Source organism: Ammodytes marinus (genome assembly GCF_949987685.1).
Source record: "Ammodytes marinus genome assembly, chromosome: 10".
Lineage (NCBI taxonomy): Eukaryota > Metazoa > Chordata > Actinopteri > Uranoscopiformes > Ammodytidae > Ammodytes > Ammodytes marinus.
Window position 1 is genome coordinate 23,573,537 of NC_137214.1, and position 72,089 is coordinate 23,645,625.

At 40.0% G+C, this 72,089-nt stretch overlaps 4 protein-coding genes across 4 annotated transcripts; 3 read left to right on the top strand and 1 right to left on the bottom strand.

The window, feature by feature from the left end:
* Positions 1-2,201: 2,201 nt before the first annotated feature.
* On the bottom strand, positions 2,202-6,310 carry LOC307256185 (alcohol dehydrogenase class-3-like). Its single transcript, XM_080035078.1, has 9 exons — positions 6,274-6,310; positions 6,050-6,151; positions 5,295-5,439; positions 4,995-5,082; positions 4,685-4,904; positions 3,877-4,137; positions 3,165-3,297; positions 2,523-2,661; positions 2,202-2,312 (listed from the first exon to the last, which is right to left on the bottom strand). Exons 1-9 carry the CDS (start codon positions 6,289-6,291, stop codon positions 2,285-2,287), a joined length of 1,134 nt encoding a protein of 377 aa, XP_079891204.1. The 5' UTR covers positions 6,292-6,310; the 3' UTR covers positions 2,202-2,284.
* A 252-nt stretch (positions 6,311-6,562) lies between these two features.
* gar1 (GAR1 homolog, ribonucleoprotein) lies at positions 6,563-9,355 on the top strand. The gene is made up of 7 exons (XM_080035907.1): positions 6,563-6,618; positions 6,975-7,177; positions 7,618-7,772; positions 7,874-7,933; positions 8,036-8,147; positions 8,606-8,773; positions 8,869-9,355. The coding sequence occupies exons 2-7, from the start codon at positions 6,988-6,990 to the stop codon at positions 8,877-8,879; spliced, it is 696 nt and encodes a 231-aa protein (XP_079892033.1). The 5' UTR covers positions 6,563-6,618; positions 6,975-6,987; the 3' UTR covers positions 8,880-9,355.
* An 877-nt stretch (positions 9,356-10,232) lies between these two features.
* On the top strand, positions 10,233-13,959 carry adh5 (alcohol dehydrogenase 5). Its single transcript, XM_080036191.1, has 9 exons — positions 10,233-10,289; positions 10,868-10,969; positions 11,130-11,271; positions 11,377-11,464; positions 11,683-11,902; positions 12,469-12,729; positions 12,959-13,094; positions 13,538-13,676; positions 13,763-13,959. The coding sequence occupies exons 1-9, from the start codon at positions 10,272-10,274 to the stop codon at positions 13,785-13,787; spliced, it is 1,131 nt and encodes a 376-aa protein (XP_079892317.1). The 5' UTR covers positions 10,233-10,271; the 3' UTR covers positions 13,788-13,959.
* A 1,010-nt stretch (positions 13,960-14,969) lies between these two features.
* eif4ea (eukaryotic translation initiation factor 4ea) lies at positions 14,970-20,189 on the top strand (the record flags this gene model as incomplete). The annotated part of the gene is made up of 7 exons (XM_080035084.1): positions 14,970-14,987; positions 15,832-15,941; positions 16,153-16,248; positions 16,775-16,838; positions 18,036-18,149; positions 19,229-19,368; positions 20,061-20,189. The coding sequence occupies 7 exons, from the start codon at positions 14,970-14,972 to the stop codon at positions 20,173-20,175; spliced, it is 657 nt and encodes a 218-aa protein (XP_079891210.1). The 3' UTR covers positions 20,176-20,189.
* Between the last annotated feature and the right edge of the window lie 51,900 nt (positions 20,190-72,089).

Sequence of the window (72,089 nt, forward strand, 5' to 3'; positions counted from 1 at the left end):
GCTCTGTAATTGAATTTGGGAAGAGTAATACAAGTTTTATCAAATTAAAATGTCAATATCTTATATCTTATCTAACATGCCTTTTTGATTGGTCATATTAGAAAAAGTACAGGGTTTACTAATTCTATAGTCCCTGTTAGCAATGACAGCAACCATAAATTGAATTTAGCCATCAAAACTTCCATTATTGATATCAATACTTTTCCTAGTGTGACTTGTAGAATGACAACTATTCACACAAAATGTCATACTTTATTATGTCTTGTCCGGACGGAAACATTGTGATCTTGGGCCACAAACAGATGTGAAATTCAGCCTACATATTCCTTTCAAGTAAATGAACCAGTATCTTTTGATGTTGCTATGAATTGTTCGCACATCACAGTTGTTTTCACTAAGAGAAACTACCAGAATGTGAAAACAAATAAAATACATAAAACCATAACTAAGCAATACACATCATACCAGATAGTATGAAGTGTATTTGCAATGACATGGCGTACCAGTTAAATCAGAGCGACACCAATTACAAATGGAAATCGGTGTTTTATTTTATGTTTTAACAGTAAAAGCAATGTCTTTGTTCAAATGGGGCGTCTCCCCACTTACTATTTTTATCTCTCTCATCATATCTAATGTGCCATCATCTGTCTCTCACGTGGGACTGAAGCTTAATAAATAAGAGGAAATCTCTTGATCCCAATCTAAATATTGTGAAAGGCAATGCAGCCATTTTATTTCCAGGCATGCCTTTATTTGTGTGATGGCATTTACCTCATCTGGCATTTCTGTTGTTTGTCAATTATCTTCATGAAGACTCTAGGTTTGAAAAGAGTATTTTGCAAATGTTATCGCTATTCTGCTCCATGCAACTTCATCATGCCTAGGGGTGCACAGACAGAGACGTATGTGGAACATGACAAGATGGGACGATTAATACTTTTTAAAAAATGTGTACAACGCTTGGGTTGTGATTCCGATAGCACGTCCTCGCCGTATCGGTTGCACAATGTTGTGACAATTGGAGAGGTTGCAGGGTTCAAACGCAAAGAGAAAGAGAAAAAGAAAATGTAGGAGACTTATGGTTGACACATTGGATAGTTTTCCCATAGATGAGGCAGACACTCAAGACACATGTCCCCCCCAAAAAAATGCCTTATAAATCTGTGAACATGTCCAACATTTCTAGATGAGGGTGTGCAGTCACATAAGCACCTGTCAAAACTTGTCTTCTGCTTTCTTCTGATCTCCCTCTCTTATCTCCCTCTATACTGCTCCATTCCCTTGCATTATACAGATTTTTATTTCTTGAAGACTTTCTTTAGTTTGAGATTCTTTGGAGGGGAATCATTTGCAATTGATAGCACACACAGGGAGAGGAGAGACCAACATAAGAGGAAGAAAACCAATTTATTTTCCATTTTAGATCAAGATGGAAAAGCAGGGGAAGCTGCCAAGGGTATTCATTTGATCTGAATGGAACTTCAGTAAAACAAATTCCTTCGACAGCTATTTCAGTTCTTTCCCCGAGAGGCATTCCCCAAACAACCTTTTGTCTTCCGTCCTGACAGCCCACGACTGTCATCTTAGCCCCCGTCTCGTCGGCTCCCCCTTTTTTAAATCAATATATAACATTACCAAGGACGAAATTTGGTAAGCCTGACCACATGAAGCAGATACTTCTCCTGATGACAGATTCGGCCATTTGGTTCCTGTGTCTTTTGCCCCATCTTCTATACAAGGGTATTCAATTCCAAATATATCACTCTGCATTGATATCAGGACAAGAATCACTCTAGCTGCTGCCAAGTGTGACAGATGTAGAGAGAATTTGTCTAGATGTCACGGCAGATGCTGCATATATCTGTGAATTAGTCTGTATTCTTTTACACAGGAGTACTGAACATTATGTGGTGTGTCTCCTATTTTTGGTCAAATCTGTAAAAAACAAGAGAAAACAACTTTTATTTTATTTTATTTGTTCTTTTAAATTTTGTCTGAATAAAAATACAGAATCTATTGCAGATAGAAAAAGCAATGTCTTTTTAAAGTTAGATGGTATTTGCAAACACACATGATTTCTACATGACACAGGACTGCCATCTAGTGGCCCAGGAGATCCCTTTTTATAAAGTCAAGGAAGGGGTAATATTTCAATTGTCAACCCTTTTTAAAAAGAAGAACATCTAATTATCACAAATGCACTGCTTGAGTCATATGCAAAATATCAAAACAATGGCACTAGAAGTCAATCCATCATCTTCGAAAAGGTAGCCACTTCCTCTTACCATAGACTGATTACAGTACGGATGCTAAAAAAAAGAAGAAAAAGAAAGAAATGAGTGTTGTCTGTCGTGTGTTGGAACACTTTTTAATATAAAACGAGAGCATGAAGTATTATGCATGTCACTATGTGAACAGATTTTGACCCCTCTAATGTGGGAAATACAAGTAGACAAACCAACACACATTGAAATAAACAAATACGGAAAAGTGGCAGCCAAAAGTAAACCATGCCTTACCTTTCCCCACTGCTCAAAAGGTCAAAGGCCACATTGATTTGATCCAGTGGGAGGTTGTGGGTGATGAATTCATCCAGCTTCATCTTATTGTTCATATATTTGTCCACCAGTTTAGGCACATCCTGCACACTCTTCCAACCTTAAGAGGGGAATTAAACAAAGTCTTCATCAACACCAAACATAGCAGACATTAATGAGCCCTTAACAAAAGCACTGCTATCATTTTCCATGTCATCTAAAATCTACTTCTCAGATTACCTGAAAACTATTTCTCTCTTTTGGATACCCTTATAGGTAGATAGATTGTGTGTTAGTTTGTGACTAAAATAGTGTGTTGTAGGACCCACTCCTTCAAACTGTAAATTACTTCAAAGTGTCATCTTTCATTTTATAATGATACATTATGACCAAAGCCTTTTTCCTTAAATTCTAAGGTATGATGTTTACCTGCATTGCATTCTAGTCAAAACCTTAAACTGCTTTCCTCTTATTTATATAATTGATTTATAGAAAAATATGCTATTTAAATGAGAGGCATTTTTACTTTCTTCTAACTGTCATTATTGTAATTTGCAACGTCTAACCTGCCGATTACCATTTATCGCTACTGAAACAGTTCTTGTAGATGTATTTCGGGTTCACCTCCAAAATAAGTCCCCTTCAAAGTGCGTCCCATCAGGATCTTTTCAACCCTGACGTTCATGGATTCTGTCTCCGTCCACCCAGCAACCACACAGACGCCCCAGGCATCTCTCGTAGACTCAAGGGCAGCGCTCTAAGAAAATGCAAAGCAGCAGCTATCTTAAATCATACTCCCTAACTCATACAACAAACAAATTCAAATATGTCAATTGAAATGGAATTACAAAAAAAAATAATCAAATTGCATATTTGTAAGATGTGCAAATAGTGTATCTGTGGAACTTCTGATCAAGCTGTGTGGACATACTGCACTACTCAGGTTACATTACTACTAGATTCATACTGTACCCGTGTTCATAAATATAAACTTATTTTAAAATAATGTTTTTTTTACTGTCTAGAACGTTTGACAGGACTGTGTGGCGTGGCTATATCAAAAAGGCTCCATGGCAGCAGTCATTGTTTTTATAGATCACTGCCGTGATTGGTTTGAAATACTTATTGTTTTAATAAGAACCAGAGCATAGCCCGCCTCACCATATTTCTGTAAGGTTTATCAAACTTAAATGACAATATCTTTAATTTGGATTGATAAATATGCCTAACAGCGTTAAATGCTTTCTACCATGCCGCTAACTCCCCAAGATACATAGTTAGAAGGAGTTTGTGCATTTGGGTTTGCAGGGGGCTTTAACAACACCGACACACCCACCATGACAGTGGTACTTCCAACACATTCCAGGGCGTAGTCCACCCCTCCTTCTGTCATGTGCATCAGAACTTCCTGGATGGGCTTGGTGTGATCATTGGGGTTGACACATACAGTGGCTCCAAACACTTTGGCCTTGTGGAACTTGTCAGGGTTGATGTCCACCCCTATGATGCTCCTGGCCCCAGCAGCCTGGCAGCCCATGACCGCAGCCAGACCCACAGCTCCAAGCCCAAACACTGCACACGAGGAATCCTTCTCAACCTGGACAGAACATTTTTTTTGGAAGTCAGTCGACCAGAACAAGCTGTGTAATAGATACAAAGATAACTTATATATGATAGATTTTGACTTATACACCGTATTGTTTTTCTTCTATTGACCCCTGTCATTCATATACATTCAACATGTTTTTAAGCCATGTCTGCTTTTAGTAGATGTTTCAAGCCTGTTATAAAAAAAAGGATCCTCCTTGCTTTGTTTAGGAGGATGCTCTACACATATTTATCTTTAACACAAAACTTTCTTATTTGAATTTTCATATTCCAAAAACTATGGTTAAAACATAAGAGGTGAAATGCAGGACTCTCGTGTTATACTGACATCTAGTGGAGAAATGAAAAAACTACACACCTTCCCTGTTCTATTAAAACACTGGATGAAGCTTTCAACAATTACAACTAAGATATTTAGCTGTTGATACATTTGTTAAAATCTGCAACCATCTTGTTCTAAGGACAGACCGCTGCACACAACAGGTGTTAGTACACATCAGAGTTGGTGAATGTTGAAGTCATGATGTGAAGTGTACCTTGGCCGCATTGAGAGCAGCACCGTAACCAGTGGAGACGCCACAGCCTAGTAGACACACTTTGTCAAGCGGTGCATCACTTTGTATCTTTGCAAGTGAGGTATCGGGAACCACGGTGTACTGGGAGAAAGAACTGACACCAAGGAACTGGTATATCTGCTGGCCCTGGCAAGATATCCTGCTTGTGCCATCGGCCAATACACCCACTTGTGTATTTGCCCTAGAAAAACGATGAATAGTTAAACATCGCACAAGCAACAGTGTAAGGTGATTGTGTGTACAACTTGTGTAATCATGGAAACCCAATCACCAGTTCTTCCGGCAATGATTTGTTTTAGGACTCCTACACCGTTCACATTCCTCACACTGTGGCAAAAAAAGAGGGATAACTTTATCACCTGTGAATACAACAAAAAGCAGACACATTACTTGAGTTGGAGGAGTTATAGGCCAACACAAAATAGTCTACCCAGTTATCAGATGTGGGTCTTTTGGGATTATAAATAGTAGTCCTACACATCTTTCCAATCAGTATTTTTCTTGCCGTGATAGTAATTGATCAAATCATGTATGTGAAATGAATCCAAACCAAAACAGTTGTGAACTGTACCCGGTGAGAATTTGGTGACTTGTGAACCAACACTTTCCACCGTCCCTGCTGCTTCATGGCCGAGAACTAATGGGAATGGTCTGGACCTCATCCCTGTGCCATACAGGTATTCCCAGTCAGTGTGGCACACACCCGTGGCACCAATCTGCACACATAGATAAACTGCTGATTAAAGGCCTACTTCACCGGTGGGAATATGAAGGTGTATTGAATTCTGAGATCCTATGTAGTATAAATGTGCAAAAAAAATTTAAATTGGTTCATCCTAGCATGAGAAAAGGCAGAAAGAGTGTTTTATGGTCTCACTGTCTAACCCTACATTTCTCTTACTGTGATGTCACAGTTAGGATGAACCAATTTCAATCTTTTTTACACATTTATACTAGGATCTCAGAATTCAATACCTTCATATTCCCACCGGTGAAGTAGGCCTTTAAGTGACATTAAAGTTTCAGAATGTGGATTTTTTTTTTTGGGATGGCCAAATGTATTCAAATTATGTCCTGTCAGCTGGCCTGCCTATCATAAAAACTTCAAGTAAAGCCCACTTGATTAAAAAAAAAAAGTGTTATCATGGTTCATTTTTAACATGGCACCCTTGGTCTTGTTAGTTTATTTCACTCTGATATAGGACTATTTGAAAACATTTAACACTGTAAAGGGCCCACATTGACTGAACAAGTTAGAAATAATTTTCCCTTATTCATATTCATATTATTATAATTATTAAACAGACAGACCACAGAGCCACATACCTTGATGCGGACTTCATGGGCCTTAGGGGGGAACACTTCTATGTCCTCAATGGACAGAGGCTTCCCGGGTTCCCACGCAACAGCTGCCTTGCATTTGATCACCTGTCAGAGAGAAAGATACAGTGTGTTGTTGTAGACCTACAGAATGGGATTCTGGTTGTAGCCATGGACGAGTTTGTGGCAAAATTACTTCAGTTCATACTAGCGATAGCTTTTATTCATACCTGACCCGTTGTTGACATTTCCGAGTTATGCCTTATTGAATTGTCTGCATTTGAACAACAAAAACTATATTATTACAATACTTAAACATGAGCACATCACGTAAGTCACACTGAACTTAATTTTGCACGATATCATGACAACAGTGGAGTCTTGATAATCAGACTGACCGAGTCTCTTCTATTTGTGTAGACAAGAGAACCAGCTGACTCTTTCCTGCGCTGTTCCTTTAAATACATTTACGACACTTTCCGGTACTTGTGGACGCCTTTACGGCGGTCTTCGGCCACACGTGTTGTCATCGCATGGAAGTCAGAGGAAATAGCTGCATCTAGTTGAGAAAATAAGTAAGTAAATAGCCTAAACCGTGTTTAGAAAGCTCTTCGTGCCTTTCAGCTACACTGTTCAGATTCTATTTATAAACAGACAAATAACATTCGCACGTGCGGTTGAATTGTGTACTTTGAATGGCGAAATTGAGCACTTATCAAGTTAGCCAGACCTTCTGCTAGCTCGTGCAATGCAATGAATTCACCCCCATGGTGTTTTAGCTTAGCTTTGTAACGTCAGCTTGTCCACGCTGTATTCACCACTTCGGGAATTCAAATGTGCTCACGTTTCTGTTTTGTTGACTTGGACTTTCTCTCTCTCTCTCTCTCTCTCTCTCTCTCTCTCTCTTTTATCTGCTTTTCTCCCTTTTTAGAATTTGAAGCAACATGTCGTTCAGAGGAGGAGGTGGACGAGGAGGCCGGGGTGGTGGAGGAGGATTTAACCGAGGTGGTGGTGGAGGGTTCAGCCGAGGAGGCAGAGGCGGAGGATTCGGAGGCGGCCGAGGTGGAGGAGGATTCGGTGGCGGCCGTGGTGGTTTCAGACAACAAGACTACGGTCCTCCAGAATATGTTGTTGGTAAGATCATCAAACCTAAACAAAACCAGTGATGCTATAAAGGTGATATGCAACTCTGCTTGAGCGTGCTGCTGAACAAGTTCGAGGCTCGTGTTAGAAAGTAACAAAACTTCCATTAGCGTTTTTCAATGGGGCAGAGTGGAGAAGATAGGCACTCAGAAGGTAGAGCCATCACACACTGTATCAATTCACATTTGTGGTGGGGCCCAATGTTCAAGTCCAGTTTCAGGCTTGTAAATATTTGTAATGTCAAATCCCAAGTTGTAATCATGTCCAGGACACTTTTTCTCCATGTATAAGTGCTATCTTGTTGAGAATATACACAGGAATATTTCATTGTTACAGACTGACAGACTCAAATGTGCATGATGCTGAATAAAGTAAACCACGGTGGCCGTTTTTTAAATTGCTGTCTGTGACTCGTTGTCACTGTTCTACAGGACTGGGAGAGTTTGTGCACCCGTGTGAAGATGACATTGTGTGTAAGTGCACAACGGAGGAAAACAAAGTGCCCTACTTCAACGCCCCGGTCTACTTGGAAAACAAGGAGCAGATCGGAAAAGTGGACGAGATTTTTGGCCAGCTCAGGGAATTCGTATCCTTTCTGTTGCCCCTATTTCATGCTCTTAAGATCATATTATTGTTATAACTGTTTGCTACCCATAGTCATGTTCGATCCTTAACCTTCCCTTGCAGTATTTTTCAGTCAAACTTTCCGACAATATGAAGGCTTCTTCGTTTAAGAAAATGCAGAAGGTATTTTTTTTAATTTTTTTTAAGTAAAGCATTTGCATATACTTGAAAGCATACCACTGCCTCTGTGTACTACGCCATATTTAATTTGCAATGTCTCTTTAGTTTTATATAGATCCAATGAAGCTCCTACCACTGCAGAGATTCCTTCCCAGGCCGCCTGGAGAGAAGGGTCCGCCAAGAGGAGGCAGAGGAGGAAGAGGTGGTGGACGCGGAGGTGAGGCATTCATCTTGTATTTAATTTTAAATAAGCATATTTTCTGTCCCTTACACTTGTATGCACTCTACAATGATCATGGCTGATGTGGAATGAAAAGTTGTAGAACAATAGTGGTTCCTTTTCTGTAGTTCAAGTTTGATCAATTCTAATTAGTATTATTAAAGGTGCACTATGTAACTCTGGTGTGTCAGAAGTAGGGCCCACAGCTTGGTTTACAGCAGCAGGGCCCACAGTTTGGTTTACAAACATATTCTAGTCTTACGTTTGGTTCCAGGTTCCTCAAACTAATTTAGTTTTGATATATGATGCTAGAATTATTCAATACTAAGAGTTACATGAAGAGTAAATATATTTTTTAAACTAACTGCAGGCTCTGTGAATGTAAACAAACACCCTTCCCCTGAAACTGCAATGTGCACTTTTTAATACTAATGAATGATTTTGTTTGGTTCCAGGTGGATTCCGGGGTGGTAGAGGTGGAGGAGGTTTTGGCGGCGGGCGTGGAGGCCGTGGTGGATCGTTCGGCGGCGGTCGAGGAGGGGGAGGATTTGGAGGAGGAGGAGGCCGGGGATTCGGAGGGGGACGCGGGGGAAGCAGAGGGGGTGGCGGACGTGGATTCAGAGGTTTGATTTATTTGACTTTTTTCACTGTTGAAACATTTTTTTTTCAGTCATCCTTTCTTCTGTGAAGGTACCAATGCTCTGTTGTTTACTTGTAGGTTCACGGTGATCTAACGATGATGGTCTGGTGTGACGGGCCCATCCCAGTCTCCACAAGTCAAAAGAGAGGCTGTGTTCAATGCCAGTGTCTGTCTGGCCTGCTGGACACAGAACATGGACAATGCCTTTTACTTGTAGAACTTCGGTGGATTTCCTCTTTTTTTGTTTTATTTTTGTACCGTTTTTGAATGCGTGATGGATCTTCATGATTGTTTTTATTTAAAGGTTCATATGCACATCTCATGTATCAATTAGGAGGACATTGTATGCCAGCAAGGGAGGATTTTTGAGTCCCTTTGTGAACAGGCATGTCATAATCATCTGCAGATTGGTCACAAACCTTCAAGTTTTAATTTTCTCTGATATCGGGAAATGTGTGCCGTTACCTGTTAAACAATTTTAACACCCATACTTTGTAAAATCTTGGGCAGAATATTGTAAAATGTGTGTTTAAAAGCCATTATTAAAGGGTTATTTGTAACTGTGTTCCGTTTTCTTAATTTTTAACCGGTCCTAGTAGTACAATGCCAACTTTAGTACAGTGTTATGAAAAGCGGGTTGTCTTTTCTTCCAAGTGTATTAGGAAAGAATAGGAAAGAAAATATTGTATAGTGATGGTTTAGTCAATATAGAAAATATTCTGAAGTCCCAGTTCACTCAAAAATATGTTTAACTTTGAGGGTTAACCTTTACAGTGTGGAATGATAGATGAATTATTCATCTGCTTAAAAGGGCGAAGGGTCAAATTTGAGTTTTAAGAAAAGACTGCTGCATTAGGAGATGTCTTGTAGTTAAACACGTGTATGTAGATTGAAGAAAACTTGTATTTGTAGATTCACAATTTAAATTAATTGAAATAGATATACTTTTAACAAAGTTTAACTGGGTAATTGAGCTTTCTGTACAACAATGCACTATTACTTTTTATATATTACAAAATCAAGCTTCTTTGACTTACAACTCAATACTGTCACCATCCTACATTTAGTATTTATTAAACAATAAAGACTAGCTCCATAGACTATATAAAAGAGATTAGCTCAGCTGGCTTGTCAAACTACTATTCCCAAGACAATGAAAGCATGTGATTTCACTTTCAATGTTTTTTTTTTTTTTACCCATTGCTTTAAGCACTTAAACCATACTGTATTATGCTATTTTGCAAAACGGCTTTAAATATTTGATACGGAACAATGAAATCGATATGGACTTAACCCACGGACCTATAAGAAAGACTTCACTACCCGAGCGGTGCGGTTCAGCTTATGTCCTTTTCTTCTCCGACGTGCCTTCGTCATGCGTCCTTGCGCGTTCTCGTCTCTGATTGGTCGAAGCGTTAACTCCTTTACGGCCACACACCGCAGTTTATCACCGCCCCTCCTCTCATGCTGAAGGAACCAACATGGAGACAGCTGGAAAAGTAAGTGCTTTTCACGTTAAATGCTCTAGAAATAATACGAGTTGGTATTCCTCACGTATTTGTCTTGAATGTGGATCGATTGCACTTTGCAGCATATAAACGCAAAGTGCTCTTAACTCAAGTGAACACAATCACGTTCGTTAAATGAACAAAGTTGTGCTGTTACAACTTAACGGGGATCTTTGGAGTGTCGCCAATTGCATTTGGAAGTTGCTCCAATTCGTGTACTTCGACATGTACAGTAGTTAATTAGTTACGAAGCGATTCAAAACCTAGCGAATCGCTCAAATCTAAACACTAGTTTGAGTAAACGATCAATCTGAGTCACGTCTCACCCATTTGTGTTGTCCCCATTAATCTGAGGCAGCTATTGGGTTAATGGTCCTAAATCTGCAAAAATTAACATCTGCTGTTCTCGTTTGGCCTTGCATAACACTGGGAGTACAATTCTAATAGCTACTCCGCTGTGTAACCGACTCGACCTAAAGACACTGCAATAACCCCAGTACATGAATGGATGCAGATTAGCTATAATTGTTTGAGGAACTAAAAAGAACACTCTCTTGTTTTTCCTTCAGGTGATCAAGTGCAAGGCAGCTGTTGCCTGGGAAGCTGGCAAGCCTCTTTCCATTGAAGAGGTGGAAGTAGCCCCACCAAAGGCCCATGAAGTCCGCATCAAGGTAAAAAAAAACATAGCATACAATTGTTCTATGACACACAAAGCCTAACATACATGCAAATGAAAGGTGTTCTGTCAAAAAAACATTAAGCATGTGTTTTTCTTATATCAGATCATATAGCTGGCTGTCTGACTTTAAATGCCACTGTTCTTCCCTCCAGGTGTTTGCTACAGGTGTGTGTCACACAGATGCCTACACTCTGAGCGGCAGTGACCCTGAGGGCCTTTTCCCTGTTATCCTGGGCCATGAGGGTGCGGGAACAGTTGAAAGCGTTGGTGAGGGTGTCACCAAATTCAAGACAGGTATGCAGCTGCCAGAAAAAGAGTGAAATGTAAACATGTGTGCGCTATTGTGAATAATATGTTTTTTTTTAATGATTTCTAATCATTTCCACATTTTTCCACAAGGTGATACTGTCGTCCCACTGTATGTGCCGCAGTGTGGTGAATGCAAATTCTGCAAAAATCCCAAGACCAACCTCTGCCAGAAAATCAGGTAATGCTGTCAGACTATTCCATGCAACCTTGAGTTGATGAAGACTGTCTGTTTTCTCCAATAGTTTAGCTCATAGCCTTAGGTGCCGCACCTCAGGGCAAACAAATCAAAACTCTACAATCATCAGTTTGAGCTTCCACCTGACATCAAAGTACACATCATTTGATCTACTCCTACCTAAAACAAAGCATCTTTTCCCTGTGCTTCCAACCCTCCAGAGTGACCCAGGGCCAGGGCCTGCTCCCCGACGGGACCTCCCGCTTCACTTGCAAGGGAAAGCAAGTGTTCCACTTCATGGGGACCAGCACCTTCTCCGAGTACACCGTCGTGGCCGACATTTCTCTGGCCAAAGTCAACGAGAAAGCTCCTTTGGATAAAGTGTGCCTTCTTGGATGTGGCATTTCTACAGGTTACGGTGCTGCTCTCAACACGGCCAAGGTGGGTATCACAGGCTGCAGTATGAGACTGCCTCCTTATGAAAAATATGCAATGATACATGAGTTTATGTTGAAGTGAAGGCACCGCCATTGGGAAAGTGTGACACATTTTTGGGTGAGTTAAAGCCTGTTATGTGGAATGAGTGTAGCCCAAAGGACGCAATGAAAAGAGATGAAGTTTTTGTCATTGTTTGCAGGTTTCCCAAAAGTGGGTCACCCTCATCGGTCATGCAGATCTGATGTGAAAGTGAATTATTGCCAAGAGCGGCTTTTACTAAGTTGTTATTGTTTCTTATTTTCATATTGACATCGTTTTGACCCCCCCCCTTTTTTTTATTCTTTTTTTATTCCTGGGGCTTGCATACAATATCTAATGTGCAAAGATCTGATATAAAATGCAAAAGAATCAAGCTTTGATATGGATAAATAAACATGACTAGGCTTCATCTGCCAAAACAACTTCAAAGTTCATACACAGATTTGCTATATGCAAAAATATTCGGTAATATTGAATTCTCACATTGCTATTCATTCATTCCCTCATTCCTTCCCTGGTGCACACTTAAGGTTGAGCCTGGTTCCACATGCGCCGTATTTGGCCTTGGAGCTGTCGGCTTGGCTGTTATTATGGGATGCAAGGTTGCTGGGGCAACCAGGATCATTGGTGTGGACATCAACGCTGCCAAGTTCGAGAAAGCAAAGGAGTTTGGGGCCACTGAGTTTGTGAACCCTAAGGACCACAGCAAGCCCGTCCAGGAGGTTCTGGTGGAGATGACTGACGGCGGTGTGGACTATTCTTTTGAATGCATCGGAAATGTGACAATCATGGTGAGGCTTACATATTTACTGTATGATCAAACTATATGAAAATACATTCAAGGAATTATATAAATGGATGTTAGCAATAATGCCTATGAACGGTTTTTAAACAGATTGTTGGATATATATACATAGTGTTCAGTATACTCGACAGATGGCCCTAGCAGCATGTATAAACAGTTTTCACAAATTTTAAAGCCCTCGAAGTCAGGTTAAAAATACCATTTTATCATTTCAGCGAGCAGCTCTGGAGGCATGCCATAAAGGATGGGGGGAGAGTATTATCATCGGTGTAGCCGGAGCCGGACAGGAGATCTCCACCAGACCATTCCAGCTGGTGACAGGCCGAGTGTGGAAGGGCACAGCCTTTGGAGGTGACTGACTGTGTTAGGGAATTAATTGACATGGAGAGCGTAATGTGGTCTGGCTGCAGTTCATACTGTCTACAGGTTCAAGGCTTGAAGTTAGAAAGCTTTTTGCATTGTTATGTTATGGGTAATTAGGCTTTTTATTAGCATCAAATGTATTAGGGAAAAGTTCAAACTGGAGCTAAAACTTTTTTTATTGAAATAACTGGACCCAAAGATAGGAAATTGCTTCCAAATGAAAATGTATGCATTTCAAGTGGTATTTTATCAGCCTTGTGGTTGTGAATGGGACAACTGTACAAGGTTTAATTTCAGTACAATATATTTTGGTTGAGAAAACGGAGCCTTTCTCAAGCACTTTTAGGTGAACATTAGCAATATTCAGACAGTTTAGTTTTTGGCTTAATGAAAATTCCCGTTGATGAGCTGGTTTTGATATTTATCTCCAGGGTGGAAGAGTGTGGAGAGCGTTCCTAAACTGGTGGAAGACTACATGAACAAGAAGCTGAAGGTGGATGAGTTTGTGACCCACACCCTGCCCTTTGCCCAGATCAATGAAGGATTTGACCTCATGCATGCCGGAAAGAGGTGAGAGCACTAGTTCATTGTTGCAATCAATTCATGCAATTCTGGCTTAACAAAGAAATCTAATTGTTGTGTTTTCTTTCCTGTAGTATCCGCACAGTGCTGACCTTTTGAAGTGCCTATACACCTACACATCCGGCCTTGGAACTATCTCCTTTCATAGTTGCAGCACTTAATGTATTTCTCTGCACTTGTTTTGATGACATAACATTGCGTATTAGAACATGATTTGGAATACCTGTTGGAAATAGACATGACAGTGTCATTAAACATTTTTGAAATTGTATTCATTGTCATTTAAATGGTGTTGCTCATTTACTGACTGAAGTGAAGGTATTTAGAAACAAATTACATTTCTAAATAAAGGCATTGGACTGCTGTGCTTACTAAGAACAGACACCAATTAGTTTCTAATAACCTGAGCTTGTCTTTTGGATTTATTGTATTTGTTGCAGTAGTACCCCAAAGTGCATATACTGTTATAATCAACCTCCCACCTGTACATGTGTATTTTTGTATCCTACATACAGGTCAGACAGTATATTTAAACCAAAACACAGTGACACAATACAAAAGGGTCTGCTCTTTACTGCTACAGGTTTTGCCCTTAAACCATATCATCTCATTATTTGGGCTTGTTAAATTTAGCCATTTCAGAAAGAGACTTGGCTGTCCTTGTTTTGTGTCTACTGTGAGGGCCTTTTAGACTAATGATCAAGGGCTATATAATAAACTCTATTCCCAGACATTGCATCACCATGGCTCTCTAGATCACCAGGGCAACGTGCAATACATGGATGGATCGACGTTTACGTTGACAGTAGCACATTGATGGGAATATTCCTAAAAATACTGAAAAAAAGTAAATATTTCTCTAGTCCGACATGGTCATCCTGATAAAATCCCTCAGTTGAATTGTTCTGTTTGCATTTCAATTATCATTTCTTGCCATACATGGTTTACTTCTGTAAACGGCACACACAGTTCAGGATGATTTTCACATAGGCTATATTAGGCTAATTTGTGCACATATTTGCAGAGTGGTCCAAATATAAATTGATCCAATTTATTCATATGATTTAAGGAAAAATAAATACCACAACCACCAGATATCAATTAAGTATTTTGGTGAACATAACAATTATGCATATTCATCAATAACTGATGAAGATGACTGACATTGTAGTTTTATTATTATCCATCTTCTTGCGCATGCGTTGTGGAACATACCAGATGGCCCAATCAGTCCATGATTTGAACACGCTGCGAAAAACCGCTGAATGTGATTTCCTGAAGATGGCGACCGCTCTGGTGGTGAGTGCACTGCAACACACTGGGGGCAAAAGTCACTCAGCTTCTACTCCACAGGCGTTTATCCACTGTCCAAAGACAAAAGAAAAACGACGGGTTAACTTATGAGGCACAAAAGCCATAGTGTTTTTTGAACTTCCTTCGACAGGTAAAAGCTCGCTAGCCAAACAACATGAAGTTAGCGTTCTGTGGTTACACGGACGCTGGCGGCTTTTATTCAAGACGATTATTACTAATTTTAATGTTAGTACGGACAGTGCATTCTGCTAAAGGCTCTGGTAAAGGTAACAGAGCAGGGGAATGAAGCCCGTTCACAAACGCACTGTTGACTGTCCAGTCGGCATGAACTCGGACGAATGAGACACGCGCCTCTTTACCCTGTCAACCGGTGCATGGTGCAGCAAGCTACACGTTAGTGTCATGACAATTTGAATTAAATTGCATTTGACAAAGAATACATTTGTGCCGATTAATAGCTCTGCAATTCTGACAATGGTGTTATGAATGCTACTTTTCTGTTCCACTCAACTAGAAAACGTTATTCTGGATGAATATTACCAACCCAAGTCTCAGCATGTGTTGGTTACAAAGAAAGCTTACTTAATTGTCTTAAGTTGGACATTAATTGGGTCTAAAGTGCCAAATAAATAAATGCAGTGAAGAATTCTATAAGGAGGAAATCAAAATAAAGTACATTACTGTCACAGAGGATGGATGATTGCAAGCACTGTGGCAGTGCCAGTAGCTGTCAACACAGATGGCACATGAAAGGTGACTAGTCCGTAAATAACAAACATACAAACTCACCATTTGATGCATCTCTGCTGCGTTTTTTAACTTTCCCCAGGTATCTTCGGTTGCCGCTCATTCTGAAAAGGAAAAATGCGAAACAACCATTCCGAAGGTTGTAATGGTTGGGAGTCATGAAGCGTACATCAAGCATCCTCTGCAAAACAAGTAAGAACTAAGAGTGAATTGCTGCCAATTGTTGGTCGTATGGCATTGCTCTAATCCGTCTAGATATGTAAATTGCTTAGGATTTGGGCAGGTATCTTGTACGTTATACGTTATATTGGAAAATGTATGCATCTCTTCCAGAGTGAAACAAGTTGTGAATGAGCAAAATCATTCGTTATTCCATCCACACAACCTGTTCTTTGATTTGCAGGTGGGCTCTTTGGTTTTTCAAGAATGACAAAAGCAAAACATGGCAAGCAAATCTTCGCCTTATCTCCAAATTTGACTCTGTGGAAGACTTCTGGGCGTAAGTATGCTCATGCTCTTTCCTTGAATTAAAACACTGTTAGACCTATTCATAATAAAAGAGGTTTCAAGACGGCTTTAACCTTCTGGAAGCAACATTTTAAATCTGAATGCTAGAAAGCTGATACTGAACAACCATATTAATGGGCTTAGTTGAGTTGCCTGTGCCCCCCACCAAAAAGCAATGTAATTTTTGCAATAAACTCTCAAATTTTTTTTCTTCCTGTTATCTGTGGAAATGTATTATATTGTGAAACAAAAAGAGACAATTATTTTATGATGATTGTTTTCTCTCCGTCACCAAGACAAGGCTGTCAGTTGTGCTGCTGCTTGAAGTTTTTTTTATTTATTTAACCTTTATTTACCCAGGCAAGCAAATTAAGAACAACATTATTATTTTCAAGTGCAGCCTGAAGTTTCAAGTGCAGCCTGAAATTCATATTGCCATACGTATTGCCAAACGTGCTCAGCAGAAAGATTTTCTGTTGCATACTTTTGTACATTCAATACGTTTCTTGCTTTTCTAGATTATACAATCACATTCAGCTATCAAGTAACTTGATGTCTGGCTGTGACTACTCACTCTTCAAGGTAAGAATGTGTTCACCACTGAACCCATTTCCCAACGCTTTAAACCCAGCTCACGTTCGCTATTAGTGGATGAACAATCAAACGCTTGGAGAATTCCGCTCACGAGGATGGGAATAGCTAAAACACGAGGGATTAAAAAGAGTTGTGTCGCTATGAACCCTTGGCAGAACACGCACGCCAGTTATTCCTGTGGTAACTTTTCTGAAGCATCCAGCTTTTAAACCCAAAAAGTTAGATGGAGTTCAGCTGCCACTGTTAATAGATCGTCAAATTTGGGGACCGGCCAGTATTACAGTGTCAGTCTGTGTCAAGAGCTGTAGGTCACTTGTTCTTCAGGACTAAAAAGAAAAGCTATTTTCTCTGGGTGGATTGTAATCCTGTTCCATTTCAAACACTGTTTTATTACACATTGCTGACTTGTGACCCTCCATCATCAGTGATACATGAACCCATTAAGTGGGGGCAATCAAAACACAGTTTCTTCCATTTACTAGCAGCGAGTCTGTACTGCACTTCACTCCCTCTTCTCTGGAGGCCACAAAGAGTTTATGAAGAAAGAGTAAGTTATGAGCATCAGTCAAGTCAATTAAAACTGGATCTCGTGTCACAAATGATGATGGGAGAGTTAGACACAGAAGGGAAAGGTGGTATCTTGCACTGAAAATCCTTGTATTTACATGCTGGCATACCAAATGCATAATGTAACTAGGCAATAGCTGTTTCACGACACTTGACAAGGTAGCAGATTAATTTAGTGATATCAGTCCAATGTATTGCTTGACAAATTATTATTTTGATGTTTATTCTGTGCAATATTGGACCACCTCAATCTAAAATGGCGTGTACTTTATTGATCTGTATTAACATGTAAGCTATACGCTGTTGTGTGCTGGAAGTATTGGGATTTCTTTTTTGACTTGTAGACTATTTTCTTTCTTAGGTTTTTATCACATCCATGCTTTACCTTGGTTATAGCCATATAAATGCTTGTCTGACTCACAAGTCCACACAAAGTAAATCTAGAGCGTGTCCCTTTTATCGAGTGGAACAGTAAATTACTATTTACAGTTACCATGTTGATTAGAATTCAATTTTAAGTATCCCTAATCCAAAGGGAAAACTGAAAAGCCTCTGTTCATGATGAATATGTTGTGGATGTTTATGTTGTTGTGAAGTTTGACCTTTACTTGGATACAGGATGGTATTGAACCCATGTGGGAGGACGACAGGAATCGACAAGGTGGCCGCTGGCTGATAACTCTGTCCAAGCTTCAGCGCAGATCAGACCTGGATCGCTTCTGGCTGGAGACGGTCAGTTCTAGGGGTCACTCACAACGGATCACAAAACTCACGGTTCAGATCATGTCACGGGTTTTGAGTCACGGGTCGGATCATTTTCAGATCAACAACAATACATAAGGAAAAGATAAGACAAATATGACTTTTCTTTCAATTACCTTTTACGTTTTGTTTTTCAAAAATCCACAATGAATCAAACATTGCCTATGTACACAAAGCTATTTGAAATATAATCTTGAAATATTCAAAAACTAAATAAAGTGCTAAATGAGGTTATAATCCTGCTTCCTGCATGGATAGTAGTGACTGAGTGTGCAATGGAGAGAGAAAGACATTCAGACAGAGGGAGAAAGCGATAGCTTTATTTTATCATTTTGTTTTGAGTGATCATCACTGGCTTTAGACTGAATCCAGCTGTTGCGAGCCCATCAGCTGATGCAAACAACTGTTTGAAACTGAGATGAAAACAAAACTGAAACTAACCTATCCTGACCTGGCTTGGCTGACTTAAGGTGGACTAGCCAAATATAGCCTAAATTAATAAATATTGTTACTAAACACAATTTGTTGTGTGATTTGTCAGTAGCCTACAGTAGTTCTAGATTCCGCGCTCTGATCGCCACTAACTACAACACAATTACCGATCACACAGCCAGCTTCTTTTTTTTATTTCACATTTTCACCCAACCCGCGGTTCACGTGCGTCCCAAACCGTGAGGGTTGATCCGTACGGACCACGGGTAACCCGTGATCCGTTGCACCACTAGTCAGTCCACTCATGCTGAGTATTGTTTACTTTTGATATACCATTATTAGTCCAGGCCCTTTTCGGGCACCACATTTTGTCACATTAGCTGCTTTGATTTCAGGGTCCTGGTGCTGTACATGCTGACTCACTGTCCTACTGTCATGGCTTATGGGGACATTTGAACAGAACTGAGCCATTGTTATCTTCTTAGTAAAACCTTCCTCCTGTGACGAGTCAAAATGTCTGATGTGAAACTGGCCCATCAATTACTAACTGCCTCTAAAAAAGGAACAGCTCCCCGATAACAAGGCATATGGAAATTATGTGTGTTTTTTTCCTGCAGCTCTTGTGTCTGGTGGGCGAAGCGTTTGATGACCACAGTGACGATGTGTGTGGAGCCGTCATTAACGTCCGCGCCAAAGGAGACAAAATGGCAATATGGACCACCGACTACGAGAACAAAGATGCCATCACACACATAGGGTGACCTGAAGATGCTTCACTTATTGCTGACAAATCTAAATATGTGAAAAAGAAAAAAATAACTGACTTAATGGCATACTAACCAATTGTAATCCAGAACACTTAGTAAAAAATCAGCTAATTATCTACTCACCATCCGTTACCTGTCAGTCGTGTGTGCATGCTGAACAAATGTCAGGTGTTTACTCACAGTTGGGGCTCCGCTAACAGTGATCTGCCAAACGTTCGCTGGAGATCGCTTAGTATGCCTTTTTATAGGTGGAGTCAGTGATTCTGGAGATTGCTTGCCATAATCACTTTTTGTCAAAATCAGTGAATATCTCCTCACGATTCGCTACCTGTTCGTACTGTGTGCTGAAAATAATCTGGTGTTATTGCACTTTGTAGGCTCTGTAAACAGACATGTTGCTAGCTACGGAAGGCCCCCTTTGTTTACATGCCATATTTTTTTCAGCACACACACTATACCAACAGGTAGCAGATCATGAGGAGATTTTCATTGATTTTGACTAATTGATTTTGACAACGAACGTTCTCCAGAATGCTGACTTGACCTTTTAATGAACCTATTTGAATTTATAATAACTAAAGCCCAAATAAGTTTAAATAGATAGTCCTTTTTAATACATGTGATTTTTTATTTTTTATTTTTCTACTCAAAATACTTTTTGTGTTCTTTTTGTCAATTTTAGGCGGGTGTATAAAGAGAGATTAGGTGTTCCACCTAAAGTCATCATCGGATACCAGTCGCACGCAGACACAGCCACAAAGAGCGGATCCACAACCAAGAATAAGTTTGTTGCCTGAGGACTCTTACCCAGAATGTGTTAATTTTTTTTCCGGTTTCCAGCATATGTTTTCTTAAAACACCTGAGGTGTTGGTATGCCAATTCTCTAGAATTTAGATTTTTTTTGGAAAATGCACGATAAATATTACGGTGCACAGTAAAAAGAGTTTTGCTTGTGCATTTGGCACGAGTTCTGTTCAATTATGTAATATGATTAACGTTCCAAAAACATTGTTTGGAGGGATTCAACTGTGCCTTTAATGTGAGCATGAACACCCTGACCCATATTGCTCAGCAGTAAATGTATAAAGGAGTGGTGTAAATAAAAATGTACAGTGAAGTTCAATATGTTCTCCTAAAGTCATTGTGTTTTAATGACGGACAGCTTATTTAGATTGGGAAACGAACACACACATGACATGTCATGGTTATGATTTAACAGTCTCAGTGGTGGTTGATTGGCAGAAAAGTTTGAAATTTTCTGACCCACAATCCAGTGCGCACATGAAGTGACCTTTCTTTATAGGTCCATGGAAGTGACGTAACATCGACGAAGCCTCCATATGAAAACAAACGGGGATGCGACGGATATAAAAGCAAGAGGCAAGATCAAGGCTCAATGTTATGATGAAATAAGAGAGAAAAGTATGTCCCAATAGTATGCCTACTGCATCCTAACTAGATTCTTTTTATCGTCGGATGTAGTATGTAGAATAGAAAAAAGAAAGAGTATGCGATTCGGAACGCAACCATGGAGTGACCATAGTGACTAACTATGATTGACGGATGTTAACTCCTATCATATGAGCTTTGAGTGTTTGTCATTGAGGGGCGGTGACATCAGTCAGTCAGAGCGTCTGCAGGAAAGTTACATTGTTTTTCTCTCCGAGTCATCGGAGCGTTCAAGTAGCCGCAGTACTAGTATTTTACTGTGTTAATGTGCCTACTAGTGTTGCTACCCGTCCCGTTTTTCCCAGAATTGTTCTCTTTTTTCACCAGCTGTCCTGGGAAAAAATAAATCTCCCGGGACACAATTTGTCCCGTTTTTTGGGGGGAAATGCCAAAACCTCATTTGATTTCCTTCGTTCAGTAGTTAAGGCCGTTTCACACGGGCCGAGGCGTTTGTTGCGCCAACTAATGCTTTCTCAATGGAGAGGCGAGCGGGACCGGGCAGAGAGAAAGCGCAGCGTTCCGTTGTCAGGCGGCACGACAAGCGGGCAGGGGCGGTCTCAACTATCTCGGGGCCCGTTTCAAGACCCAGAGTGGGGCCCCCCACTTTTTTTTTTTTTTTTTTTTTTTTTTTAATAAATAATGCTTGTGCATGCTCCCGGCGAAAATAGAAAAAAAAGATTGTGGAAACCATTTGGTTCATATACGGATTATGAGATAATGGGCCCATGGGCCCAGACTCTTAAAGCCCTCCCCCACTCCTCCCTATCCCTATTCAACAGATAAAGGTGGATAGCTACTTTTTATGAACAGTATATAATTTACACATAGAAAGCTTATTACTGTAGGTGTGAGGGGGCCTTCAAGGTAAAGTTAATATCAGTAATTCTGGCTTAGGGCCCCCCTGAGCCTTTGGGCCCCTGGGCCTGGTTGCATGCAATTTTCTTCTCAAAATGCACCAGATTGATGAATTTTACTTTAAAAGGTTGCATTTTTTTCTTCCGGGGGAGCATTTCCCCGGACCACCCTACAAGGTCCAGGGTTCCCACCTCAGTCTCCTTATATATCCTACTGTAAAAAGCACTGTAGGTGTTTATGGTTATTATAGGTCATTACACTGGTCAGTCTGAACTGGTAGCCTAATAATTGCCGAGCCCTCCGCCCCAAACATCAAGTGTCCCTTTCTTTCCTAAATCCAAGGTGGCAACCCTAGTGCCTACTTGGTTTATGTGAATCACTTTTTAAATAAATTCACGGAGTTTGCCAACCGTTGTTTTACAGCCATTTGCATTGCTTTATGCTCGCGCTGATTAACAGCCGCGGTTGGCGGATTGTCACTGCAGATTAACGTGTCACCTCAAGTTAATAATGTGCTTTTGTCTATTGCTGTTTTCATGGTGTTTGAATGATGCGTGGTGTTCTGGCCGTGCATGTAGTGATTTTAGCAGATCAGCGCCGAAACAACACACTCACCTGCTTCCTCCACTATCGTCTCATTTTGCACCATTATGTTCCTGCGCACGACTGAGGTGTGTGTGTGTGCGTTCGCGTGTGTGAGTGCGTGAACACGAGATTAACTATGGTGACAGAGTGTATTCTTATGTGTTATATTGATGGTTGTGTAACAAAGATAAGGCAAATCCTGTTTGCCACAATATAAATAGTTAGTTTATTGTAAGGGAATTTGGTGTGATTGATTTGAGGCTCCATGTTATTTTCTGTCTTATTTAAAGCTGGTTTTGCCAGCATTTTGTATTGGAAACGTCAAGAAGGTTGGCTGACTAACTTGTTTTGCTCATTTTACTATTCATCTGACAACGTTTTTTTTGTCCTTAATTCTCTTCACCAGAATACACCAAATTGCTTCTCTTAAATGTTCAAATCACAAAAAAAAATTTCTGGGGCATGCCCCCAGACCCCCTACCGTTGTTTGTTTTCGGGCTTCTCACCTTTTTCATGGCTCATGAGTTTGCATGCCTGCAAGTAGGCTATAGCTGTAGCTACAGCAATAGCTGTCCCTGTTGGTCTTCACCTTTATTAGGCTACAAATTGCACTTGGGCTTAAAGGGTTTAGGTAATCTTTGGCATTCATTGACTACTACTTGAGAGCAATACCAACACTGCCCCTCCCGTTCCCTCTGAAATAAGCTTCCTAATTGGCACAATCAATCAAGGCACATTTTCACACACTGGAGACAAACTAAGAGGAAAGTAGAAGTGAGATCCACAGAAATGTCCCGAGGTTGTAAGGTTAACTATTTAGCACACAATGTTAAACACAACAAGGAAGCTTAAAATAAGGTTGACTGAGGTAGTTGTGTCCTTAATTCAACCCGGCCATGCTGGCTTTATTTATTCATGTATTGATTGTGTACTATATTACGTACACTCCTTCAGTCCATATGAGCTATATGTGATTCAACCTCACTTAGATGAACTGAAGAGAACTTTGCAAATAGGTGTCTGGAGGTTTCTTTATCCTAGCAACAAGCTCAGACTCTTGATTTATTTCATATTTAAGTAATCAACTTAGGACAAATATTTCTCTTTGTGTGCGTGTTTCCTTTAAAAGTCATAATTCCCACACTCTTTACATAGCCTATGTGTTAATGTGTACATATGTCAAAAGATTACTTGGTATAAGGCGTGCCATTATTACCAACTCTGATCACCACAACATAGTGTGGGTAAACTGACCTTGTGATGTATTCTTTCAGGTATTTTTCTTCTCCTATATTCAGCTACTACACACACTCACATACTGTATATTAACATACTGAGTGTGTTAAGTGTGTGTGTGTGTGCGCGTGTTAAATAAAGCAATTTCATGACATTTATTCGTTCCTAGACGAGTACAACGTGATAAAGTATGTTCATTTAATGAACTGTCTGATAATCTAATAACAATCCTCTGATGGATATTTTAATTATTGTCCTCCTTGATAATATAGCATATACAATATACATTTTGACTAATTCTAACATTAGCTACCACGATACAAGATAATCATTCACATGCCTATCTTTTCTTAGCTTCTGCCAAACCATGATCATCTATTGGCATGTTTTGCCTAAATCGATACTTAATGGTCATTAAGTATTGATTTAGGCAAAACCTACTTTTCTTGCTGGACAATTGTTCACTGATAAGCACCTTTCACTGGCAACAACTGACATCTGAGGTGTGTGGATTTGTTGACCCTGATGTCCTAACTAGGGCTGTCAAATTAACGCGTTAATTTCGATTAATTAATCAGAAAAATTAACGCGATTAAAAAAATTAACGCAGATTAATCGCACTTCTATAATGCCCTTTGACCCGGTGCAAAAGTGGTGCGCAGCTCGGTGAGCTGCACCTGTAGCTTACAGCCCGCACGGGTGAAAGGGAGAGAGAAGCAGAGGAAAGGGCGGGGCCGAGGGCTCTATGGAAAATAAGCATGAAGGTAGGAAGACATCTTACTTTATTCTCCGCAGTGTCTGGGCATTATTGATTTAGTGGTGCAACAATATAGGTTCAAAACAGTAGCCTATCTCTCAATCTTCATCTGTGTGTCTCAATTTTGTTTGCTAGCTGTCTCGTCTCCTGCCGCCCGCCCCGTGTGTGTGTGTGTGTGTGTCAATATTTTTGCCTATGAGTACGACGATGGTGAATGAATCGGCATATAGGCATATGTGGCAGTGCAGCGCTGTCTGTTGTGGAGACAGAAGTTACGAGAGACGGAGAGCGAGAGAGAGAGAGACAAACTGTAGCAGGCTATACAGCTGTTTATAAACAGGTATAAAAGTATGCGATTAATTTAGATTAATTAATCACAGAGCCTGTAATTAATTAGATACATTTTTTTAATCGCTTGACAGCCCTAGTCCTAACAGATAATGGGAGCTGAGCTGTGATGGACAGGGGACACATACACACGCTCCTCCTTTTAAGGCTGCAACCGATAAGAAGCAGCAAAAAAAACAACGACATGTAAGCTAGTTCATGGAAGGCCCTCGAGGTGGATGTATTATTCAGATCCTTTACTTAAGTAATAGGGGCACATCATTGTCAGAACATTACATCAAAGCAAAAGTAATATTAAGTGAAAAGAAGATGAAAAAAACTCCCCTTCAGATTGTGCAAATTATGAGTTCATTAATATGTAAACAAATTGTAAATATTGCAGCTTGTACAAATGGGTATTAGTAAAAAGCCTTGTAAAATTGTCATAATCAGGTCAGGGTGCCTCAAAATAAGTTTCTGGCAGCGGACTAAGTAAATCACTTTGTCACTCTATGCTTTTAGCTAATGCTTCTATTAAGTGGGACTAACAGTGAGTAGCATTGGGTTCACTGCCCATCTGATCAGAGGGCATTCTGATTAGATTTCTGTTTATGAGCATGGTGGCTGTTGCAGGGCCAAAATGCATACAGCAGCCACGTCACATAGATTAAATGCATCAATATCTATCTTTTCGTGCTTGCTTTTCAACATGCCCTGTTTACCGTTATGGATTTGGCTCACCTTTACCATTTACCATCTATCTATCTATCTATCTATCTATCTATCTATCTATCTATCTATCTATCTATCTATCTATCTATCTATCTATCTATCTATCTATCTATCTATCTATCTATCTATCTATCTATCTATCTATCTATCTATCTATCTATCTATCTATCTATCTATCTATCTATCTGTAGACATTCTAGTGTGATTTTGCGAGTGGTGATTTTAGTTTTTTAACATTTATTTTCATAGACTGTCCATTAGGGGGCGGCAGAACTTCACACTTGAGTCTGCATCCCAATCATTAAATCCTCCCACAGACTGTTCTGGTGCAGGGAATTGGGATCCCTCCAAGTGTGTCTGTTGCACACACCAGGGGAAAGAAGATATCTGTAAATAGCAGCTGGGTGTCTCACTCATACCCAGCAAGATCACCACATAAAAAAAATGAAAGTATCCACATTACATCCCCCCCCTGTCGCCCCAGGCAACTGTCAACCTTCTGCTCGCGAGCCCCCTGTACATCGCACAAAGGGGAACGGGGAGAGTCAAGCCGCGAACACCCTCCACTTGACTGATGTTTTTGCACCACCTCCCTATGCACGAGTTCGGGAGGTACTCAACCAGTGACATGACGACACCTTGGATGAGACTGTAGCACAAGAGGTTGCAGATAGTTCTTTTGCGTCTGCAAGAGGTTGCGGATTCCCTCTGTTGTGTTCCATGACAAGACATGTCACTTAACTCTTTCTTGTTGGCATGGCTCACCAGCGGTGGCCTCCAAGGACTCCTCTATATGCTAGGCTCAGTAGGTAGGCTATTATCCACTGTGCAGCTGAGTGAATGCCTCAAGTCAATAATGATCTTGTCATCTCTCAAGTCTGAACCGGAGGGAGGACTCCACTTGTACGCCAAGTAGTATATAATGGCCTTCATAGTACGCTTAAACATGGTCTAGAGTTACTATATACTGCACAACAAGCTGTCTGCCTCTTGGGTGTTGATGACTGCACCGTATTTTTTGTTAAAACAACATCTGGGCTATGAGTTTTGGTGACCTTTTGACATGCAAGAATATATCCAGTAACGTTAAAACACAAGCAGCGTTTGAATAACCATATGAATGTTTATAATTTGAATTGGGAAAGGATTCAGTTTTTTAGTGTGCATGTCAGGAAACTCATAACATGCAGCATCCTTTACCCAGCCGGGACAGCTGTCGTATGTTGATATGTATTAGTGGTTGGCTGAGCAACAATAAAGCGAAAGATTGCAATGCACAGTGACATAATAACAAGCAAGTCAACTTAGTATTCCTGTAGAGTGCTACATTTCAGTCAAAACTCAAAGAGACATGGCATGAGGAAAATATAGTATGCATTAATGGTTACTGTTAGTGTTGCCAACTAATATACAGGGGAAAAGTTGCTAAATGACATTGTGATATCGTAGCATGATGATGTTATTATGCAATGATATCTTCTTATAATATGTATTAAAATCAAATGTTGAAAATCTTTTTCAAACTATAGCTTCATATTGGTCTGAAGTGAGTGAGCTTGCAGTAACACAAGGTTTAGCTCTTCTCCGGTTGTTAATTATACCTTGTGGAGGAACTCTAAATTGATATTTTTTTTCTATTTTTGACTTCCTAACAAAACAGTGGTACTCCAAACTGAACGTGTGAATTATTTGACAAAATAAATCTTGGATCATTTGAAACAGTGTACAAAAAGCCTGTTGGGATTTGCTTGTTTTTTCCCCCTGCATTTGCCCACTGTTTAGAGCTGCACTGATGTGCTTTGCTCTGTAAATCAAATTGTGCCAAACGTGTTTGATAGAAAAGGCCCTGCAGATAAATCTAACAACTCTTGGCTCTGTGGAAATAGAAAAGCTGTATGAGCTAAAAAGCACCCAGCACCGGGATGTGTTGCTCCTATTTACACTTGTAATGGCTTCAAACAGAGCCATGCTCAAGTATACAGGAGGCATATTACTAACCAAACAAGGCTTAGCTTCTGGTACTGCTGTCTGTATATTGTCCATGTCTACTGCACAGATATTCTAATTAATTCAAGCACCTATTATTAATGTTGTACACTTCCTTGTCACTTTTTTGGCAATGAGGATATTATTATTTGCAGTTTTCTGTCCCTCGACAAGATCCCCCCTGAGTTTCCATTCACCTGCCCATCTTCACACCTGTTCCCACATCCCTCATCTGCTTGGCCTTCCCTTTCCAGCTCCTCCCCTGCACCTCATTCACTGATGCAGAAAATATGTTTAATCACTAGTGCACAAAACATCTTACAGTATGGTCAAATGTGCCATGTGACATGTCCCCTACGTATATTCCTCTGCACCCTCTGTGAAGGAACTGCAAAAAAAAAAACAGCTCTGAGTAAGTGTTTTTTTGTCTTTCGGCCTTTCTTAGACTTGATGAGCATGCACACACAATGATCAGTAATGAAATGGAAAGTTGCTACAAACAAGACACTGATTAAAATTTGATGGGTTTGCAAGCTAATTAGTTAGAATATAATAGAATATTGCCGATCTGAATTCCTCCACGTGTTTCATCACAGGAATTAAATTCTGCATCGAAAAAAGAAATGCAGCAGTATCACTCCCTATCTGTGGGTTGTAAGACTATTTACCATTACTACATGAGATTATTGTCACTATATGTTTGGTTGTAGAGCTGGTTTATTTGGTGATTTACCATTGTTTTCCCAGGAAGATGCATCCATTTTAAAAATGCATTTTAGACAGCTTTTCAAGAAAACTGCATTCTTAAGACAAACATCATGCTTCAATCAACAATAATTACAACATAAATAAACTAAAACTAGCGTCTGGCGGTTATATGCCTCGGTGAGGCGATCATGAGGCATGAGGTCCCAGTGACCTTGGCCTATGACCTTCAAAATCGAATTAGTTTGTCATTGAGTTAGAGTGGACATTTGTGCAAAGTTTGAAGAAAATCCCTCAAAACGTTTGTGAGATATCACATTCACAAGAACATCCCTGGCGGACATACAGACAACCCGAAAGCAAAACGCATCCGGCCTTTGGCTATTGCCAGTGCGGAGGCATGGTCCAAAAGCAGACCAAGGCCAAGCCCTCGTGGATCTTAGCTAAACAGAGTTACAAGGAGCTCCACCAACAACATACCATGTGAAACCTTAAAATCTACTTTGACAGTCCTGATTTTTGTTTGCGTGCTGAAAGATAGCCTGTAGTAATATATGCCGCCCCCCCATACGACAACCAGTAATTAACAGCAATAAAATCTGATTGGTCTCTGAGGGAAGGAACAAGGGTAAAATGGGGGAAAAATACTTAGAAAACAAACATCCTCAGGGCTTTTATTACATAGAGAAAAGAGATGCATCCATATTCTGCTTTCTGCTTCCATCCATGCTGATTTGTCCTTGAGCAAGAGCATGAACTCCTACACGCTCCTGGCAGCTCTGTGCTCTGACCCATCCGGTGAAAGGGCAATGTGTGTAACATGGCGAATAAGTTGCCTTAAAAAGGCACTCATTCCCCTTGGCCGGTTTTTTGTACCCGTGTACAGTTTGGGCAGGAAAATGAGCTTTCCCTGCTGTCGGTTCAGCAGTAATCACTGGTGTCGCCGCTCCAGAATCCAGCCGACGCTAAATATATTCCCCAAAGCTGTCTCTCTCTGCGTATCATACATCTCTTAGCCCTCTTTCCCTGTACATGTTGGGTTCCCTGTCCCACTTTTCTTTTTTTTAATTCAGAGTTTCTGCAACACATTTACATCAGGTAATACTTGGGCAGGGTGAGCTGCTGAAATATGCTTCTCATGCGGAGTTTGATGTCGACTGTGAGGTCAGCCTATCACACGTAAATGGTGTTTCCCTGGCAACCTGTTCCCTATGAGAAATGCTGATGTACGCAGTGGTGTTTGTGTGTGTGTGGAGTGGAGTGGAGTTCTCGGATCTAAAAAAATTAAAATCATGATGAAGTTGATGATGATGATGATCACAGAGGACAAATATTTGGGGATTTAGGACACAATTGAAATATGAAGTATCATAAAGTGGAACACTCTCGACGAATGTGTCTGGATAGCCTATTTGTATTAGAGGACTAGCAGTAGCAGCAACATGAAGGGAGTCACTGAAAATAAGAAAAAAGGATCAAACATTCCTTGACTGCCTCGATCGTTTCACGAAGCAGATCAAGATGAATTCTCCTGACAGTTGAAGTTAACAAACCTCTAACCTTTTTTGTACCCAGAGCTCTTGTGAGTCCAGCCTCCCCTGCTGCCAGTGTTACAAACGTCTCGGAGAAATGTGTGTGTGCTTGGACAGACACACAAGGGTCTCACTACAGCGACTCTTTGTGTTCTGCTCTAAATATTCAGACCCCCATCCGGTATTGATATACCATTACGTGTTTTGCAATTGGATTTTGTGATGGATGGAACACACAGCCATTCGCTCAGCCGTCCGGTTCTTCGGAGCAGAGGTTAATGCAACAAAATCCCCCATGTTCGACATTTGTAACTATACAAAACTATCTCTAATCCAAGTCTACAGTGTTCAGGGGAGCGTGTGTGTTTGCGTGTGTGTTTGTGCGTGCATGCATTGATTTGTTGGCCGTGTAATCCTCTATTGTGACAATGGTCAGTGAGATTAGGGGCTAGAGCCACAGCGTCGGCCCTTTTACGCGGGTAATGGGCAAAAAAAAAGGCGCGTTAATTGCCCTTGACTGTTGAAAGTAAATTAATTATTGATCGCTCTCTCAACTCCTCCTCTGTACTTACATACCCTTACAAATGCTTTTATCTTCGGCTCGGAGTAAGAACATTTCCTCTTCTCCAATCATTATGCAGGCTGGCGAGCAGGAGGACCACTGACTAGCCAAGCCTTCCTGTTTTTTATTCCTACAGTAGTTTTAGCTTTGTGAAAGGGTGAAGAGGACTGTCAGAAAATGTAACCCCTCAAAATATGCTTTGCAACCTTCTGTGATCTCTCTCTCTCTCTCTCTCTCTCTCTCTCTCTCTCTCTCAAACACATACACACACAAAAACACACACACCTACTTAGTCTCATTCATCTCCATCCCTTCTAATTTTCTAAAAGGTTCCTCTTCATGTCCTGACCACTTCATGCCTACATACATCCTACACACACACATGTTCTCCTCCTGTCCCCACACACGCAGATGTTACAAATAAATAAGAGCGGAGATTAATAAAAACCAAGGTTGAGGTCTTAAGGATGTGTCGTGAATTGATGACCGTGAATGTAAAGGCGTGGAAGCATTGCAGAGAACAGCATCATTATTATGTCTATCGATTTTCTCCTTTTGCTGCCAAAGGGAAAAAGCCACCTTGTGTTTGAAATATGAGATATAGACAAAGTCCAACATGATATAACTGCATATTTGTTTCATATGTGTCGCGGGGCACAGAATGAAAACCAACAGGCTCAGTCTGGTGCTACACATTTATTGTTGTTTTCTGCAAAATGCAAGAAAATGGACTTATTATTGACAATTGCTACACAGCATTCTTCAGTCGTACTCTTATTCAGGAAATCTCTTCATCTGACATAATGAAAATAATAACAAAATAACATCAAAAGTATCTGAAATAATGGATACACTTCCTAATTATCCAATATGTAAATAAAATAGCCAAATAGTATTTAAAGTGTTAATGACCTGAATTAAATCTAACTATTACAGTGGACCTTTTCATATCAATGCACATTCTCGTATTGCCTACATAACCAATACAATAGGACACAATGGTGAAATGCCACACAGATAATCTAACAGTACAACACCAGTTTCTTAATGAACCTACATAAACGGCCATAATCGATTAACAACACACAGAATATGAATATGAGCAGCGGGCTCCCTCGTAAGGGCTCATTGTCAAGTTATCTGCCCCGCGCTTACATACTTCTATCCTAACATGGCGGCCGTGCTATTACATTAGCTGCTAACTGGCTAATCAACGTGCTGATGCAGTGAGCCGCTCACAAACAGTTTATAACTTAACACAGTGTTATCCCCGTACAGTGCAAACATTCTCTTCACTACCCATTCTAACCTAACATCACCAGCTTACCTGCAAAATGCAAGAACATGGACTTATTATCGACATTTTCTTTCTACACAGCATTCTTCAGTCGTACTCTTATTCAGGAAATCTCTTCATCTGACGTAATCACGCGAGATTTCCACCCTATGACTTCCAGCAACTATGCTGCTCATGTAGCGCACCTGCCATCTACTGGCTATTTATGAGTATTACATCTTTAAAATTACACTGCCAAATATAAACACTGTACACTGTATTTGGACCAAAATAATTACTCTTTCCATAAACACATATGAAACATAAGGTAAACGTATAAACTCCCTCTTAACGTACATTGAATTAAAGACATACTCAGTTTAATGAGCGTCAACAGGCTTATTGCGCCACATATGCAGCCACATGTGGAAACCCTTTGGATTAAAGTTGAAAGGAGGTTTGTGTGTGGTATTTACAGTATATATGTATATATATATATATATATATATAAATACTGTACAGCAGCAGAAGACCACCAGGTGCCACTTCTGTCAGCTAAAAACAGGAAACTGAGGCTACAATTCATACAGGCTCCCCAAAATTGGACAATAGAAGATTGGAAAAAGCTTGCCTGGTCTGATGAGTCTCAATTTCAGATGGTAGGGTCAGAATTTGGCGTAAACAACATGAAAGCAAGGATCCATCCTGCCGTGCCCTATCACCAATACCATGTTCAAAGGCAATTTAATCCCTTCTCGTACCCATTCTGATGCTCGGTTCGAACTTCAGCACGTTGTCTTGACCACGTCTACATGCCTAGCTGCATTGAGTTGCTGCTATATGATTGGCTTAATCAGGTGTTAAGCAATTGAACAGGTAGTGGCCGGTGAGTGTGTATCTACTGTACGTATATAGGTCTGTGTGCACATTGTATTATAATATATATATATATATATATATATATATATATATATATATATACCAAAAGTCTAAATGCAATAGTTTAGATCGCCATAGATATTCCTAAAGCATCAAAGAGATGAACACCTCACTGCCAACACAGAGGACACAGAAAAGCCTGTGATCTGTTTAAATCGCTCCACTCAATTATTATCAAAGCAGAGATGCTACAGGAGGATTCAAGGTCCTCCGATGGAAAAGATACAAGAACAAGAGTAGCTCAAGTCACTAAGAGCAAAGAATGTAAATTGAGTTGTATTCATGACATTGGTGTGCATACAGTAAACTACTATCGAAGTCATCTAAATCTATATATATATACACATATATATATATATATATATATATATATATATATATATATATATATATATATATATATATATATATATATATAATTATATATATATATATATATAATTATATATATATATATATATATCAGCCTCTGAACAACGTCACTCTGTGGGCTTTAGAGAGGCTAGTAGGCATATTCTAACTTCGTCAGTCAGGCTAGCTTACTCCCTCTGCTTCCAGTCGTCATGCTAAGCCAGGCTATCATCAACTAGCTCTTACCACTTAAGTTGCGCTCAGACACAAGTGTAATCAATGTTTTCATGTTTCAGCAAGAAAGGGAAAAAGTGTACTTCCCAAAAGACTATTTTTCCTAAAGATCCATAGCACGTCAGCTATACTTAGTTCAGGTAGGTGGTAATGGCTTAGCGATGAATTGGCACATGCATGTTAAAACCATGTACACCCACATTGGTTAAACAGACCTCAGATCAGGTTGAAGCTGTATTGGCCTGGAATTATGATGTCGATGTGGGCTACTATAAAGAAGAAATGATGAACGTAAGGCTGAATAAAGCAGGCCTCAAGCCCATTACACGTCCATGAGGGCTAATCAAGCACAACAAGTGAAAACCCCTGTGCATGTGGTGTGTGTCTCTAAAGTGACCTGCATAATTAACATTATTTTAACAGCTGTTGGATATTACCATATTAACATTTAGCATGGCAGATGCTTATGTCCACTTGAATAAAATGATCTATACATCACAAAGGAGTAAAGTTTGGCCCATACTGTGTTTATGCAGAATATTCAAATCTAATGTTCATTTAGAATGTTGTATTACTTATCCTGTAGGATTTGAAAATGAATAGTAGTATTAAGAATGACAATGTGGCAGAAATAGACCATACTGTACCATACTGTAAACTAAACAAAAATGTTTAGAGATTCTCAGAAACCTAATATCATGTGATACATTTCTGACCAAAAGAATGGTAAAAAGAAAAACACACCACACACAATACAATTGACCGAGATATGCTATATGTGGCATTGCTCTTTTGTCCTTCAACTTAGGTTGTGCTTTACTGCTGTAAGTTGAACCTGCCTTTAGATGACTTCGATAGTAGTTTACTGTATGCACACCAATGTCATGAATACAACTCAATTTACATTCTTTGCTCTTAGTGACTTGAGCTACTCTTGTTCTTGTATCTTTTCCATCGGAGGACCTTGAATCCTCCTGTAGCATCTCTGCTTTGATAATAATTGAGTGGAGCGATTTAGACAGATCACAGGCTTTTCTGTGTCCTCTGTGTTGGCAGTGAGGTGTTCATCTCTTTGATGCTTTAGGAATATCTATGGCGATCTAAACTATTGCATTTAGACTTTTGGTCACCTGAATCACATCCTTTCACTTTCTGAACGAAGAAAGCTATTTTTATTTGTCTGAGGTTTGTGCACTGAGCCAGTGCCTTGCCTTGAAGAAAGTTGAAGGCAGAAAGTGATATAATGATCACCTTACTTTTAACACAATTAAAAACATAATTGTTTTTTAACAAAAAAAATAACTATGTAGTAGTTACTAAGAAAATCAATAAAACAAACACATTTTTTTTCATTAGGTAACGCATAACTATGTAGTAGTTACTTCAATTGTATGTATCTTATTGTAAAGTGTTACCGAAGAGCGGAATGTTAAATTAATGAAGTAATCTGCCTTTTGCATTTAAGATTTTCTTTAAACACATGGTCCTCAACAATTTCCACTGTGTTTGTCTAAACATGGTTCTAAAGTTAAGACAAAACAGAGCATGAAGAGTGACTGTGCAGACGACATGCATTAACCATTCACGTGGACATACGAAACCCAATGAAATGCACTAAGAACATTATAATGGTGTACATTACCAATAGTTGCTTTACTGAACTTTACCTTTTAAACGTGGTGGATACTCTTCTCTCATTGATCCAGCCTACCACTATAACATTAACACAGCACTCAATAAATGCATGTGCTGGTCAGAGGCCTTGGAGCTGGGATACAATGCCATTTGTCCCCTGAATCCTGTTTTCACTGAGGTTTGTCAGGGTAAAGGGTTTCCCCTGTCATCCATCCCTTTATACTTTTCCATTACATGACCGATGAATGATTCAGGAGCCACCATGTTTGTTGCAAATAGTCATTTATTTTTTATGGCAGCTTTATCTCAAAAAACCTCTCCTGTCCCAAACCATACTGCTGGATCACGGTTGGATTTTCATCACTGGTAGATGAAGTGCCACGCTGGCATTTTTGTCTGACCTGCCCGAATGCATGAATTCATAAATTGTGGATGTGGGCTGATGGACTCCCTTGTTTTCTCTGATGACATTTCCATACACGGCTCAATGTGGAAAATGTCATTTCCGCTCACAGGCATAGCACCATCGCCTCTTGTCGTAAATATGATCCTGTAAGTGATTTATTTTTATTTTTTTAATTCTCTATGTTTTGCATATCTTTTCCACAAGCCCACATGGATTATTTTAAACCCACCACAGCAAAAGCGTTTCATTGAAAAGACAAATGCATGTGCATCACTAAGTGTGCGTGGTTATGCTCTTAAGTGTCTGTTGAGTCAGCCTCATTGGAGGCCACTTCCTCTATAGCTGCTCTGTATAAGTAGCTATTTACTGAATGACCAAAATATCAAATGATATAAAGGCCTTATATAACAGTTACTCTGTAAGAAAGTGAGAAAAACCTGCTAAGTTGATCCCCAGACCCCAAGCTATTAGTCAAGGTATAATACAACCACACATCAACTTTTCATAGCTGTGGCTTATCACAAAAATAAACACTATGCTGAATTGAGGCATTTAAACTGTGATGTAATTGAATTTTGACCCTTTTTGAATAGATATAGAGCTGCAGTGTGGTAGAGACTCAAGCAAACGTCGGAATTGGGTGCAATGGGGGCATCCAAATTCTCTGCTGGTCCAGGTAATTGTGTCTGAGAGAGAGCTCCAGTGTGTGTGTGTGTGTGTGTGTGTGTATATATGTGTACCTGGCTGCAGTAATTTCCCACTGGCCTTGAGGGGACAGTCATCTCCTCCACACTTATTTACCTCAAGCTAGACGCAGACTCTCCAGTCACCTACAGTAGGTCTGCAGCTGCGCCAGATGGGAAGGGCATCCTCCTTTGGATATATGTTTTATATTTTTTTCTTCTTCTTCAGCTTGTAAAAGGAGTTCAAGTGGAAGTTATCTTGTCCTTTCCTCACACTACAGCCCCCTCTCTCAATTGAATTCTCCATACGCTACTTTTTTCTTTTTCTCTCTTTCTTTCCCTTTACATCTCGAGATTAATAATGCAGCATAACTGATCCACCCACCCCCCCCCCCCCCCCCCCTCCTTATTTTATCTTCACCAGATACTGCTCAGCCAGCACAAGCTAATTTTAGAGGATGACACTGCTGAGTGCTCGCGATAAGCAGCTCACAATGAGCAGGACATTATTTTCTTTCTCTCTCTCAGGTGGAAATCACTGGAAACACAGCATGTCCCAGATCTTGTAGATTGCAGGAATTGCAGTTTTCAAGCATGCATCTGGCAAACGTCTCTTTCCTGTTTTCTTCTTTAAAGTGTCTGTACAAAATGTGCAGGCTTCTTAGGGCTGTGATGTCTGCACATATTCACACCGAGTTCTGTGTTTGCTTTCAACAGGAAAAAATGCTTATACTGGACTGCAATTGGAAATAAAATGATGTAGACAATCATTGATATGCAAATTCAAAGCACATTATGTCGCCATTCTAGGGATAGCAAGTGCCTTAAGAGATACATATTAAGCAATTAACAAAGAGTTTGAGTTGATAACGGCAGGGGGCCCCAGATCTTTGCTTGGCACAGCAAAGTAGCTGTTTAGCATTCCGAACTCTGAGCCCACGGTGTGAGTGTTTATCATACAAAATGTAATATTAATTTCTCGAGCCTTCAAGAATATTGACCCTCAGTATTTGTCTAACCTAATCATGTTTATTCTATCTTGCCCATAGCATGTAAATCTGGCTAAATCAGCTTTAATTACACTGGAGTGGAGTTTGTCTTCGGTTGAGGTGGAAGAGATTAGATCTAAGGGCAGGATTACTTTATTGCTATTGCTGAGTTTTTGTTGCCCCCTGCTTATGTGTGTGTGTGTGTGTGTGTGTGTGTGTGTGTGTGTGTTTGTGTGTTGCTACACCGACATGTGGAAGAATGTGCGTGTGTGATCTTATCCGACAAAGGGGAATAATTGGAATTTATAGGAGGTGATGGATAACACGGCCGTACATCTAGCCAATCTGACAATTGTGGGAGCAGCAATATATGTCCTATCATGGCTGTTCATTTTCTACTAGTGGTTTAAAATGGGATGTCAGTGACCATATGATACTGTGGAATCTCCCTGACAGAGACTTGGGGCTGCTTCACCAAGAATTTCTGTTTTTAACGCTGGTAAACCACATGCACAGAGTGAAGGCGTAACTTGTTCATAACCTGGGAGTTTACTGAACGCTAAAACACATTATCTTTTCATAAAGACTTCTAAGGTCTCAGAGGACCTTTTAGCAGCTGTTATCTCTGCTTCTTCTTCTATCCTCCTCAGACACTGTGCTGATTACAGAATAGAGAATAGGCCTACTTTAAGAAGCAGCACTTTAGAATGCAGACTAAAAATGATAGCATATAAACGCCTCATCACTCAAGCCTTTTTACAACATAGTCATTATGTTAGAAAGATAGTTATTGCTTTATAATTCCATTACATTCAATGGAATTGCTGTGATCAGTAATTTAGACCACACGGGCAAATAAGTTAAAATCTTTCAAGATTAATGCAAACTTTGTGAACTTTTGAGAGACAGATGTTGATACAGAATCATGGTGTAGTGTGAAAAATAGTCCCATTAGCAACCACGCTGATGATCTTGCTGACCCTCTTCTCCCAGCCTATCTTAGAAAAAAACAAGATGTATCTACATCCTGAGAACAGATTGCCAGAGGGATGTAAATGGCTCAGAAAAAGAAAAAAATGAAAGAAACTCTGAGTATTGTGATTAATGCTAGCATGTTAGCTTTTAGCCTGCAAGCTACAGCAGTTCACCAACTAGCCCTGCAATCGTCCCTTCTTTTATTCCTTCACATCACCTATTTTGTGATGATTCCCAGATATGACTGTCACTTTCTAGAGTGCACGGATCTCAACAATAACATATAAACAGAATGTATCCAACACATATAATAATAGCATTCATTGAATAATATAACATATTACAGTTTACAGTTTGCCAAACTTAAAACCCAAAAAGCACAAAGAAGTTGTGCAGCATTCTTTGTGATGTTCCTTCGCTCTTAAATGTTCAGATGTTCCAACCACCATCACTACACATTAGATCTAAGGAGAGTCAAAGTAGGCTACACTTTTAGAAAAATCTTAATAAAGAATCTCCACAATGCGACACGTATTATTGCCGCAGTGTCGGAAGTAAGAATGTACAGTATGCAGAGATTCTTGTCGTATTCAAATGAATGTTTGACAAATGACTTTCCCATGAAGACATATGATACAATATTAGCATTTTATTATAACTAATGATGTGGGTGATCAGGATTATGTGGAGAAGATAAATCATTTCCCTTCCGTTTCATTTGAAGAATGACAATGCTTTATGGCTTCTGGCGAGCATTAGCCCTGCATGGGTCAGAGAGTATTACTTTAGTTGATCTTTTTTTTGACTGGGACCTTATCTTTCCATGATTTTTGCAATCATGCCAGTTGATCGTGTTCAAAACATCATCATTTAGTTTTCAACAGATACACTTTTATAGTGTAACTTTCTGCAGAAAAGGCCAAAGCCATTCCCAACAAAACTATAACCAAACCCTGCATATAGAGCCGCAGTCCCCTCATCTATATTGCATTTCTACTGCAGTGGTAAGTCCACCTCCCGACATCTATACTGCATTAACACTGTAATGACAGCAAAGGTAAAGGTCTCTCACAGTGCCTTTAAGGGCCCGTATCCACCTAACGCCTTTTTCCAGCGTTAAACGCTGGCTGTGCGCTCGGGAGTGTGTCTACTAAGCGTTTTTTTCGACCGCTTTTTTCAAGCGTTTTATGAGCTGGGAGAGAGAGTGCTGTGATCGGGGGAGAGAAAAAGCTGATCATCACCTGTCAGTCAGACCTATCAACACTGGTTTAACTCTTTAGGCTTGTTGTTTTCTATTTAAATCGTTACATTTTAATACGAGTTGTCTTATGAAACAGAATACTTTCCACCATCCTCTGTTTGGATGAGGAGTTATCGCGGCTCCTGCAAACACACACGGTGCAAGTTGTAGGCTGACGTGTGTGCATGAAACGATCCGTAGGAGATAAAAAAATACAGCGAATCAAGAGTCCGCCTAATCTGCTCCCACAAATGGGCTCTCCTCCCTCTGTTCTGGTCATTTTAAGTCACTATTTTCGTACAGTTTCGGGTAAACAGAGACGGAAAAAGCAGTTTCTCTTCCGTCTTCTTTGTTGCCAAGGCGACGAGTCCCGACGATCTACTATCTGATTGGCCCTTTGAAAAAAGCGGCGGTGACGTCCCCACCGCCTTTCTGAAAAGTTTAACTTTTTTCAACTTGTAAATCTCGAAGCGGCCGCACAAAAAGGCAAAAACGCTCGAAAAAAACCGCCTTTTCTCCGAGGGGCCGCCTTTTCCCGAGGCGGCCGCTTCTCATTGGGAATCAATTGAAAAAAGGCGCTTGCGGTGGGAAAAAGGCGGTAGGTGGACACGGGCCCTAAGGGTGTATTCACACATGCCGTGTTTAGTTCGGTTGAAACAAACTCAGATGCACTTCTGCCTTTGGTGCGCATCGTTCAGACACATGTGAATACAGCAATCGCACTCGGGGGCGGACCAAACAAACACTCCGAGACCCAGCTGAAGAGGTGGTCTCGATGCGGTTCCATACGCACTCTGCTGCAGTTCGTTTGTGGTGTGAATTTGTCCGGACTCGATCCGACCCAATTGCAGGAAGCACTGTGCCTTTTTTTTTTATAAATCGCCGTCAGCTTCACATTATGGGAAAGTGTTGTTGTCGCCACTGTTAGGAAGATTAGTTGTGGTTTGACCGGGAGCCCAGAGCGAATATATTACATTTGATCGACAGGACGCGTAAACATGCTGATGTGTTCAGCGATCAGATGAAGGAGAGGGGAGCGTCTCCTGCACAGTGACAACAGGTTCACGCTGTATGAAGTGCGTGTTTTTATTTTGCTTCCCATGTTACGGGACCGTCAATACTATCCCCATGTCAGTTTGGAGCTGAGCCGCGCCAAACTCACACCCAGCTGACACACGGCTAAATCAGCTGTCAGCTTGAGCTTCCTCGCGAGCCGCGCGTCCAGCAGCAAAAATACAGTAAATATTCGTAGGCTACAAGCCACACATTGACACAGGCCTACATATTATAACCATATGAAACAACAATACTTTTATGTTTTTTATTTTATGTATAGCCTAGATGTAGGCCTATTTATTTATTATTTTTAGCCCCATATCGTATCAGTTATATATTTTGCAGTTTTCACTTTGTGCTTCCTGCTTCTCTCCACCCCACAATGTCTGTCCAATGAATGAATGAACTCAGATCACGTGTGGTTTTACTTCTTAATGCTGGTTCACTTGCAAAAGGGGCAATATGAAAGTGGACCACACCAAAAAATAAAAATCTAAACTCTATTTGGTCTGGACCAAAGCAAGTGAACTAGCGGACTTTGTCAGTGTGAATACACTCTAACTTACATTAGTCTCGCAGGAGCAGATGCAACCTATTCTTTTAAAAAACTGATGAACTGGAGTTGAGTACTAGCCGTATATTGCGACAGTGACCTCATATCTCAAACAACTGGATGCTAAGCTGTTTCTATTTGCCCGTTGACAGCTGAAAAAGAGAGCACATTTGAATTATTTTTTACTGTTTCTTCTGAGGGTAGAGCAACACTATAAAAGTGGCGCTGTGGTGCAGGTGGAGTGAGAAATGTTTTGTGTGACAGAGGGCCTTGGCTAGTTTTATATAAGGCTGGCTTGGAGACAAACTAATAAACATATAATACTCGTGAGAGGGACAGTGTGAATAAACTGACCACTCTATCACTCTTAGCTCTTGGCAGTGTGTGTGCAATCCAAGCTGTCTTAAGACTTTATCCTGGGAGTTATCTATGCAGGACTATTGTCAATGAGACAAGTCAGGTTAAGCGTGTTGGCAGCCTCCGTTGGGGATTTCAATCTGCACGTAAGACTGCTTCCCTTGCTCAACCACTTCCTTTTGTCCAGTGGCCAACAAAAGAAGATGGGCTAAATTGAAAAATTATAAAAAATAAACTTTATAAGTTTAATTATAATGTTTTGAGATGTTTCATTCTGTTTTACAATATTTGTTTTCACCCATCACCGCTAATGCTGTTGCATCCTCACTTCACATATAAGTCTGTAAGCAAAACAGTCACAAAAAGAAAAGAAACACAAAGTAAAAGAAGAATCTAACTACATAATTCATGACAGTGAGTATGTTGTATGTGTTTATGTATTCATGAGCATACCGCTAATGTGATGGAAAACAAGTTAATGTTTTTGCAGCTCACTTTTTGCCTTCTTAAATTCCGAGCATAACTCTTCCGAGCCCTCAAATCATGTTAAGAGCCCCCTGTTTCATTTCAAATATCCATGGTCAACGAAAACAAAATAATTGTTGCTTCTCATTTTACCTTCTCTGAAGTGGATACCTTTCACTGCTTTTCATGCAGGTGTTGCATTCACGGTAATGTAGTGGGATAAACACATTGGCAGCATAGACCGATTATAAAATAATGGGCCCCTGAGCCCGGGCACAGACTCTTGAAGCCTTCATCTCATCTCAGCAGTATGTAAAGCACCGGAATATTGAAAGGCATTATCACAATAATACAAATAAGTTAATCTGTATTCAAATAATAAAAAAAGAATTCACCAACTTACCCAGGACTGTTACTCAGATACAAGATCAGCGGCAACGACACCAAGACGTCTTTGCATTTATTTCCTGTGGTCGATTTCTGGACAGGAAGCAGCATCAGAGTGCGGTAACAGTGGAAAAAGTCATGCCAGCTCTGGTTTCAACACTGACAGACAGCCTGCTTGCTCTCCAGACCTCTGGAGTTGGTTGAACGGGGCTTAGCCTCAGAGCAGATCCTGCAAGCTGCTAACATTTAGAGCCACACAGCAGTCAAATCAAAGGTGCCCTGTACCTGAACTCAAAGACATTTTCTATTTCATTTTTTTTTTCTTTTTCAGACTACAGGAGTTGAAAGACCGTTATGAAAAAAGACCCTTACAAAAAGGGAGTGCGGTTTCTGCAAAATAAAAAGGGATATTGCATGCTTTCAAAATCCTAATGATGTTAAATAAAAAGCTTCCTCGGCTGAGGGTCAACATGGAACTGGGCAAGGAGATGAATTGAGAGTGCTGACTGCTCATTTGTTCCACCAACTACAGTATTATTATATAATAATGCCTTTAACCCTTAAAGGCATCATAGGAGATTATCTGCAATATGCACTTTTTAATATGTTGTGAAAAGTGCTTTTTACACCCCAACAGCAATAAATGACTTATGGGCAATGAAAAAGAAACGAAAAACCCCCAAATTCTGTACCTTCTATAAACCTGTTAAAATGCTGACCAATCGGAGACGATGGACCCGTATCTAAAGAACCAATCACAATCCTGCGCGTTCTCTCCCCTCTGTGTGCGAGCCTGAGCGCGTTCACGGAGGGCAGAGAAAGCGTTCGTGCCATATCGTAGTAGGCTACCTGGCAGTGGACTAGACCTAGTGGAAGTAGCATAACAAGCTTACACAATGGAACCTACACAGAAGTTACCAGAGGTGTGGACTAGACTCGAGTCATGAATTTGATGACTTGAGACTCGACTTGACAAAATGTAAAGAGACTTGCAACTTGACTTGGACTTTAACATCAATGACTCGTGACTTGAGCCTTTTGACTTGACAAGACTTGCTACTTTCCCCAAAACCCAAAGATTAAAAAGTAGGCTATATTTTTAAGTAGGCTACTGCTCTGTATCTTTCATCATGTAGTCTAGTGTAGGGGAGGAAACTGGTGGATGTCGCCTACCGGTACCGCGCTGATCTGCTTATCACTGGTTTCACTTCAGAGGTGTCGGCCAGAACACCACTTAAGGCCAAAAACGTCAGACTATAAGCATGAGAAGAGGAGTATGGTTTTTCCGCTCTTTATTTTCCTTCTTTCACAGGCACAGCAGCATAGATCGCAGGAAAAGAGACACAGGCTTACATTCCGCTCGTGAGGAGACGTTAGAACAGCTGTTGCGACCTGCGAATCGCGGCCGTCAATAACATCCATAAACTGTAACTTATAACAGCGATCGGGACTGCATGTACTTAGGCCTACTCACACACGGGTGATTCACATACACGTTTCAACTGTGTCGACTACTGCGGCAACATGCGCGCTCACACACCTGACCGAGAGAGAAGAGAAAAGGAAACTTACTAGACAGACCCTCCGGCCGACTGACGTCACGGCCACTAACTGACAGCTATACTGTCATCCACACTGAACAAAACTCATCTCAACACTCTATAAGAAATAACAACACTGTAACCTATAAACTTTGGGGCCTTTTCTGCATGTAGCCTATGTGTGAGTGTTTGTGTGTGTGAGTTAAATGTTAACAATCACTGGTAAACAGTGCAATTGGGAAGTGCAGCCAGCAGCGCTCGTGCACGGCTGTGTGTCGAGGGGTGGGGGAGGGAGTCCCGAGGGGAGAGGGAGGAGTTAAACGGAACTCCGAGGACAAGCTAATTTCAAATCATGCTAGCTCTCTCAGATCGTACAGTATAGCTTTAAGTGCTTTTTTCTGATTTTAGTTTTAACAAATAAATCATAAGAACAAAGGATGAACCACTATGGTGTGGGTTTAATATAATCTCTACCCTCCAATAATATTGATCTTTTGACTGGATGAACACCAATTGGTCCTTGATATCAGGTTCCGGATCCAGATTTGTCTTTAAAACATTTTATAGGTGCAGAATAATCAGCAGTCGTATCACACTCGATAAAGCATTATGTCTGGCTGCCCCACAATCAAAAACTGCAGACATCAGGGTTTTCCAGGATTGATGCGGAAAACCATTGCTTGTGGGGTTAAAGAGTACCACTGTTCCATCATGGCAATTCCTGGGCACCTAATACACATGGGAAATCGTAATTGAGCCTTGTCGATTAAAAGCCCGAGACCTCGTTAGGTCCCTGAAGTGCTGAGGTGAGGTTTTTGCAACTTGTCCGGTCTGCATACTACATGCTTGTGCAACAATGGCGTGACACGAGGCTTAGTGTCAGGCTTTGTTCACTGATTGATTGCATGTTCGTAGAATGAAAGATGTGAAGCTTAAAGCTAAACATAGTCTTGGCTGGCAAGTATCTGCTTCACCCATGGAGCTGCGTGCGGTTTTGTGTTTCCAAACAGGAGCTTTCTTTTGTTGAATTTAATTCATACTTTCTGACAGTCAAAAATACAGGGGTTGCTGCTGAAGGCTATCACTGTGAAGCAGCCACAGGAAGGGTCAACCAAGGTTAAGGATCCAGAGTTTTTTTTTTTTTTGCAGTTTGCTGTAACAAACTGTTGAAACATTGCATGTCAGGAATGGACTGTGTTACAGCTCTTAAAAAGACAGATAAGAAAACACAGCTCATACTTTCTGCAAGAGCTAATATTGTACCTAAATATAAAGATTATATTTGCAGTTTCCATTTAACGCACAGGCAAATCAAGAACTTGGTAGGGAGAGAGCCCCTCTAAAGGTCATGGTTTCATGCTTGTTTTCAGGCAAAGTGTTGTGATTTCACATCACAATGCAGACTACGAGTGATACAGATCACAAAGTAAGCAGCCCTCACCTCATGAATTTGTATGGATCCAGGCCTGACGCATTGAATTGCCAAGTGTAACTCTACCCTTTGAGCATGTCCTCAGTCAATTCAACACAGAAATGTCTGGTCTGTTACTTTGTGTTCCTGCCTAAAGAAAGCCTATCTGTACTTTTTCATTTTTGCTCTTGACTTACTTTATTCCTGGGAGTTGAATTTCAGTAAATAATTTTACTGCATTCAGTATCCAGCTCGTCAGGAGTAGAGTACTGACACATATTGTTGATCTAAAAAGTTAATAATAATAATGTTTTTTTTCTTTAATGTGTATTTACAGTATAGCAGGTTTTACATTAAGAACAGTTTTCCTTCTGTTGTATTTCTGACAAAGTAGCTGCTTGTAATTAGCCCTACAAAACATATTTCCCGCCGTTTTAGGCAGTCAACAGTCCATATGTGAAGTGCTTGTTACAGCCCCAATTGTTTCTGGTGTGAAACACATTGGGTCAAAAATATCCATGCAAAGAGCTACCTTAATGTGATACTGAGTGATGTGTATTACCAGACACTGTCACTTAGTATAGGACACACTGCAAAGGAAGAAAATAATATCCCCTCACTTTACTGTTAGGACTTTTCACTTAGGACATCACATTTTTCCGAGGATTGTTACCAGATGGAATGACTTGTTCAGATGGATATTGGTTGCAATGAGGTGCTGCCAGGGCCATCACCAGTAATGCAATAGCGAGCGGTGTTGTGATGGACTGTGACAAGGGCAGCCACTGACGTTCACCTTGAGATAAGGGTCACTCTCCTCCCTCATAATCCATAACCGAGCCATAATAGCCTCTCATTCTGCCATACACGACCCCTTTTTACGCCAAAGTAGAACAACACTGCACTGTCAGCACCAAACTTTTATGCTCTCACAACCTAATTGAACACAGAGGCATTCTTCACACTCACATGCACACATTCGAAATGTAATGTTGTATGGGCTTTAGAAGCTATCTTTAGCCTATAGGCCTATTTAAGTTTCATGAAATGTTATTAGAGTAATAGAGAAGTGGCCCTCTGATTAGAACAAAATGAGCAGAGCACACTGGTTTTGATTAGAAAAGAAAAGCAAGTTCAGTTCAGTCTGCTGCTTTTGGAGCAACCATAGCAACTCATTCCATCAAATTAATGAATCCTCAAGGTCTGGTCCCTGATGGTGATATGGAGACACAAACAGAGACACACTTAAAGTCACTGTCATATTTAGATATATACAGATCAGTCCGTAGTGGACAATATACATTGGTGGAATCAAATGTGTAATCACAAGTACTGGTAGTTCAATATTTCTGAAGTTTAATTAACACCTTTACAATTTTTTCTGCTAAATAAAATGGTAATCACATTTCCATTTTTAATTATCTATACAACTGTTCACAGGATTAACATATTTCTTCACGCTTCAAAGTGGAGGGGCAGTCCTTTATTAACTGAAAATATTTAATTCCTTTTTTGGTTCCTTTTATAGGCCTACCAATGTTTTTTTGAGGTATTGCTGAACATTTTGCACATATTTTTACACCAGCGGTGCTCTTTGAGCAGGGAATTGAGGAAAAGAGAGGCAGAGTTAGAAATCGAGTGAGACGGACAGATTTGTTGACAGGTAATGTTGTTTTGCTCCAAGATGGTTCGGGTCCCTGGCAGAAGTAATTGTGGCTGCCTTTTTGCTGCTAGTAAAAAACACTGTCATTATGCTTAGGCGTTGCCTGAAAATGGATCCACTTTGATTCAGGACAGTTATATTCCATATTATGCAGCATGAGGATTATTATATGCATGCAAAAGCTCAAGGACATTCAGTATGATATTTGAAAGTTGAGGCTCAAAAATTATGATGCAACAAATGTCACATGATGCTGATTAACTCCTATTACCCCTATTATGCAGACGACCAAGTGGCAGACTCTCTGTGAAAATGTAATTTATTTTAATTAAAACAAATTATAACCTAAACTTTGTTTTACTCCCTGTCACTCACTTTGCAAGAGCAGTTGTCCTGCTATTTCAGACCGGTGGATATATCAAATTAATCCAAATGTTTTCTGTCAATCATTCTCTCGGGGTGTGTGTCAAGTTTCTTAAAATGATAGAACGTCTCACTCCAGGACCAAATGTTTTGAGCCACAGGCAATTAAGGAAACAGACTTGGCTATAATTTATGACTTCTAAAATGTCCCTCATCGCCTGCAGCTTTTCTCCGACCGTTAATGAATTATAATGTTGTTTTGTCATTATTAGGAGTTCTGCTCCACCACTTAACAAATCCGTAGCCGGGCCCCATACACAGTGTGTGATGGACACTTCAGCTCTGACAAAAGACAGCTATTAGAGACAGAGAAAGAGAGGGGTATAGGGAGAGAAATAGAGCAAAATTGGACTAATGCCTCCACCAGCAGCTGTCAAGCCATCTCACGGGCCCCAGTGCTAAATGAACTCCACAGTCCATACTGTTCACACTCTGCCCACCTCCTCTTCCAACTTCTGCCTTCCTCAACCCTCCCTCACCCTGTTTCTTATCTCCTCTCTCTCAGAAAATGGGCGCTGAGAATCCATTCTGCCCCACAAATCAAACCATATTATATTGTCATTTTCCATCTCAGCTTTGTCTCTCCCTCCCTCAACATCCTCCTCAGTCTATCATTACCCGCTGCTCTCCCGCTTTTCTCTGACTGACTGACTGAGTCTCTCTCTCTCTTCCTCTCTCCTTGCCCCTCTCAGCAAAGGGCATCTGATGCGATGAAGGATGTAAGTCAAGGGGTTGCGCGACTTCTCATTCCTAGGGTGTAATCCCATCAGATCAGCTGGAGATGTTGGGCTCAAAAGACACAGGCTGACCAGTTGCTTCTCAGTCCAATTTGAACACTTGTAAACCCTGCCATTCCCCTCTGTTGTCCAAAAAAAATTCATAACGGCAGCGTTCTGTATTGTTGAGCACAGTTGATTTCATGTGGGATGGCATTTCAATGTCATCAAAGTTTAAAAGTTTGACCATTTCTGCTTTCTTCATGCTCGCCTTGTTGCATTTGCCATGTGTCATGTTCCAACACTAAACGTAATGGCTTCAATCATTTACAGGGAACTCAAAAGCGCATAGAAGAAACGACAGGCGTATGCAACACAACAACGCAGGACCACATCTCTCTCTCCCTGGGTGAGTGATCTTCCTCCAAGGAAGTAAGAGTGGCCATTTCAGGATGCTTTGGGGCTGCATGCCTCTTAACAGTGGAGCTCTAAATGAAAATCTAGACTTCAACAGGGGGAATAGGCCTCCTCATCTGAAATACCTGCCTTTGACCTTGGGGAGATTTGAGCTTTAATATCTATTGCCTTGGTACTATGAAGTAACAATCCAGTCCCTCTCACCAATCCACCTCTCCACTCCACCTCCGGACTCCATACGAGTAGAATATCAAGAAGGCCTCTTCAAATGCCTCCCTCAGGGCACAGCTATGCACATATATATCAGGGAGTCCAAACAAAGGAAAAACTAGTGAATAAAGAAGGTCCCTGAGGGAATCATGACCACAGTGTGATTGTGTTAGATCCTGTGTCCATCACCAACTAGTGTCTGTGCCTCACTGGGTAAGACCTGTGAATTGCCTTGATGTAAAAAGATTGGGAGGAAAGGATTAAATTGTACAGCTTTGAACAAGTCACACAGGGGTTCATTACGTGAGGGACATGTGGCTATAGCCGCAGGTGAAGAATGAATCCGTTCAAAACTCAACACCAGCACTACAATAATGATGTCAAATCCAATGGATTCTTTCTGAAATATAATATTAACATTGTTTAAAATGGCCGAACAATGAATAGTGTACTATAATTAAATCTTAACATGGCTCATGTAAAGAGAATGGCAAATTGATCTATGAAACTCCATTATTAATATGGATATAGTGTATACAGTATATATACTATAATATAAATATTTTCTTCCTGCACTGTTTCACCAAAACGGAGGAAAAAGTACAAAAAAATACTTTAAAAGCAAAGCCTGCAAGCAATTTATTTATTTATAGGCTTAAATAGAAATTATTGAAGCAGACAAACATGACACGAATAAAAAACATTAACATCAGAGCCTGTCTTAAAAAATAATTTAGGTGGCAATTATAAGGATTATGTGTATTTTACAAGCTGTTACTCCTCAGTTGGGAAGTGGCAGGTATCTGTGGCCCTATAGCCTCAAGCGTTCAGTCTATTGCACCTTGCAATTGCCAATTAATCCCTGCTAAATTCCTTCATCACCCAAGGGATACATTTAGTCAATCACTTGCCCTCTCCATAACGAGGTCAAAGCACATGGTCAGCAGCAAAATGAGACTCTTTTTGTGTTGGTATGTATAAATTGAAGTTTACAGTCCAGTAAACTTGCATTTTAAGTATATGTGGTTTAGTCTTCTCAGACCAGCACGTGTCTGACACCGCCTGGCACCGCCCGCCTACCTACTTCCGCTCAATTTTAATTTCCCTTCAGTAGTCAGTCTGGGCCTGCGGTATATTCTTATATTTTTGACAGTCCAATCAGCAAACAGAGGGAGTGGCTCAGATGCCGGCGCATGACATATGTCACGACCAAACGTTATGCGATTGGTTGGCAGATCAAGAGTGGCACTGGGCAGATCCAATAGTTTAAGACTTCAACAGACACCCGCCTTCAAGTGAGTTTGTCAATTGAGCGATTCCAGACCTTCTGTACAAATGAAATGAAGTACGATGATCTGGTAATACCAGGCTAAGCACGTGTTACATAGGTTGTTGCAGAAGCCGGCAGGAGCCAAGGACCATGCAGTCCAAAATGACCTCAATCTGTGTCTGTCAAATATCAAATATAAATGCTGATGTTGCTGAGACTTCTTAAATTTGGGGTGATGTTTTTCATGCCTTTGATTATGAATACATTAATAGGAACGGTGGATAGCAGACACTCCAATAGGGTTTGGATTCATTTAAAGGCCTTCTCACAATAAACAATGGTTCAGCAAATTTGATCTGTGGTTTGTCACATTATATTTCACAGCTCTAGTGCAGTGATTTTTTGAGCCACGGCACATGTTTTAACATTTACAAAATCCTGGGGCACACCACCAACCAAAATGACACTCTAACACAGTACATATAATAGGGGAGAGTGGCCTAAATTGTGCCGGTGGGGAAGTTGTGCCACCCCTTGTTTCTAGAAAACCGTGGAAGAAATTGAAAATGTGACCACATATTTAAGAAGAGCCATCCATTTGACTCATCCTGTTAAGAAGGGAGACACAAGGAATAAGATTAAAGCACATTTAAGCTAAAGTAAAGCTAAGTAAAATTTCCATGATCAAGGTTTTTTGATTATTGTGTCCGAACAATTAAAGACAAGTTTGAAAACATTTGATACATGTTTTAGTGCTTTAGTATGCTACACTTTGAGTCTATACAGTTAGCACGATGTCAGCCCTAAACTGCTGCATCATGCTTAGTATCCAAAATTCTGGGGTTGGGGTGATTTGTGCCAAAGGGCCTAGGTGAGTTATAAGTAAGTAAGTAAGTAAGTAAGTAAGTAAGTAAGTAAGTAAGTAAGTAAGTAAGTAAGTAAGTAAGTAAGTAAAATGTATTTATAAAGGCACATTTATGACAGTTTGCACTGTCCAAAGTGCTGTACATAGTGCATTCAGTAGGTAAACAATGAAGGTAAAATAACAAATAACAAAAATAAAAGACATAAAGCCCATACATCCACAAATATAAACAAAGATAGTAGTGCAAAGGTAAGATAGTTAATGGGGAGGAAAAACCAGGGTGTACAGATGGGTTTTGAGCCTTGATTTAAAGGCATAAATGGAGGGGGAATCACATTTGTCAGGTGGCAGTCACAAGCACGGAGCAACTAGTGCGAAGTACATTTCTGAGAGTTGTGCCAGTGGCATGGCTGTATACGCTGGTCACCAAAAAGAAAGTGATTGTCTACAGTAGCTCAGAAGAGACTGACATCTCCATTCCACTTAACGACACCACTGATGAGAGTTCAGATGGCCAGAAAGATGATAATGGTGACTTTGTCATTGTGAGCTTTGCAGGCAAAACCACCTAGATCTGCTAGGCCTTGTTTAAGAAAATTGACCTTCTATCTTTGTAAAATATTTACTTTATTTACTTTAAACAAACCTTAAATAATTAATTGTCTTGTGGATTTGTCTTGCATTACAGTTTATGAGATATATATCAATGGCACAATTTACCCCATGGTATTCACTCTTGTGGCACAACTTAAACCACACCGCGGGCAAGTTGTGCCACAAGACAACTTTTTTTCTGAAAGCTATATTTCTTAAACAGTTTATTCCAGATCCAAAGTTTTTATTGCCAGGGATGCACAACATCCTGAAATATATGTACATATTTGAGTTGGAGACATAACTGTCAAGGCCTCACTTTAAAATCACTTTGAGTAAAAAGTGGCACAACTTAGGCCACTCTCCCCTACATATAGTTAATAATATAGTTTCTAAATGTATTTATACTCACTAAGTGTGAAACTTGGGGCTGTTTCGATGAACACAAAATGGATATCCTGGCAGGAATGGTAAAAAGACCGGGATTTTGACCCATTTTCACCACAACCCCTTATACACCTGAGCCCTGTGATTTTTCCTTCTCTATCTCTGCTGACTCCTCTATAAGGAAAATAGTTATTGGCCCAAAATTAACTAGTAGTAGCTAGATGACATAATCAACTAATTTGCATAATATGCAATTCTGAAAGAGGCTAAATGAATAGAAAATGCTGACCAGGTAGTAGGCCTATACAAATTACCTAGGCCTCTTTACATATTTACAAACTAACTTTAAAAACTTTATTAGTTGCCATAACTACAAGGTTAGATTTTTTTTCATAGATATGCAGTCGCCAATTGAATGTGGACCTATAAAACTATTTACGTGTTTTCAAGCGTCACCTGGCAGCTCTTGCTCAGAGCGACACGGTGTTGTCTGTCTGATGGCTGCTGCAGGTAGCAGGGGGCTGTTTCCACACACACACAAACCGTGTGAGTGAGGGCTGTCAGCGGTGAGGAGGAGCAAACAGCAGCCGTTGCTAGTACTCGGCTCTGGTGAGCGCGGTATTAAAAAAAAGTTGCAAGATGCGTCTCTGGTCTTTAACTAGCCTTAGCGCTATGGCGGAAAGTTGGCAACTATAGCGGAAAAAGTCACCAGTTGGCAACATGTTAAAGACGTGACGACAGCGGGACACTGAGATGAGAGTAGGTCACGTAATCCGCGCTGTTGATCGTTTCACTGATCAGTCGCGGACTGCTCTCTCTCAAACACAAAGCACTAATAATGGATGTAATAATAATAATAATGAAAAAATATGTTGGCGAATTTCCCAGTCGCACGCGTGCCCCTAGTTGAAAAAAGTACTCGCACTGTCTCAAAAAATTGTCGCAAAATGCGAGCATTTGGTCTCTGTCTGGAGCCCTGCAGCTTTACACACCACTCATCACTTGCAAGCAGCTTTGAGTAATCGGACCTCTCGTTTGTCAGAAACAACTTTAAGTTCCTCTCGCAGCTCATACACACGGGCCAGCACTTTGCCGCGCGACAGCCACCGGACCTCCGTGTGGAGCAATAACACTTTATGTTCCGCTCCCATTCCTTCACACAAAGACACCCGACACAATGGTCAATTAGGTGATATTAGATAATTTCCCACGGCACACCTGACGATCTCTCACGGCACACTGGTTGAAAATCACTTCTCTAGTGGCTTGTCCCAGAATGAGTAAGTTAACTTTTTTTTCTAGACAAGCTAACTTGCTCACTAGCCAACAGTAGCTTTTCAAGCTGGCTAGCTGGAGCGCTTGCAGAATCATAACAAGCAACAATGCTTTTCAGCCATGAAATTTTGAATATTTTGTTCACAATGTTAGAGTAGCTAGCTACAATGATTGTGTCTCCCTGACAGTGGTGTAAGAATATTGGTTAAATACAAATAATGTCATTGTGATGCATTTTAGCTTGCAGCGTTATTGCAGAAGTGTCAACATCTTAACCCTCCACATCTGTGCCGACCTGCATTGCTGACAGAAAAGGCGGATAACCTTCACCAATCACACCATTCCTCAGTGACCTTCACCCTTCAGCCCTCCCATTCCCTATAAACAATCAATAAATATGCTATTTAAAGTCATGATGTTAAAATCAATTTGACTTTTTTTTTTCTCCCCCACCTCTCTCCACCGAGCCTTCCCTTCCCTGCTATGATTCTCAGAGTGCCTCAGAGGACCAGTTGTGAAAGTGGAAAGTATTTTCAAGGACTGCTCTGGATGCGATTGAATGGGGAGATTAATGAAGCTCGACACATACGAGAAATGTGTTGCACAGGAGAGCAATGGATGCTGTTTTTTCTCCCCGACTATTATTTCTGACAAATTTGACTCACTGAAAAGGCCTCAGGATTGATCATGACTGATTGATCATCCCTTTTCAATTTTCTTTAAATAGCTTTGGTTGAATTGATTTGCTTTTGTGGTTGCTTACAAAATCCCCCAAATCCCTCTCTTTTATCTGCATATAGGCATATCTCTGCTGACCCATGCAGTTTCTCGTTGACAGTATTAGACTATGTAATACGCACACATGCGAAGACTTGCTATACGCCTGCACTGCAGCCCTTTTAGAGGCAAATTCGAGTCAGTCAGCCGGGGAAATGACGCTACTCCTTCACCCCCACTGCACAGCTGTCATACTCAGAGTCTGCATATTGAAAATCATTTTCTACAGCCCGGGTGTTATTCATTGCTCAGTATGCAACTGATGAACACAAAACGAGAAATCACTTCATCTCTGCATTGCCCTGTTCGTTGCACACACCTCTAATATTTGTATGTGTTATATAAAGTTCAGTCATTATAATTGTAAAACCATACATACTTAAAGTGGCTACGAGTAACATTTAAATATCTTTTAAGCAGCCTCATGTTTCCTCTCATAATCATAAATTACCTTTAACAGCAAACGAGACCATCAGTGCAAAGAAATATGTTTTTATATAGTTTTTATTACTGCGTTTGGTCTGGTCGCACACCCAGTCCGATTTTCGGTTCACGCGTACATGCTCTATGGTCACATATCCGTATTGGTCGCAGATTTCAGTGTGGCGCAGGAACGCGATTTGAGAAGCCTATCCCTCCAGGTGAGGGAAGGGGAGCGGGAGCCTTGTTTGAGACAGTTATTTGTCGTCATGATGACTGATAACGGGGCTGAACCATCAAAGAAAGAAAAGAAAATGCAATGAAGAAAAGCTAAAAGGGAGAGTGATAGGCGGGCGGGAGGGCGTTGCCAAGCAACGTATACACAATTTCACAGAGCGAACCTAGACTGCAGTGTTTACTCCTAAATGAATGAGCGGTAGCCTACTAAAACAAAGTTTACTTTGCCTCACCAGCATCATCAGATGACCATTATTCATCGGAAATAGTCATTATTTACAACAACATAAACACATTACCTCATCGTGATCCATACTAACTGCCGTCTCTCGTTCATTCGCTTTGTGTGAGGACACGGAATCTTTCAGCTCCGTGAGAGGCGACACTGCATCAACTCATTGCAATCAGGTGTGTGTGTAGCACTGACTGGCATTAGTTGATGCTGTGTCACTAACCACTCTCACGGAGCCGAAAAGAGTCCGGTGCCCTCACACTTTCAACACACGGACATGCACTATATTGCTTCCTGATCATTTGAATCTTGCACGCCTGGCACGAGCTAGAAAACAGCTTCACGACAGCTGGTGTCGTAAAAATACTACCGCTTTTGTCCAAAGGGGACGCCAACGTGCCATTTTACTCGTAGTGGCTTTAAGTTTTTATGATAACATGAATACCTATTTAAAATGTAGGCTATAATCAAAACTTAGTGATATTGCTGTATGGTATTATTTAAGAGACAATGACGAGCTATTGAAGCAGCAAGGGAGTGCTGAAATGAGATTAAAATATATGAATCATTTATTAGGTATATGTCTATTACTATATGAGTTCACTGTGAGTGTGCCCCGACACAACGATACGTAGACATATCCTGATTGGTAGATCTTGTTTTTAACTGGGAGGACACGTTAATTAATAAGTATTAATACATTTTTCAATTCAATGTGTTGAATAGGGGATTGTCCTTTGTAAATACATAATGTATTTTTCGCATAGTATATTAAACATTTTAATATTTTGCACTTGCTGTTGCACACATTTTGAAACAATTAAAAACCAAGTCCAATGCAAAAAGGCACTGTTATACATATATATCAATGAATACCTTAATCAGGAGCATTAACCTTTTCACCAGATGCATTATTTATCTCAAGCCCATGAATTCTCTTTAATGCAAATACTAAATCATTTAGCAGCTAAGTCATACACTGCACAACTCAATTATTCACAGTCTCATAATAGGTTATATCAGGACAAAGTTTCTGCCTAATGGAAAAAAAAACTCTTCAGAATAAAGGTTACAATGACCACGACCTGCACTATCATTTGATTACATTCGCATACTTGTCTCAATAATACAAAAGGCAGTATATGATATTCTCTTAACAAAAATGACCATTTTGATGGTGGAAAAGTATTTTACATCAACAATGCAAAGTCACTTTAATATTTTTTCGTGTATCCTTTTGTACAATCATACAATCATAACTGTTTTGACTTCTTTTAAAATAATGCTGTTGATGCTATTATGTTGATGTTTAACTTCTTTGAGTATTGCTGTGTTTTGTTGATGCTGTGTGGTGAAGCAAAAGACAATTTTCCACATTCAATAAAGTTCCTAACGAACTAACTTCCACCTTACTTTGTGCCTCAGCAGCATTGAAGTGACACAAACCACATTAACCAAATCAATACACCCAATTGTTTTCTTGCAACTTTACTTTTTGGACTGGAGGAAGTCTTCAAAAAAATCCACTCCCTGGGTGTTACATTTTCACAAACTCCTACACGGCTCTATAACTTCAAACAAAGATGTACCAGGAGAGAAAAACAATTTTTTTAGGGATCTATATTTCAGTACATTTTTTAATGGTGTTGAATAAATGTATCCGACCTGCACCAGTGTGACATTACACTGACTCTTAAATGTATTCCTAAACATGAGCATTACAACCAGTCAAAAGTGCATAGTGCAAGGGTCAGCTAAACTGTGCAAAACGGGAGCATAATAACAGAAATAAAAAAATGTTGGGTGTTGAACAAATTATGCCTTTGGGGGTCTCATGCAAGACTATAAGGTTAGCTAGATCACTGAAAAAAGCAAGGCAAGACAAGTTTATTTGTATAGCACAATTCAGACACAAAGGCCATTCAAAGTGCATTGCAGGGGCATTAAATACATCAAGATTAAAATACAGCAAGTATAGAATAGCGAAAAGCGAATAAAAAATAGGAATATAAATAAAACATTTAGATAAAATAAAAATGACAGGTTAAAAGGGAAACAGAAAAGTCTTCAGATTTGATTTACAAGAGCTGAGAGTTGCAACAGACCTCAAGTTTTCTGGGAGTTTGCTCCAGAGATTTGGTGCATACAAACTGAAAGCTGCTTCTCCTTGTTTAGTCTGGGGACTGTAAGTAGACCTGTCCCAGACGACCTGAGAGCTCTTGACGGTTTCTACAGTATCTTCCTTCAGGAAAAAAAAGCATTATTAGAATTTCATATGGTTTTCGTTCCTCAGGTTTGATAATGCACCCACATCATTTGGTTAAGATAGGAAAAGGGATGCACTTTAAAACACCATGAGTGCCTCTTGAAATACAGGAAAAAAAAATTTCAATGGGTGGGTGTCTTAATGAAAAAGTATTTGATTTTTTTATCTTCCATACTTCACGTTCACGGCTAGTTTGTGTCGGTGGCTGGAACATACAGTGAAACCGCCAATTGTCTGTGTGTGTGTCTGCGTCTGCCGTTCGTCACGTATCTCTGCCCGTGAGTCCTCTGTGCTGTGTGGACGTATCTTTAGCCTTGCACGTAGTCCCTGCCATCGCCTCTTAATGACAACACTGTAACGCTGCCAGAGTCTTCACAGATTGAATATCCTCAAGCCAGGCATAGCTGTCATTGACAAAGAGTGAGCGAGGGCATATGTGGGAGTGTGTCTACGCACACATCTGCCATTGGCCTTCGAGAAACCATGTTGCCTTGACAACCAGGCCCCTGTGTTCTTTGTCTTCTTGTCACATGTGCAGAGAGCTAACCGGATGAAATCGTTTGTCTGATAAAGGTTTTCCACACGCTCCAGACAAGAACCAAAGCATGTGCAAAGTAAGAATGTCATTACCTATTTATTTCATGTGAAAAATACCTATTTGATGCATACAAATGTCAATTAAGAAAAATCCATTCATGACATTTATGAATTTGTCACTTACATGATCCCTGGTGTGTCGGTTTTGCATTCGCTGCTGCATGTTCATCAGGGGATGCTGGTACATGTTTGGGGCCTTGTTCCCCTCTAATCCCAGATAAACAAAGATGCAAGATGGTAGCAAGTGCCTCGAGCAATTAACAGAAGAGAAAATAGACAGAAATGGCCAATGGAAAAATGGAGGATGACGTACGTGAGTTAAAGGGAGCATCCCAGTGAGACGATCTGACATTTGAATCCAGCAAAACGAGGTTTTGTTTGCACAGGGTGATCAGCTCGGTGTGGCATTCAAGGTTGTTTGCAAATACATACACAATTTACACAATGTATGTGTGTAAGGGTATATATTATGTGCACACCAACATGGAAGTTATTCTGCATTTAAAGTCTAATTGAAATTGGCATTTTTCTAAATTTGGAAGTATAAACTATAAAAATTCTGCAGCTATTTTGCATATGGTACAGTTTTTTTAAAGTGAAAAGAACTGTTCTTGCACATATTTGTGGAAAACAGCATCTGAGCCTCTGACTGGGTGCGTCCCTTTCCAACCGGTCAGCCTCCGTGCTACTCACTGGAGCACATCATCTTATAACACACGAAGGTTGATAAAAGGCATTTTTCAAGTCACCTTTTTCACCAAGCACAGCTGTCTTTTCATTTGACGTGTTTGGCAGTTGGGAGGGCCCACCTGGCTGTTACGTTTGGAACGGTTTATCTTTCCTCAAAGACAAAGACCACTGCTACTTTGAGACAACTCTGTGACTGTGTGTGTTATGATACAATTAGTGTGATCGATAGGATATTAGACCTTTTTTCACAGAGAGTTAACGAGAGGCTATATTTTGATATGGTTTCTATTTTGTTTACAGTGGTAGTTTTCATGCTGCTTGCACCCAGTGGACTTATAAAGGTTATTAGTAGATCAAATGTAATCCTTTAATTTCTAACAAATCTCCTGCGCCACCAGGAAATAAAACCTGCGCCTATATTGTACATGTTGATAAATGACATTGTGAACCAGAAAACATGTATAAGCAAGCACATATTTTCAATCAACAGTGAAGCCACACCTGATGGAGAAGCAATAAAGGGGGCAACATAAAAAGGGCAGCTAGCCAGTAGCCTATAGCGTGGAAATCCTGGGAGTAAAGCAAATTCATTGTTTCGGCATGGTAAGATACGGCAGCTCATTCTCACATGTAATTACTGAAAGTATTCTCATGCTACACTGCCGTAACCTACCTGAACTAATCACAAGCCTATTATACGTATCCAGCGACAATAAATAACTTACACGCCATTGCTTTGCTGTCTGGGGAGCAATCAAGAATAACCCCCTATAAACACAGCATTTTTCTTCCCGATTTGACACAGTCAAGGAAAACATCTTAATTTTCTCCATAGTGCTGGATCACAAAGATCATTGCTTTCCAATATGTTTCTTTCTGTAACACAAGCATAACTATAGGTGGATGCTAATTGTCTATAAGGGTTTTACAGCACATGTAATCCTGGTGGGAATCAAACCCCTGACCCTGACAATGTTAGCGCTGTGCTTTGCCGCCTGAGCTGCACCACAGCAAAAGCAAATGTTGTGTTAAAGTAGAAATATGGCTGACTGTGAGGTTCCACGCAGGGAAATCAAAGGCCTATTCCGCTACACACACTGAGTCCGATGTAATACTCCCCAGATGAGGTTTTTCATTGCAACTACGGACCTGTTAAAATAAAACAGGTAGCTTTGTCACAGTCATGTATGTTTTGGTTGTTCCCAATCCAATTTCAGAAAAAGCATCACCATCTCAGTGCTCTCACACACTTGTGCACATGTTGATTACCTCAAATTGAGTGAGTCAAAAAACAAATTAAGCAAACATATCGGTGCACCGAGGATGACAATAATTTTTTAGCGACATCCAATAAATACTTTTGAATAAAAGGATGAAGAGAAGCATTCAGTAGCACATAAATGAAGCCTTGAAGACGTTTTTTACTTTTTTCATGTTTCTTCAAAATGGTGTTCACAACATTGCTCCAGGAGGGCCATTAGGGAGTTTGATGGCAACTCAGGAGGGAGGCTGGGGTGGCATTATCACCATTTAAAACCCCTGGGAAGTAAGACCGAGGATCACCCTGACTCTACGGCTAAATATGTAGCAATAGCCACAACATATTCAGGACAGATCATTTACCAACTGAAAATGACAAATGAATGGCAAACCTGACATCACCAGGGAGCAAAAGTCAACCTGTTGTCTGTTTAGGAATGAGAGAGAACAGGAATATGTTTGAATTTGTAACATTGATGTTGAATAATCTGTTCTTGGCCCTTTCTTGAACCTGACTGCCTAGGAAAATAGGAGGTGTTGTGCACTGCAAGGTGAGAGACTCGCCATATAAAAATATTCAAGCCCTTCTCTCACCAAATGATTGGTGGCCTCCAAGTAAAACCAACACTTTGAATTTCCCTTAAAATCCCCCTCAAACTGTAACCTCTACTAGGCAAGAGCAAGCCCCAACCTCAGCGATTTTTACCGGCATCCAATAAGGAAGTGACCTACAACTGTAGTAACCAGAAAGTGCCACTGGGGGTGGCGCCAAAACGAGCAGTTTTCCTTTGACTCACTTGTTAGATAGGCCGTTTTCAAAGTCTTATTAAACCTATTTACAGCCTGGGCCACAAAACCATTTAAGTCTGTATGTTTAGGTCATATCTCCATGACAACACTGAGGTAGGTGAATTTTTTTGGCCCACACTAGTTTTTATTCTTTTAGAGGTTAAAATGTATTGGCGCGATCTCTTGAGTGACAGCTCTCCGCCCGTTGTCCCTCACTTTGCCTCGGAGGTATACGTCAGCTATCTCCCTCCCCCAACGTGACGTCGATTCCCCTTTTCGGCAAGAGGAGTGAGGCCGAGTAAAAATCTCACAAGATGGCGACGCGCACAAACCAGGATTATTTGATGCCGTGTGAATAACTGAGGTCAGCCAGGATGCTACATCTATATTATTTACTATCTATGGGCAAGAGCAGCGACTCCAGGGTTGTATTGATTGTTTTGTTTACATTGTGTTTATGGTCTGGGCGGTTCATGACATAGAAGCATATTCAAAATGGATTCTTGCCCTAAATCATGCAGCGCTTTGTGAATCATCAGAAATATTATAAAGTAAGTTTTTTGACACACAGAGAGCAGGTGTAGTGTGTTGAGAACTGGTCTGGTGTTGACCACTCTGCTGATCTAAATGAGAGCTCAGAATCCTCTGCAGCTGTCTTATGGACTTATTAGGGAAATATTTAAAGGCAGGGTCCCAGCAGTCAAGCCTACTGAAGATAAACGCTGAAATATAAGTCCTCTAATTCTTGATGTATTCTTAAGGTGACGCTTGGTTGATGTTATCGTTGTCTTTCATGGCTAAACCAGCTTCATTTCCACTAAAACATTCATGGATATTTCCTTTTAGACTTGTGGATCAAATGCTTTTGAGATGTTGTTAAAATAGCATAGATCGTGCAAGAACCGCAAACACATAATGTACATTTACCCATCAAGGTCAATAAAAGGTTTCAAATGAAAGAAGCCTTACCAGGCAAAGACAAGGCATAAGATACAGATGTAGCCAGGAGCAGGCCATCAATCAATAACGGCTGCTGCATGGAAATGATCAGAGAAATACGTTCTCAACACAGTTGCTCAACTAAACCTGGTTGCGGTTGACACATGTAAACACCATAACTCACCTAATTTTAGATGCCTGGCAACTTACTGTCACATAGATCACATCTAGTTAGTCTTTTGTTTTTGCCAGCCACAGAACACAGGGCAATGTTGGTCAATGCTGTCAACCTAAGCTTAATAATTGAGTAATACGTAAATATTCTGATGGATTCAATGGTCTTAAATGTGTAAATACTCTCAAAGTAGCACGATAGAATGCTAGCACCACAGCCAAGCCTAATTAAACCTGGAGGCTACTGTGAGTCTATAGCTTTCGGTTGTGTTTTTATTGAGCATGTCGGCTGTTTGCTAGAAATCACATTGATTTATCACTAAATTTGATGAAAAACAACTTTGCTGATTGGATTTTGTTCGGAAGCAATGCCCGAGTGAACGTGCAAAAGGTATAAAATGCTCCGGAATCCCGGGGTGGTTGTCAAGGTTCCTGGTGGGTGCACGTGTTAACAATTCCTCTATTATGTTATTAACTCTGGTTTATTATTATGCTGAAGAAAGAATGTCGCTTTCAAATGAACTATTAAAAAAAATGTGCAACACAATCCTAGGCTAACAAAGCTGCCTTTCCATTCTTTATCCATCCAACCATGTTGTTTTCTGGCGTGTAAACAGTGTTAGAGCCTCCAAGGAGCATTAGCGTGGCTGAAGACTTTTCGTCTTGTCACGTAATTTGTTGTAGCTGCAAATAAACGTCAAACATGCGGATGGCCCCTTCTGCTGCTTTGATCATGGCATGAAAAGAAAATTGATGGACAGCTCGGGTGTAATAGCAGTGAGCAACTGTGGCCCATGTTTAGTGCAGCTCTGACTCATCGACTGTCAGATACGCTGGGGGATTCATGTTGTTTGCTGAAGGGAGCTTATACGTCAACAGCAACCAGCCTAATGAGCTAGCTATTGGATTTGGTGTGTTGATGTAGATGGCTTTTGTTTTGATTAACTTTAAGTTGATCTAAGCTACACATTTCAGTTTTATTCTGCGCTGCTGTTAGCTGAAGAAAAGGGGCAAGGCAAACAAATAAAGCTTATTTACTGTATCAGAGACGTGGGTAATTGTTAACTGGTTACATTTGTTTAATATCATGATGCATATCCCTCAAAACACGGTTCTTGTACCACCAAGACCAATCACTGATTGTCTTTATTTTAGTGTTGGTAGGTGTTTGGAACATTATTCATCAGACCAATAATAACTATAGCCTACAGCAACTTTATTTAGTCAATCCTTTGTGTTCTGTAATATGTCCAAGCACAATACAGTCTCAGTCATAATACAACTATAAATAAATAGGTAAAGAGTTGATACATGCATAAACCATGGGTTGAAGTAACAAATTGCATTCACTCATGTGAATAAAACAAAAACCTTTTTTGTTAACTTTTGCTTTTATTAAAAGGTAGTGTTTTTAAAAATCTCTAATTTAACTTTTACTTAAAGGTGCACTATGTAGTTTCAGGACAGGGGATTTGCAGAGAAATAAATTAGTTAACTAAACATGATTTAATCCTAAATCAAATTCAATCAATTTGAACCAAATTTAAGAATAGAATATGTGTAAAAGAAAATAGTGGACATTGCTTCTGTGAACAACAATAGTTAAACATTTACAGTTACAGTTATAATATAAATATTACTCTTACAAAGTTACATATTACCTCATCGCAAACCTATCTGCGGACTCTGTCTTTCTTTCTTTTTTTTAAAGATATTTTTTGTCATTTTTCATGTTTTATTGACAGTGTGTAGAGACATAGGTGAAATGGGGCAGAGAGGGGAAGACACGCAGAGAACTGACACGGGCAGGATTCAAAACCGGGTCTGCTGCAGGGCCTGGGCCCGGGGGGCGGATGCCCTTACCCACTGCGTCACGGGCGCCCCCTCCTCGGACTCTCTCTTTCACTCTGATAAACATAGTCGAGTGTCCAACCGGGCCAGTGTTATCCAGAAATCTACCTGCCTGAGAATTACAATTAGGCTACCTTATGCATGCCATGGATTTCCTAAGTTTATTATAGTCTGTTATTGTTAATTCTTGTGAGGCTGTACAGAGGAACAGAGGCTGTTGTATATTTCTAATTGATAATCACAGACCGCAAAGTGCTGTCTTTAGAATTTGCATTTATTGTTAGTTTGGACACAAGGGGTCAGTGGAGTGATGATGTTTCATTAGTATATTGTTGGTTATAAAGTTTAAAGTGAATCCCTGGTAACAGTTTGGACATGCTCTAAATCCCAAATACTCACTTTGAAAAAGTTAATATCAACTCTAGAAACATCTTAGCACCCTCAAGTGTATGAATATTATTTACGTCTTTATTAAATTCAGTGCAAGACACACAACTGGTAGGTGTTAATGCATTTGGCTATGGGTCGGGAGTAGTTGCAGAGTCAGCGTGTGGCCACTCATTCATTCTTTATGTTTTGGATATTTTTTGGCTCCAGTTTTTGAGAACAGAGACATGCAAGTGTTTTTATGTATTGGATATATACAAACTTTATTGTCTGTCATCTGCCAGTGGTACTACTCTAAATTATAAATGAAAGGTGCCTAAAACTTTAATATCTACTCAAAAACAAGAGGCAAAACGGTCTAGGGAACTTTATCAGATGCAACTCAAAATGGATCACAAACAATATACAGTATACACACATACCTCAGGCTGGTAAAGGAGAGGAACAATATGACATTGGCAAAAATTATTGCACCTTATTGTTTCTTTGTTCAGTTTAGTCATGCTTACAATACATGCATGTTTAAAAGATTATTTAGTTCTCCTTTTGTTTCATTGCATATTTTTTGTAAGACGTGATCATATCCACCGTTAGTAATTGCACAAGTCTGGATCTGAACATCTCTTTTGATTTGGCTTCTGCTCAGTGCTACATTAAGCTTTAAAAATATTTTGATTATGCTTCCCCGTATTATAGCTGTAGTTTTATAGTCATGCCACAAAAAAAATAAAAATTTGATGCCTTCATCCTTTGGTCTTTATTGCTTTGCACATTAATTTCTGTATTCCTGACTTTTTAAGTGTGTTGTCTTATGTTTATTTCATTATGTTTATTGTTTTTACTGGTTAGAGTAAAACAAATAGGCCGCCCCGGTAAACCATTCTATATAACCCTAGTCAATACTAATTCACTGTGCCAGCCGCCAGCCTCTATTTTCTGACATATTTGTATAAATCGTTGCAGAGTTGTTTGGCTATTGGATTACAAATACATCACAGAGAATATTTAAAGTAAAACAAACCAGGTTTTGTTAAATTGTCTGCTAATTATTGAGCATGTACAATCATTGAGATAGTTGTGCATAACGCTTGTAATATGCCATGTGCGAAATGTGCCATGAAGACATTTCCAACACCTGTAACTCTGATAAGTGGTGAGTACAGCAGAGTCTAAGTGCAGCGTTGACAACTTTAAGTGGTTGAGGAAATGTAACTGTTGAATAGGGCAAGACAGAAACGTGAAACATTTGTTGAACATCTCATCAGCATCTCATGTCTGATTACTGTGGACCATATAACAAGTTGTTTCTTTTCTGTAATATATTTATCTTGTGGTTGCCGTCTATTTTCAGACTGCGTCCTACGTGTACTAAGGATACAGTAAGTCCATTTTTCATCATATATGTATGTATACATAAAAGGCTATAAAAGGTTAACATACAATGTTTACAGTCATAGTTCAAAGGCTTTTTCTCATACCAGACTGAACATACAGATAAATAATAATAATAATTAATAATTGCTTGGATTTATATAGCGCCTTTTATGATACTCAAAGCGCTTTACAGGGTTCCAGACAATTCGTTCACACACAGTCATACCGGTGGTGGTAAACTACCATAGTAGCCACAGCTGCCCTGGGGCAGACTGACAGAAGCGAGGCTGCCATTCAGCGCCATCGGCCCCTCCGACCACCACCTCAAACATACAGCAGTCATACACATTCACACGAGGCAAGGTGGGTGAAGTGTCTTGCCCAGGGACACAACGACCATGACACAAGTGGCCGGGCTGGGATCGAACCGCCAACCCTAGGATCATTGGCCAACCAGCTTAGCCACCTGAGCCACAGTCGCCCCGCAAAAAAAAAACACCTAATACATCTTTACGTATTTGACCTTCAGTGAGCATTGTTTTCTTAGCTACAAACAGACATGGGTCATGCCAATTAAGCATTATGAGCTTTGAAATTCCAGTGAACCGTGGCCATAGGTCAATGATGCAGAACCAATTACACAAAGCCTTTTTACAATATTGTGCAATCATATAGCTGCTGCATATCTGCTGTATAACATAACTGCGCTGTTCTTCCTTGAATGCTACAGGTTTCCCTTAAATGGCATGTCAAGTTGTTCACTTTCACTATGTCCAAGAGTATTTAAATACTTTTTTTAGTTTTATTTGAGTAACTTCAATGTCCACTGCTTTGCTTGAATCCTTCACTACAGGGGGCATCCAGTAAACACAAAGTGCTTTTATCTGCTTAAATTGCAAAGTCAGTTGGCAACAGAAAAGAGTGTGTGCACTCTCTCTCTATTTGGGACGTTGAGGATTACCCTCTACGCCAAAGTGAAATGTAGGCTTCAGATATTGCCTTCCGCATACAGGTTATGAAAACAGAAAATAATTATTGCAAATTATAATTGTTTTTCAAACGATTTCTGGACAGTTAGCAGAATTACATAAAGCATGACTCTCTACTATTAATGTATGTACAAAAGCCTAAAAGAGCAGTAGACAGATAATACTTGTCCATTTGCTGTTGTTAATGTTTATGTTTACAATTTATTTTGAGTGAGGGAGCATTTTTTATCCCAGTATTGGATTACATAACACTCCACTTGCTTTCAGCCACATGTTACCAGAGGGAAAATAGGAATTATGTTCTCGGAAATATTCCTTAAAAATTGCTTTATGTCACGTTATAAACTTTGTCACATCCATGTCTGCTGATATAGGGTATCTTCCGCCACTGCTCGTTTTCTATAAGGTCAAGTCATTTCAGTTTTTACAGTGCTATTCAGTTTCAGTGCATGAATCCTGTTCATATAAGTCTTGTCTGTCTTTTTCAGATGCTGTAGCACATAAAACATTGTCTCGGAATAAAATATCTCAACAAGTGTTGAAAGGATTGCAATGCACGCTCGTACAGATTTGTATTTGATAGATTCCTATGAAATTTTGTGGTGATATTTAGGGCTCCATAAATCCTTATAACTTTGGGGATCGCTTGCCTCTACCTCTAGAAACACCACCAGGTTGACATTTGATGCTTTGAGGCAATTATCTAAACTATTGGACTGCTTACAATAATATTTGGAACAGATATTCATATCACCCTCCAGAATGAATTGCAATCACATTTACAGCTCAGTTTGTGCTATCATGAGGTCAATTTCAATGTGTGACTTTGTGAGAATGATAACACACAAAACTAGAATGGTGGTAAAGTTATAGCATGCTAATGATGGCCAAAAGGATCAGCCTGTCAAGTCAAGTAATGTCTTTTTTAACTCCATCCATCCATCTTCATCAGGGTCGCGGTTCACAGGGGCAGCAGCTCTTGGGGGATCCTGAAGCCAGCATGTGGATGTAAGCTCTCAACCTAGTCCTGGGTTGTACCCGACAGGCCTCCTCCCAGCTAGAAGTGCCTGTAACACCTCCTTAGGTAGGCGCCCAGGTGGCATCCTTACCAGATTCCCGAACCACCTCAACTGGCACCTTTCTATGCAAAGGAGCAGTGGCTCTAGGTACAGTTTGTAGCGTACAGAGATTCGATTTCCCTGAGAAGTGTCTCCTGCAGCACTTCCCACAGTATCTTCTGAGGGACACGGTAATAAGCCCACCAAGATCCTTGCAATAGTGAAGAGATGATCTGTTGTTTTTCCATTGCCAGGACCAAACTCCAAACTCCAAACAACAAAATATGAAATAATCAAATACAGATGAAGGCAGCATTTGGGTTACCTCCCTATTCTTTGTTTGTATCAATCTTTATTGAAACATTCACTCGCATATCCCCAAAGACATAATGAGACACACATTCACTCTCACACAGAGAGTATATTGCATTTCTACAGATATTATTTCATCCAGCTCAATTCAAAACCTGATTCTGAAAGTTGATTTTAATGAGACCAGCTACAAAGTGGAGTCAGAGTCGCATTTAGAGTCAAGCCACTTTTTAGTCTGGCTGTGATGACTCGATGGCTATGTGAGCAAAATGTGTGTGTGTGTGTGTGTGTGGGGGGGGGGGGGGGAGGGGTAGAGATACTTCCTGCTGAACCATCAGGTAATAATCCTCACACACTGTTACAGGCGATAACTGACACGGTGCACTGAGTTGCGCTGTTGCCAAAGACCTGAAGGGATTTTTGAAATGGCAAAGTTAGAGCTGTTTCAGAAAAAAAAACACAAAAAAACAGTGCCACTGTCCGTTTCACACCCACTATGGCACTTTTTCCCAGCAATCGAAAGCCATCTTTTCAGTGCGCAAATGAATGTAAACATGATTGAGTAAAGTGGAGTAAATTAGCCCGATAGAAACTGCTGTGTCCACACAAAATCCTGTTGTTGGGCGGAAGTCATGCTCAGCTGATCTGTCTGGGGTTTGGCTGTCATCAAACCAAGGCCAAGACCGGAAACCATCTGCGGGTTGGAAAAATAATCACTTACTTCCATCTGTGTGCTTGCCTGTTTATCTATCATTTTTTTTTCCTTCCATCCATCCGCTCATTTGACTGTTACTCTCCTTATTATGTTTCTGTTTGTGGGTCCATCTAAATCATGGGTCTCAGCTGACTGATGATTATCATTATTTCTTGTTTATTTTCTTCCTTGTAATTCACTGCTTTGAACATGTTTTGAATAAAGCAGCAGACTATTTACCTGCACGTCTTATGGCATGACTGTCAGATTGGCCAATTAAGCTCTTACTGCTGCCCGGCAGTTAGAGATCAGAGGCCACTTGACTAATTACTTTCCAAACGAATTAGGACAAGAGCGATGCAGGTTTTTGTTGATAGTAGTGTAAAGCGCCTGGAGGTAAGTGGTGTGTTTCATCACTGGAGTAACACAAAAAATAAGAAAAATAAAAAAAGGTCACATCACATAGCAATAAATGTAACAGTTGACTGAAATGTTAAAAATAATCTGTGGTTTTTGTTATTTTCCATTTTTTCTGGAACTACAACTATTTTCGTAGTATGTATTTGAAGACTGTAATGCTCCCTTACAAAGAAAAATCGGCCACCATTTTATGGTTGGAGGAAAAGTTATCTTTGTGATTTACTGATAGATGCATCGTGGAGAAGTACTTCAAAATAAAAGCTCCCAAAATAGCAGAACTAATCTTAATGTGCCTGACCATTTTGTAAAGATAATATAAAATATTCCTATCTATCGCTACGTCTACTTTCAGCGTCAGTACATCTTTTTGCCAAATCATTATCCAGCTAAGTATCATTTTTCATAAAGAGTAGCCTAACCTTCAATATTAAAGAAAGAGCAAATATGCAGTGTTGCTGTTAACTATAGGAACTTTGCCTACTATGCCTGCCACTGGATTCAACATACAGTATATATTTAGAAGCTCCTACATACGAACATGACTACTAACACATACAGTTAATATAAACATTTACCATCCAATCATTTGTCTATAATGACACAATTCTTTGACAAGTTTGTCTTTCAATATTAAGAACAGTGTGCACATTAATGTCAATTATGAGTAATATGTCTCCACATGTGTGTCTTCATTATCAATAAATCAAACAAGCCCATAACTTAGGAAGTGGAGATGTGCATGCACACCATTATAATGCCAGAGTGACAGAACAACCTGCTGTGTGTATTGTTGAACTTAAATTGAACGACACAACACATCACACCTTCGTATGTCTGTCATTTTAAATTTTGCTGGTAAAAAGTATTTTTCAGTTCTGCCTCCAAGGTCTCAAAAGTCAAGCTATAGACTGTGCAATTCAAAGCCCTGTGTTCACAGGACTGCATGTGAGCAGCTGTTTCTTTCTTAGACTAACTCCCCTCATTGCCAGCCAGATTGTATGCTGTCTATGTGACGGGGTCAGTGCTATGGGGTCTCATGCATGTTTTAATCTTATTTTTGTTGCACGTTTTAATTATTAAAGTTGCTTGTTTTAGATTATTTATTGGGTGTGTTTGCTGGAGTTTGCTGGATAGAACTTTTCGTTGGTTTTGTGTTGTATTACATTTGCCTGGTTCTTACAATTTGGCTATTATTGCATGCAGCTGTTTTTTTTTACCCTGGAGGACATGGGAGATTTCAGCTAGCTCCACTCTTAAAAAAATAAATGTTTAGTTGCGGTTTTAAATCTGCTCACCCCATATTAAGAGTAACCTACTTAGCCTTTTTAAAGCAGTCCTATGTCTCCCCCTAACTCCTGGTGGCGTTGGCGGCATTTTTAAATATTCCTTTAAATTCCTAATATTGTTTTTCTCTATTTTTAAATTACATCATGGCATCGACTAATCCATGACACATATAGTCCGAAAAAGCCTCAGTAGATACATAGTCATATGAATTCCCACATCAGTATTATTAATAGTGCTGTGTTGTCAATCTCCTTTAAAGACAAACTGAAGTGCTATTTGTGAATTCTATCACCATGTACAGACACACAGTATTACACCCTAGAGGCAAAGACCTGCTCAGCATGTTTCCATAACCTACAGAATTATCCTTTCACAAATACTTCTCTGTGAGATTCAGCACATGAAAGGCAGAGATAGAGGAGTGTAGAGATAAGGAGAGCCTATTTTTAAGTTTAAAGCCCCCACAGGAGCACAGAGCTGGTTTACTCTGGTTAGGATCCTTTCTTCCTAAACTTGCTATGTCCAGTATGCAATCCGTTTATCTCCAAACCATCACATTGCTAAAAAGAAAAAAGAAGGGGGGGCTGAGGGAATTGGTCCTGTTAGAAAGCTCTTGATTAATTTAATAATGAATTGTTAATATAAACGGGTGAACAATATTTCTGTCTGCGTTAAAATTCTGACATGCCCGTCCCCCATCCTGACCTCCAAATTAGATGAAGAATACCATACAACATTTCTGGTGATTCTGACTATTCGTTCATAATATACTTGTACTGGGAATGTCTGTATTTGTGGTATTTGTCTGTATTGTGTCTATTTGTTTGTATCTGTGTCTATTTGTATGGTGTGTATTGTACATTGTGTTTTACCGTCTTGTTTACTCCGTGTACTGTGTCTGTTGTGCTAAATGTCTGGTTTATTCTACTAGACATTCAGCGTTATTGATAAGACGACATGTACATTAACTAAACAAAACCACACTCCAAATTGTTTTGTTGAGAAGCAGGAACCAGTGATGTGTGTTTATATTATATCATTGAAATAATCCCTACAAGAATAAAAGGCAAATAATACATGTAAAAGTAGAATTTGTTTACTCGTCATTTTACGATGCAGCATAAACAATATTATCACCTTGAGGCGGAGCAGTAGTCCTTTATAATGAGAGTTGAATTGGAGAATCTATCCATAAACTGACATTTTGATGATTATGTGCCATCTTCAGAGCATTCTCCTGCAATTCACTGTACTTTTGATTTTCCAGGAAGTCTTTCTTCAGGTTTGTGCTCATAAACAATAAAAAATGGTATTCTCTCTATATGTTTTCATTTTCAGCAACAGCTCATTCAGATATTCTGTATCTTTGAGTGTGGTGAGAGAGCTGTGATGAAACTGAGAGCATTCTTCTGAGATCAGATGCTCTTATCAGTCATTAAATACTACAGTGGGGAAGCAATCATCCTCCCTTAGCGAAGGAAAATGATGGTGACCTGACATATAATGGCTCCTCTATTAGGGTGGGCACCGCAGCTTTGCTATTGTGTAATTAGAAACAAGGGACTATGACCATGTTTGTCTGTGAAAGGGGCATCTTTAGCATATATTTGGCAAACCATAGCAATATCAAAGGCTGACATTTGGAAATTGGGTCGGCCAAAGCTCCTGCATTTCTGAACAGCAAGAGCACTTTCTCAGGGATATCGAAAATCTCCCTCATCCCAATGCACACATACACGTGCGTTCGGCCTTAGTGTTCAATCTAAAATGATTTAATTTCACAGGAAATTCACTGCAGAAGTGCACATAGATTTTCTGGGCTCAAGGTTTCAGATACCAAGGATTTTTTTTTAATGTTGAGGATATTTAGGAAATACTAATAGGATGTTGTCTTTCATACTGGATTTTCCAACCTGGAAATTGATGAGTTCAAATAAACATTCCATTTATATTACAATATACATATTTTAATGTGTATGTGATTATAAAAAATAATTGCACCTTCCATTCAAGAAGAATATAATAATTGCCCCTCATCATTAATGTAAAATGTCAATGTAAAACAGTTGCACATAAACAATATGCATGGCTTATATGGCTGCAGGGTTACAGTTCAAAGGATGTTATCCAGTACGCTCAGTAAATTTGCTATGCTTTTTAAACTGATATGGAAAGTTACAGTATATGTTAGCAGATCTAAACAAAGTGGAGGTTTTTACATCACAGCAGCAGTCTTCCTTTATTTGCATAGCACCCCTCAAACTTTAGCATCCTAAAAGGTAGATTGAGTAATCTGTAAGTATATTCTGTTTGTTTTTTTACACTGTCAGGAACAAAAAAGCCCTCAACTTTTTACATTGTTTTATATAAACGGTACAGACCATGAAAACACAAAATACAACGTTCCCTTTTTGTCTCTGCGTTAAAGGAAATGCTGTGGTGGCTTGCAGAGAGGGGTCCGCCTTGTCCATAGGATTATGTAACTACATTTGGAAGAAAAAAAAATATCACTGTGGATTTAGCGGGGCTCAGCCTTTTAATCCTTAGCACAGATACTTTTACAAATCCTGTATTTAATTAGATTTCCCCATTTAGTCATTTGCAGTCAGAGGCCTAATTCCTGCATAATGCCTAGAGTGAGAGCATGTTTCTGCCAAGCCTGTGGATGGGTCCTGTGTTCTACTTCAGTGTGTAATGGTCCAAGGAGTTCAATTTCACCTCACATATCCCTTTAGTGCCCATGAGTTTAACTCAACTAGTGACTGGATTACCAGATGTTTTCTTTTTCTTTATCAGGAGATCAGTGTTACACAGGAAAGGTTTCTGGACCCTTTTGACCAACTGTATGCAATTCTGTAGTGTGTGACAGTAGCAACTTAGGACATCAAGGCACATACATGGTTTGTATAACAA

Coding starts and splice junctions, on each gene's coding strand:
- adh5 (XM_080036191.1), top strand. Junction 10,970..11,129: donor CCCATGAAGTCCGCATCAAG/GTAAAAAAAAAC, acceptor TCTTCCCTCCAG/GTGTTTGCTACAGGTGTGTG. Junction 11,903..12,468: donor CTGCTCTCAACACGGCCAAG/GTGGGTATCACA, acceptor TGCACACTTAAG/GTTGAGCCTGGTTCCACATG.
- gar1 (XM_080035907.1), top strand. CDS start 6,988: ATGTCGTTCAGAGGAGGAGGTGGACGAGGAGGCCGGGGTGGTGGAGGA. Junction 7,178..7,617: donor TCCTCCAGAATATGTTGTTG/GTAAGATCATCA, acceptor ACTGTTCTACAG/GACTGGGAGAGTTTGTGCAC. Junction 7,773..7,873: donor TTGGCCAGCTCAGGGAATTC/GTATCCTTTCTG, acceptor CTTCCCTTGCAG/TATTTTTCAGTCAAACTTTC.
- LOC307256185 (XM_080035078.1), bottom strand. Junction 5,440..6,049: donor CCCATGAAGTCCGCATCAAG/GTATGTGGCTCT, acceptor CTATGTGTGCAG/ATTGGTGCCACGGGTGTGTG. Junction 5,083..5,294: donor AGTCACCAAATTCTCACCGG/GTACAGTTCACA, acceptor TTGTATTCACAG/GTGATAAAGTTATCCCTCTT.